This window comes from Crocuta crocuta, unplaced genomic scaffold, assembly GCF_008692635.1.
Source record: "Crocuta crocuta isolate KB4526 unplaced genomic scaffold, BGI_CrCroc_1.0 scaffold163, whole genome shotgun sequence".
NCBI lineage: Eukaryota > Metazoa > Chordata > Mammalia > Carnivora > Hyaenidae > Crocuta > Crocuta crocuta.
Genome location: NW_027529533.1, coordinates 687,729 through 759,817, shown reverse-complemented (window position 1 = coordinate 759,817; position 72,089 = coordinate 687,729). Strand labels below are relative to the sequence as shown.

At 40.8% G+C, this 72,089-nt stretch overlaps 1 protein-coding gene across 2 annotated transcripts; it reads left to right on the top strand.

The window, feature by feature from the left end:
* Positions 1–12,695: 12,695 nt before the first annotated feature.
* Positions 12,696–49,250, top strand: FRMD6 (FERM domain containing 6). 2 transcript variants are annotated; one of them, XM_077761240.1, is made up of 13 exons: positions 12,696–12,926; positions 18,568–18,658; positions 21,536–21,615; positions 22,677–22,753; positions 25,204–25,390; positions 28,433–28,588; positions 31,714–31,779; positions 32,652–32,720; positions 35,783–35,957; positions 40,302–40,637; positions 41,757–41,888; positions 45,283–45,374; positions 47,289–49,250. In XM_077761240.1, exons 1-13 carry the CDS (start codon positions 12,828–12,830, stop codon positions 47,571–47,573), a joined length of 1,845 nt encoding a protein of 614 aa, XP_077617366.1. In that variant the 5' UTR covers positions 12,696–12,827; the 3' UTR covers positions 47,574–49,250. The 2 variants fall into 2 exon arrangements, with proteins under 2 accessions (XP_077617366.1, XP_077617365.1); XM_077761239.1 differs by having other exon boundaries at positions 21,536–21,639.
* The last annotated feature ends 22,839 nt before the right edge of the window (positions 49,251–72,089 follow it).

The window sequence follows — 72,089 nt, the reverse complement described above, 5'->3', positions numbered from 1 at the left end:
GTGAGATGCAAAATTGGATGTGCAGTTTAATGAGGTCACCTTGGCAGCATTGTGGGGGTGGCGGACTTACAGACTGAAACAAGACCAAACGTTTAGACATCCAAGTTAGAATACAGTGAAGATGGATGGAAGAGGAGAAAGGCACGAGAACGACAGACTGGACAGAGGAAGAATTTTTTTTTTTTTTGTAATTAAGATTATTTTTAAGTGTATGTAGCAACTCTATCCCAACCTTTCTGCCACTGGGATCATTTTTGTCATCCCTTCTCTCCCCCACCTTCCTTGGGTGCTATGAAAAGATTGTCTGTCAAAATGAATTGTTTTCATTTTTTAAACCTGGCAGGTAAAACTGAATGTGCTATCAAAATAAGCACTTGAAAAATGGTATGAAAATGACTTAAGTGAATGATCTTAGTTTCCTTTGAAACTTTACCATGGGTAAAAATACCAGTTTTTATCAGGGTTTTTGAAATATTTAAAATAATTATAAAGATCTCATTACTTTTTCTGTTTAATTGAAGGATGGTTGACACATAGTGTTACATTATTTCAGGTGTACAACCTAGTGATTTGGCAAGTTTCTGCGTTATGCTGTGTTCACCACAAGTATAGCAGTCCTCTGCCACCATCCAGTGCTGTTACAGTATGCTGTACCTTTTATACCCATGACTTATTCATTCCACATTCCTTCACCCATTTTGCCCATCCCTCCACCCCCTTTTCCTCTAGCAACCACCAGTTCTTTGTATTTTTTGGAGCTGTTTCTGCTTTTTGTTTGTCTTGTTTTTTACGTTCCACACAGAAGTGAAATCATATGGGATTTGTCTTTTTCTGTCTGACTTATTCCACTTAGTATAATATCATCTAGGTCCATCCATATTTTTGCAAATGGCAAGATCTGATCCCTCTTTGTGGTTGTTATTCCATTGTATGTATAGGCACCATATCGTCTTTATTTATCTATATGGATGAACACTCAGGCTGCTTCTGTATCTTGGTGATTGTAAATCATGCTGCAACAGACAGAAGGGTGCATGTATCCCTTTGAATTAGTGTGTTTGTTTTCTTTGAGTAAATACCCAGTAGTGGAATTACAGGGTCATGGGATAATTCTATTTTTAATTTTTTGAGGAACCTCCGTACTGTTTTCCACAGTGGCTGTACCAGTTTGCATTTCTACCAACAGTGCACGAAGGTTCCTTTTTCTCCATATCCTTGCCAACACTTGTTATTTCTTGTCTTTTTTATTTTAGCCATTTTAACAGGTATAAGGTTATATCTCATGGTCTTGATTGTATTTACCTGATGGTTGGTGATTGTTGAGCATCACTGTATACCTTCTTTTGGAAGATGTCTTTTGAGGTCCTCTGCCTATTTTTTAATTGAATAATTTGGGGGTTCTGATGTTGAGTTGTATAAGTTCTTTATATATGGTATTAACCCCTTACTGGATATATCCTTTGCAAATATCTTTTCCCATTTATTAGGTTGCCTTTTTGTTTTGTTGATGATTTCCTTCACTGTGCATAGCTTTTCATTTTGGTATAGTTCCAATAGTTGGATTTTGTTTTGTTTCCCTTGCTTTAGGAGACATTTAGAAAAATGTTGCTAACTCCAGTGTTGAAGAAATTGCTGCTAAAATTTTAAAGTTAAATTTTAACTCCAGGAGTTTTATGGTTTCAGGGCTTACGTTTAGGTCTTTAATGCATTTTGAGTTTATTTTCCTTTATAGTGTAAAAAGTGGTCCAGTTTCATTCTTTTGCATATAGCCATCCAGTTTTCCCAGCACTGTTTATTGAAGAGACCGTCTTTTCCTCATTCTGAGTCTCCTCAGAAACCTGGTCAGGGTACTGAAGGAGATGCCTTATCATTCAGGGGAACATTTTCCACAGCTTGATTTCTCATCTGTCCCATCTGAATTTGCTTCCTGGGACAGCAACACAGATTCTTTGAGGGACTCAGTCCTCTGTCCTGCCTCCCTACCCGGGGCCCTTGTAATTCTTTTTCTCCTCACTGCATACAAGCCATTTCACCTCCCTCCATGAAATGTTTTCTCAGTGCTGCACTTGCCTCTGTTCGCAGCCTTTCCACAAATCCAGAGACAGCCTTCTGTTTACCACATAGTTTAGCATTTAACTTAAAATATAGTTGTATTATTTCTTTTCGTTCCTACTGTGTTAATTTTAACTCTTCAAAGAGATTATAAGGTCTCTAAGGGCCAGAGTTTAGAAATGATGTGAGAGATGAGAAGGAGCATACTTAAAGTGCTAGAGGACTCAAGTACCAGTTAGTTTATATGCTGGCTAATGGGCTAACAGAATACTCTGGATTTCCCTCCCTGCCTCCCTTCTTGTCTTTCTTACTGTCTTTTTACTGTCTTTCTTACTTTCTTTCTACCTATTTGATTTAGGGGTTTCTATATTCTTGCTACTTCTATTCTAAAAATATAGTGAAAGAGTAATTTTGGGTTACAGTTGGTATTTGTGATTTGGGGAGAATGTATTCAATGAATGGTATTTTTTTTATTGATGTACTATAATTTACTAATCCCTTCTGTTGTTAGACTGTTTAGATTTTTTTTCCAGTTTTTACTCTGATGGTAATAGTTCAGTGAGTACTTTTGATCAAAAGTGTGATGTGTGTTGGTTGTTTCCTTCTTATACATTTTGTCCCCAGAAGTTAGATTATTGGGTCAAAGGTACAAACATTTGTAGGACTAGACACATAATTTTATTCCTTACAGTATGGTAAGCATTAGTTGGCACCAATTCAAGTCCACTTTAATTGGAAGGTGCTTTGCCATTCCCAGCCCCAAGGAGTGTCTAGCAAATGTCATTGTTAAATATAGAAATGAAATAATCTATTAACTGCTCACAAGAGAAAAACATGATTTCTTTTAGAACTCAACACTACGTATTACCAAAAACCCATTCTTCCACTTACTTTCCATAGCATGACATCAGTAATGTTACTTAGTAGTACATGAATGGCCTATTTAATAATCTTCACAACAGTTTGATTTCAGAGGTGAGGAAAATGGACATGAAGTCAAGAGACTTGCCCAAGGGCACCCAGGTTTCAGGTGGTTCAGGCAGTCTGAATCCATACTCTTAAGTAGCACATTGTATTACCTCTCACTATATTCCCACTTTCTAAACTTAACATTTCTATTATTCAATAACTACATTTCAAATTTAGTTATTACTTTTATCTAACTTACTTGTATATTACTCATTACCTCGAGCTCTTACAGGTTAGGTTTCAGACCACTGCAGAAAAGTGAATATTGCAATAAAGTGAGTCACATGAAATTTTTTTGTTTCCCAGGTCATATAAAAGTTATGTTTACACTATACTGTTGTCTATTAGGTACACAATATTGTTATGTCTTAAAAATGTACATACTTTAATTAAAAATACTTTATTGCTAAAAAATGCTAATTAAAATCTCGCCTTTTAACAAGTCATAATTCTTTTGCTAGTGGAGGGTCTTGCCTCTGCGTTGATGGGTGCTGACTGGTGAGCATGGTGATTGCTGAAGGCTGGGGTGACTATGGCAATTTCTTAAAATAAGACAATGAAGTTAGCTGCATCCGTTGACTCCTTTCATGAACAGCTTCTCTGCCTCCTGTGATGCTGTTTGATAGCATTTTACCCACAGCAGAACTTCTTTCAGAATTGGAGCCAGTCGCCTCAAACCCTCCTGCTGCTTTATCAACTAAACTTGTGTCCTGTTCTAAATCCTTTGTTGTCATTTCCACAACTTTCACAGCATCTTCACCAGGCATAGGTTCCATCTTAAGAAACCACATTCTTTTCTTGTGTATCAGAAACAACTCTTCATCCATTCAAGTTTTATCCTGAGATTGCAGTTCAGTCCCATCTTCAGGTTCCACTTCTAATTCTAGTTCTCTCGCTGTTTCTCCTACTTCTGCAGTTACTTCCTACACTGAAGTCTTGAACTCCTCAAAGTCATCCATGACGGTTAAAATCAGCCGCCTTGAAAGTCCTGTCCATGTTGATATTTTGACCTATAACAATGAAGCACGAATGTTCTTAATGGCATCTAGAATGGTGACTCCTTTCTAGGTTTTCAATTTACTTTGTCTGGGTCCATCAGAGGACTCATTATCCATGGCAGCATTAGATTTATGGAAAGTATTTCTTAAATAATAAAACTTGAAAGTCAAAATGACTCCTTGATCCATGGGCTTTAGAAAGGATGTTGTGTTAGAAGGCATGAAAGCAACATTAATCCAGTGTACATCTCCATCAGAACTCTTGAGTGACCAGATGTACTGTCAATGAGCAGTAACATTTTAAAAAGAATCTTTTCCAGAGTGGTAGGGCTCAATAGTGGGCTTAAAATATTCCATAAACCATGTTGTAAACAGATGGGCTGTCATCCAGGCTTTGTTGTTCTGTTTATAGAGTACAGGCAGAGTAGAATTAGCATTATTTTTAAAGGCCCTAGGATTCTCAAATGCTAAATGAGTATTGGCTTCAACTTAAAGTCACCTGGTAGCTGCATTAGTCCCTAGCGAGGAATCAGCCTTGTCCTTTGAAGTTTTGAAGCCACACGTTGACTTCTCTCTAGTTATGAAAGTCCTAAATGGCATCTTATTCCAAAAGAAGGCTGTTTTGTCCACTCCGAAAATCTGTTTATTGTAGCCACTTTTGTTAATTATCTGCACTAGATCTTCTGAATAACTTGATGCAGCTTCTACATCATCACTTGCTACTTCACTTTGTACTTTTGTTATGAAGATAGCTTCTTTCTTTAAACTTCATGAACCAACCTCTGCTAGCTTCATACATTTCTTCTGCAGCTTCCTTAGCTCTTTTAGCCTTCATAGACTTGAAGAGAGTTAAGGCCTTGCTCTGGATTACTCTTTGGCTTAAAAGAATGTTGTGGCTGGTTTGATCTGCTCAGACCCCCAAGTAAAGCTGTTTTGCCTTTGTATCATTAGTGTGCTTGCTAGAATAGCACTTTTCCTTCAATAACCTCTCCTTTGCATTCATAACTTGGCTAACTGGTGTAGGAGGCCTAGCTTTCATCCTATTTTGGCTTTTGACATGCCTTGCTTAACTAAGCTTCATCATTTCTAGCTTTTGATTTAAAGTGAGAGACATGCAACTCTTCCTTTCATATGAATGGTTAGAGACCACTGTAGGATTGTTAATTGTTCTTATTCCAATATTGTTGTTTCAGGGGGGAAATACAGAGGCCAGGGAGATAGGGAATGGCTGGTTGGTGGAGCAATCAGAATACCCACATTTATCGATTAAATTCATTATCTTATCTGGGCACAGTTTGCGGCACCCCAAAATAATTACAATAGTAACATTAAAGATCACTGATCACAGATCACCATTATAAATATAATAAAAATGAAAAAGTTTGAAACATTGTGAGAATTAACCAAAATGTGATACAGAGATACAAAGTTAGCAAATGCTGTTGAAAAAAATGGTGCCAACCAGATTTTCCACAAACCTTAAATTTGTCAACAAGCAAACAAAACCACACGCGCGCGCGCACACACACACGCAATCTGTGAAGTCCAATAAAGCAAAGTGCAATAAAACCAGATGTGCCTATATTTTAAAAACAGCTAGATGGTAAAAAGTAATGACTCTAAGGAAACTTGTTCTTAACAGTTGGTTCTCAACAGTGGAGGATTTTGTCCCAAGGGCATTCGACAGTGTCCTAAGAAATTTTGGGTTGTCACAATTTGAAGGTGGGGGGATTCTCCTGACATCTAGTGAATAGAGGTCAGGGATGCTGCTGAACGCCCTACAATGCGCAGGAGGTCCCACAGTACAAAGGATATTTTACCCCTGGTGTCAATAATGCAAAGGTTAGGAAACCCTGCTATAGAACCTTCCTTGTCCAAGGACATGTATGCAGTAAGTGAAACATCTCTCACTTAATGAGCATATTCTATATGCCTGCCAGTCAGAGATTAGAAGAAATCTGAGTAGGGGAGACAGACAAGAAATGTAAGCTACTGAACTGTTGGTGTAGAGATAGTGCTTTGAAATAACAAAGTATATTTGCACAAATGAGTTATCCATGAAGCAGAATTTCTAACTGAATATGAATTAGTCACAGGGCCAGCCCAAATTCAAGGGAAGGGGAAATAGATCCTATCTCTTAATAATAGGAAGCGTGGAAAAGAGTTTACAGTTTTCTTTAATATGCCATAAGTGCTTAACAGTAGCACCTAACACATAGTAAGTGTGTACTAAATGTTAGCTATAATTAGTGCCTTTTCTGAACAGTAGTTGAACCTTGGCATTTGCTCTTCCCTCTATTTGGAAAACTCTTCCTGAGATGGATGGATGGAGGGATGGATGGATAAATGGAAGGAAGGAAGGAAGGAAAGAAAGGAGGGAGGAAGGAAGGAGAAAGAAAGAAAAAGAAAGAAAGAAAGAAAGAAGAAAATGACACCCCTCTCTTAATTCTGTTATCATTTCAAATATCTACTTATCAGAGATGCTTCTCCAGATTTACCCTGTATGAAATAGCATCTACACTACCACCTTATCTCCATCAACTCTCTCATCTACTCTCAGTTTATTTTTCTTCATAGTGCATATCACCATCTACATTATATATTTATTTTCTCTCTCCATCATAGCAGAATACTTGTTTTGTTCAGTGTTATATACTCAGTGCCTACACACTTAGTACATCGTAGGTGTTTAATGTATATACATGGAATTAGTGAATGAATAAATGAATGAGGAAAAAAGAACAACTCATATTACCAAAGACATTTTGATACCACTTTTAAGATATCATACATTGAGAAACTATATACTATTTATTCCAAAATGATATTAACCACACTGTTCATACACTTAATGCTGTCAGCTATTATGTCTTCCTGTGAGACTTATCCATCAGGATACAGGCAGAGGCAATATCATCATCTCAAGTTTCTTGGCGGTGGTATGTTCCTAACTAGATTTTGAGCTCAAGGATGTAGGGGCACATCTTCTATTGCTGTTGTATTCTGCTTTTAAGCAAATAAATACAGTGCCATGTATGTAACTTGAGCTTCCTAAATGTATAATAATTAAGGTTAGAGCTCTCTGCGCTCCAGCTTTCTAAGATAATTTTTCATCTTGTTTTTGTTAGGTTATAAACGTTACCTTATTGACTATTGAAATATGGCTACTAACCATGCTTGCCTTGTAGTAATCATCTTAGCACATTACCACCTTTCACTTTTTTTAGGGTGACGGTCTCAGAATTGAGAATCCTTTGCTTCCATTCAAAGTGAGACTGTATTATGTGTGTTGGAAATTTCTGATAACCTAGTTCTTTTATTTTTAAATAAACTGTTTTATTTAGAATACTTTCAGATAGATAGGAGTTGCAAAGAATATAGGAGTTCCTGACACCCCACATGTACCCAATTCTTCCTCTTGTTAACATCCTACATGAGTGTGCTATGTTTATCATGACTAATAACCATTTATTCATACATTACAATAAACTAAAGTTCATGCTTTCATTCTGGGGTGTGACCCAGTTTTAAAGATTAATTCTAAGAATTTCTAAAAAGAAAATCTATATTCAATGTACACGCTTACCAGGTGGTCGGTAGTTTCCCGATTCGTAAAAGAAACAAAGTAACTTTTAGCCAGTGCGGTTGATCAGAAAATAAGGCACTTATAATAACGTGGATTTAAAATTCAAGTGAGGGAATCTAATAGCTTAACATATTTTATTTGTGAGTTGGGTATTAATAAAGATGATAGGATGAAGCTTGATGATTATTAAAGGTAATTTTTTGTTGCCTGGAATATCTGATCCTACAACATGGTGTGTTCAATAATCTATCCTAAGATCACTGGACAGAAAAGGGCTGCCCAGAGCAGGAAGTGTACCCTCCTGGGTCCAAGTTGGGACTTAGCTGAGGACACAGCAGAGGTAGCCAATGGCTCAGAGGTAATTTCTACAGCTCAAACTGGTATAAATTTAGTCTAATTCTTTTCCCTAGAGGACTGTCCAATTTAAGATTAAATTTTACACTGGAGCCTTTTAGAGATACAGGCATTTTGCTTTTTCACTGGAATCTTTTAATCAGCTTTAATGCAGTCCTGGGTAAAGTAAAAACTGAATCCTATCTCTCTTTTAGGACTTTTTAGTTTGCCATCCTCAAAGCAGAAAAGGCAGCAATGAGGGAGTGCTGCTTCTTAAATACTCTGCTTTTCATTAACTTTCTTCAATAATCCTCCTCTAATCTTTTTTTAATACATTATTTGAATCATAAAATAAGTAAAAATTGTAGTCAAATGAAATTTGAAAATTATTTTAATGAAGCTCTGGAAACATCTCAAACCTCAGAAGATATTTTTTCCTTAGTTTATTTTTTAAATTCTTGAAAGTAAGTTAGTAGCAATACCCCCCTTTTAATTGGTTTAATTAGGAATGGAAAATTATAGGAATAACTCAATTTGAAATGTAGATTTAAATAAGAAGAATTACATTGGGATTAGTATCACTTAAGGGTTTGAATTTAAATAAGATGCATTTAATCATAGCTTAGAATTTCTTCTTGGAAAGATTTTAATAGCAGAGAGGAGACCTAAGTATTAGAATAGATCAATACATAGGAAAAAAAATTGCCATGAAATTGACAAGGAAATTGCTTTACAACCATATTTCTCAAATAGTATGTTTAAGGATATTATTCTATAGGACCTTAATAGGTAAGTCTTAGAGGAGGGGGAAGTATTCTGTGAAGTTTGAGAAATATTAAGTTAAACAAATTTAAGCAGTTGCCTGCAGTACTCCTCAGAGCCTTTAACACTTTCAGAGAAGGTATATATAGAGCCCCCTGTTTCCCCAACTTGTTTATCCCTAGGTCACCTAGTAAGACTTTTCAGGAAAGTGTTCTGGTACACAAATTTGACCTGTTTTAGGAATTTATTTATACCTTTGAAAAATTTATTTGACTTCTGAAAAGTCCTCATATGTTGCTTATTCCCCATTCTGTACCTCTTGACGTTTTCCCAGTGTACACTGTGAAAGTCTTATATTCAACTGTTTGCTCAGTACCTTCCTTACGTTAACTCAAGTATGGTTTTTATACGTGACTATGTGTCAGAAATACCTGGGAGCTTTTTTAAAAGATTAAGTTTCCTGAGTCCTGACCTGGGAGATTCTGAGTGAGTAGAAATGTAACTGTGCTCAGGATTCCATATTGATTACAGATACTCAGGTGATTCTGATGCAGCCAAAGTGGGTCTTCCAATTGGTGCTTTGGAACTATTGAACTAAAAGTGCGCATTTGTCAGATCAGTGGTTGGATTTGGGGTACACTTAGTTTGTGGTCATATAACACAGGGGCTAACCATCCCATACTGGCAATAAACTTCAGTGTTGACCTCCAGTGATCCTATAGGATGATGTGCTGGCTATAATCTTAATGTGAAACAATTGGTATTATCTTTTAAGAAATGCAGAATACTTGTAAGGGGGCTTTTGGTCCCCTTGGTAATAAGGAAATAATGTATGTAAGATTACCATCTGTTGTTACTTAATTTGAGTAGCTCCCTTATTGGTGACATTTTATTCATACTTTAAAAAGAAATTCTAGTTTATATTTACTCATAGCCATGCAAGATTGTATTCTCTCCCATCTTCCTGCCAATAACAGATGGACATTTAACCTTAAGCAAATAGACCAGATTATATCTCATTTATGCTTTGATTTATGTGAGCACTGACAGTAGCTTTTCTGTTAGAACTGTGTGGTTATGTACTCAGAAAGCTATAGAATACTTAGGCCTAAGGAAATTGAAGAGGACACAAAGAAATGGAAGAGCATTCCATGCTCATGGATTGGAAGAACAAACATTGTTAAAATGTCTATACTACCCAAACCAATCTACACATTTAATTCAGTCCTTTTCAAAACCAACAGCACATTTTGCAGAACTAGAACAAAAAATTCTAAAATCTGTATGGAGCCATGAATAGCAAAGCAATCCTGAAAACGCCAAACAAAACTGGAGGCATCACAGTTCTGGATTTCAAGCTATATTACAAAGCTGTAGTCATCAAGACAGTATGGTACTGGCACAAAATCAGACACATAGATACAGTGGAACAGGATAGAAAACCCAGAAATGGACCCACAGCTATATGATCAACTAATCTTTGACAAAGCAGGAAAGAGTATCCAATGGAAAAAAGACAGCCTCTTCAAATAGTGTTGGGAAAACTAGATGGTGACGTGCAGAAGAATGAAATTGGACCATTTACTTATACCATACACAAAAATAAATTAAAAATGGATGAATGATCTAAATGTGAATCATCAAAATCCCAGAGGAGAACACAGGCAGCAACCTCTTTGACCTTGGCCAGAGCAGCTTCTTAATAGACACATTGCTGGAGGCAAGGGAAAGAAAAATAAACGTGAACTATTGGGACTTCGTCAAGGTAAAAAGCTTCTGCACAGAGAAGGAGACAGTCAACAAAATTAAAAGGCATCCTATGGAGTGGGAGAAGATATTTGCAAATGACATACCTGATAAAGCGCTAGTATCCAAAATCTATAAATAACTTAGCAAACTCAACACCCAAAACACCCCAAATAATCCAGTTAAGAAATGGGCAGAAGACATGAATAGAAACTTCTCCAAAGAAGACATCCAGATGGCCAACCGATACATGAAAAGATGCTCAACATCACTCATCATTAGGGAAATACAAATCAAAACCCCCTCATACCTGTCAGAATGACTAAAATTAACACAAGAAACAGCAGATGTTGGTGAGGATGCAGAGAAAGGGGAACTGTATTGCATTTTTGGTGTGAATGCAAACTGGTGCAGCCACTCTGAAGAACAGTATGGAGCTTCCTCAAAAAACTAAAAATAGTATTGCACTACAATCCAGCAATTGTACTACTTGGTATTTACCCAAAGAATACAAAAAGATTCACAGGGGTACATATACCCCAAGGTTTTCAACAGCATCATCAACAATAGCCAAACTATGGAGAAAGCCCAAATGTCCATCAACTGATGAATGGATAAAGAAGATGTGGGGGGTGTGTGTGTGTGTGTGTGTGTGTGTGTGTGTGTGTGTGTATGTATGTATTACTCAACCATCAAAAAGAATGAACTCTTGCCATTTGCAATGACGTCGATGGAGCTGGAATGTATTATGTTAAGCAAAGTAAGTCAATCAGAGGAAGACAAATACCATATGATTTGACTCATGTGAAATTTAAGAAACAAAACAGATGAACATATGAAAAGGGGGGTGGGGAAAAGGAGAGAGGGAAACAAACCCCAAGAAATTCTTAATAGTAGAGGGTTGATGGAGGGAGGTGGGTGAGAGATGGGCTCGATGGGTGATGGGTATTAAGGAGGGCACTTGTGATGAGCACTGGCTGTTGAAGGTTAAGTGAAGAATCACTGAATTCTACTCCTGAAGCCAATATTGCACTATATGTTAAATAAGTAAAATTTAAATTAAAAATTTAGTTATACTCTCTGGTAAAACAGTTCTGTATTCTGGAAATTCTCTTCTGCATCCTACAAATACAGCTGGAAAGAGACAATAAAAATACTACTGGAGAAAAATAATTACTGTTTGTTTGAGAGGCAACTAGTCTTAACCTATCTTGGTTGAATAGTGTTATATTAGCAATAATATATGAAAAAGTAGACACACCCATTAAAAGTAGAACATATCCCCCACTGTTTTAAAATGATTCTGCAAAATCTTGCCAATGCAATAAGACATGAAACAAAGGGTGTGAGTGTGGAAGACCGGAAATAAAAATTTTCATTACTTGCAAAGAAAGTTGTATATATTGAAAACCTGAGAGAAATTAAAAAATAATGTGTTTAATAAACTGAATAGTTATGAGAGGGTATTTACAAAATTCACTGTTCTTTTGTATACAAACACAGTTTGATATATACAGTTTTGTTATTTCTGTGTATTAATTGGTCGGTTGAAAAAAAAAACAGAAGAATTGTTTGCATTGTCTGGTTAAAGGATAAGGAGAGAGAGCAGCACCATAAAAACTCAGGGAGGAAAAAAAGTTATAAGGAGGGCTTAACCTTGGTAAGTTAAGAGAGATCCGTTGAAGTGAATCCCGCAGATCCTGCCGGTGGTCTGGAGGTCACTGGCTTCCTTCGGCAGAGCCATGTTGGTGAAGTGAAGGAAGTGAAAGACAGGCCACAGTAGTTAAAGGAGGAATGTAATGTAAGAGCCAAGACGTTTATTTGAGTTTGTAATGGAAAAAAAGATTGAGAATGTTGTTGCTGGTTTGTCATTTTGTTTGTTTATGGAAGCCTTGGTGTTGTCTCCCACGCGAGACCGGAAACTTCTCAGAGGCAGGCTCTCTCTCTCTGCTTCTGCGAGCCCTGCAGTGCACGGCACCGCCTCGAATGTAGGACGCTCTCATTGGCTCTATGTTTAGTTCATGACTGTGAATGAAAGTTTTAAAAACAGTTGATAGTGGGCAAAATACAGATTACATTTCAGTGAGTTCTCATTTATTAAACCAGGCAGCCCTCGCATGGAGGCGTGCTGTCCCTGTGCCAACAGAGACAGTTGTGCTGCTGCTCATGTCCCTGTTTGTCTCCTCACCAATCTCTCCGCCTTCATTTATGGCTGGCTTTTGGGCTTTTTTACAGCTATGAAACCTACGTAGTGGGACATCATGCTGCTTCTCCTCTAGGGCGTGTGATGAGGAGCGGAGTTTGGCTTTGGAGTGCTCGGAACCAGAGGAATTGCCGAGGACTCGGAGCCCAGCCCTGACCACTAGAGAGCCCACAACACAATGAACAAATTGAATTTCCATAACAACAGAGTCATGCAAGACCGCCGGAGTGTGTGTATTTTTCTTCCCAATGATGAATCTCTGAACATCATCATAAATGTAAGTAGATCCGACTTTAGAAGTGTTCGAATATCCTGTTCCCAACCGGTGGCCACATCCAAGTTATTACCTGGTGAAGAGTGAGAGCGTTACAGAATGAGGCCATTAATAATGTGGCAGAATTGGGGGGTGAACATTGTCTACACAGGTACAGACTGAATTATGGCTTCAGAGCAGCTGCCTTCAACATTCTTTCACCTGGGATGAAATTACTGAACTGTGGTTACTATATTATAGAAAAGCAAACACCTTGCTATTTTAAAAAACTGTATATTGAGATCTAGATTTTTATTCATATATAATATGATTTGCTTTTTGAGTGTTTTTGAGTTGTGACACACATGATGCAGTAATAATGGCTAGCTTCTTAATATGCATCTTGGTCATTAATCCTAGCCTAAGTCTAGCCAATTTTAAGAATAGGCTGTGCACTTGAGCACTAAGCTGTTGCTTATGGGTCATGAGTCAAGGGTAACTGTCTTAGTTGACCTGGACATTGAGGAATATTGGTACTGTTTTTCTTAACTTCTAAAATTGAGTTATCCACATACAGCAAAGCATAGGCATCATAAGCATGTAGCTCAGAGAATTTTTACAAGTGTATACACCCATGTAACCATCATCCAGCTTGAGATATGGTGTATTTCCAGTACCTGAAAACATCTTTTGTGACTCCTCCTTGTCAGTAATCTCTACCCAAAGGGTAATACATATTCCCTCCTCTAGAGAGTAATTTGCTTATTTCTGAACTTCACACACCTGGAATTACATGGTGTGTTTTCTTTTATATCTAGCTTCTTTCAGTCAACGTTGGCCTATGAAATTCATTTATCCCATTGCATGTAACACTAATTCTTTTTCATTGTTGTATAATATTCCTTTGTGTGAATATGCCCAATTTGTTTATCCATTTATTGTCCATAGATATTAGGCTGTTGTAAGTATTGGGCTATTAGGAGTAAAAGTGTTAAGAGCATTTTATGTGTATACACTTCTGACCCTCACCTAAGAGCAGAGTTGTGAATCATAAAGTATATCTGTGTTTAGCTTTGGTAGCCACTGCCAAACAGTTTTATGGTGATCAGAACCATGCCTAACACTTTTCAGCCCCTCTCCCTGTTATCGACTTTCATATTCTTCCTTTTACTGATTCTGTTAGATGGAATTAGGAAAAAAAAATTGTCTACGTGCAGTGCCTTAAATTAGTTTTCTTTTTCTTTTTTTAATGTTTGTTTATTTTTGAGGGAGAGAGAGAGAGGCAGAGTGTGAGCAGGGGAGAGGCAGAGAGAGAGGGAGACAGAATCTGAAGCAGGCTCCAGGCTCTGAGCTGTCAGCACAGAGCCCGGTGTGGGGCTCAAACTCACGAAGTGCAAGATCATGATCTGAGCCAAAGTCAGATGCTTAACCTACTGAGCCACCCAGGTACCCTTTAGCTTTCTTTGTTATCCCAATTGCTATATAAAAGAATATTTCTAAATGTTATACTGACTATATACGACATTTAAATAGCTTCATTACAAAATTTAGACAGGAAATGACTCTGCTTATTACCATAATTATTTTGGTTTTATTCTGACAACCACCAGTTTCTCAGTGTTACAGTTTCTTGATTTACTAATGTAATCTTATTTTTGCTCATAGTGATTGTCTGAGCATCAAACCTACCTCTTGGATGAATTTTACCATCTGTAGAGCAGAATTTCTGTTGATCAGCAACATTGCTATTCAGGTCAAAATTGTTAAAATGTAATTCTACTTATGTAGGTGAATATGCTCTTTCAGTTTTTATATACAATTATATAAAGAGGTACTAAATTTTTAAAAATTCAAAATCCAGGGCATATAGCCTAAACACTTTAGGAAGCCTCTCTCAGTTCCATTTATATGTTTCCACCCAGAAGATTGTATATCCATGTGTTCATGTGTGCAGCTATGCGCACATACAGGATATGGAACAAAACCTTTACTGACCTCAGGTAAGTGGAAGGAAGACTAATCTGACTTCATGAGAAATACTGAAAGCTGGCTATAATTTTCAAAGAAATTAATTTGTACTGAAATCTCAGCTAAGGAAGATAATTATGAATAACACCTATGGTACAGTCATACTATGTGATTGTGTATATTGTTAGTGTATAGCATCGTTCCCAACACTTCCATATTAGCTGCTATTATTATTTTAATTCCTCATCAGAGATTCAGTTCGCATGTCTTCGGTCTCCTTATTTTGTAACATTAGTGTAATATCCCTACAGGATGGGCCAGGACCATGATCATGAATTGTGCAGCCAAACATCATCATCATTAAGGAGGGTTTTAGAGTCACAGGGACCTAAGTTGAAATCCCTACACCTTGACCTACTCTGCAGCCTTGGGCAAGTTAGGTTTTTGCTTCAGTTTCCTTATCTATAGTAGAGATCATCTTACTGTCCTCATCAGGTTCATTGTGAAGATTCAAAGATAGAACATGAATAAATTGTCAATTGTAGCACATGGCAGCTGGGCATTGCTCAGTAAGTTGGCACTTAATAGAGGAGCACTTGTTTTAATTTCTTTGGGCTATGCTTGTCCATTTCATTTGGAAGCTCTGTTAATGAAACTCAGATAGAGTGTGTAAACCCCCTGTAGTTCTGTGAGATTTTCTTGTTCCAGGGTATGTAGACTCCCCTGCCATGTCCAGACTCTTCTCTAGCCAATTGTTGAACAAAGGAGGGAGGAGGAGAGAGAGGAGGGACTGAGTTACGTAGTATGGAGGCCCCTCGTTGCTGGAAAACCAATGCAGGACGGCCAGAGGTAGCTTTTCCTACAAAGTGTTATCTCTGTATTCATATAATAGCAATTGTGTTGTATGGTTGTAACATAACAAATTAACTATAACCAAATCATCATTTCTTAATATGTAGTTGATAGAATATTGTCTTTCTATGTGTGAGGTATATTTAGTGTCTGATCGCTCTAGTTTCTCCATGAGTTTAAACTAGTAGGGACTCTTTTAAATGATTTTAATCATTAGATAAATACTAAATATGGAAACTTGGAAAATTTTGGAAATAAAATTATGGTAAATGTAAGAGCCACAACATTGTTGAGTGATATAAATAGTGGCCAAGAGCTTATACTTGTTCACTAAAACGAAGGCAAACAATTCTTTTTTCCTGGAATATATTTTAAATGTGCTTGCTCAATAACCATTGAACTTTAGGACCAAATGTTATTTTTTTTTATTAAAAAAGTCCCTAAAGAGTATATTTTTAGATAATATTTTAATTCTTATTCTTAATACTTCATACTCTATAGCACTTTTTAAAGCTCCATTGCTCCTGAAGTTTAAAGAACTTGAGAAATTTCACAATTAGCTAAAATGTAGACTTACAGACTCATAATATGCAAATACAAAAAACTCAAGTTTTTTTTTTCACAGCAGGTAAGACTTCAGAGCCACAGTTTCAAGCAAGAACACTACTCGATAGTTGTTACAGAATTTTAACAGTAGGCCCCAAATACTTGATTTAAACTAGCAGAACAATAATAAGTATATGGGATATATAGAAGAAATGTACAGCATTATTTGAACAAGTTATACATAGTTACAAATTGGTTTGTTTTATGTATAGTTTGTGGTTTGGAATTTTTCTGTTAACTTTTATCACATTTTATCCCAAGTGCTTTGTTTATAACCTTTTAAAATACAGTAAAAACTAAGGATTAAAGGTGATCTAGATAGATGACCTTTTAAGTCTCAAATTTGCAGTATATATTTCGACTTTATACAACATTTGATAGATTTCCCTTTACTTTATCATGGTGCTTAAGCTTATTTGTAAAGTAGAATTATGGTAATACAGAACTCAGAAATTCACAGTCTTTTTAATGAACGAAGAGGATGATGATTTTCTATTGGCAAATGTATTCTCCCAATGGTATTTGTGGGTTTGCAGTGCTTCATTTTCCCTAAATTCTTGAATGGCACATTTATAGAATGATCTACTCAGTGGGCGAGAGACTAGTCCATAGTCATGGAACAGTACAAAGGTGAGGGGCCCAAATGGGTATCAGACACCAGCTTTTATTCTTCAGACATTTACTAAGGGCCATCTGTATATCCTGAATATAAAATAAGACACTATCCCAGCTTCATTGACTTCCTGGTGCTTCTAAGTGCAGAATTGGTGTTATTCTGGTCTTAAAGAAATACCTTTTGCTCTTTCTGTTGGATAAGGTGCTTCAGATTAGTTGCCATTTAATAATATGGAAAGAGCAGTAAACCTATTTTTCTTCCTTCAGTTGGAATTATCACCATTCTGCATTGTTTGGCTTTCAGTTATCAAGGGGTCTTAGCATATTTTTATTTTCTGAATCTGAGTCACATATTAAGGTATGAATTCAGATCTAATTTAGAGTTTATAATTAAAACTGCAAGAGGCATCAGTATCAGTGCAAGTGTAGTACAAGTGAGGGACAAATGCCACACATAATATATATATATATATATAGCTGAAATGATAAACTGTCATGTTGTGTATATTTTAATATACACATTTAAAACTGTTTTAATACTTAAATGAGCAAAGCTGTGAGTCATTGCCTTTGCCATTACTAGCTTATATGATCTTAAGCTTTGTGGGTTGTCTTTCTTTCTTTCTTTCCTTCCTTCCTTCCTTTCTTTTTGATAGAGAGAACATGAGCAGGGTAGGAGCAGAGAAAGAGGGAAGAGAGAAAATATTAAGCAGGTTGTGCACTGTCAGCACAGAGCCTGATATGGGGCTTGAACTCACGAACCATGAGATCATGACCTGAGCTGAAATCAGGAGTTGGACATGTAACCGACTGAGCCACCCTGGTGCCTCTGTGGGTTGTAGTTTCTACTTCTGTAACATGAAGAAACTGACCATGACCGTAGGATCTCTTCAAGTCAGCTCCAAGCTTTAGTGATTCTGAATTCAATGAGGCAGACCCAGCAGAATTACTATCCCCCAAAATACTTCATTAAATATTTGAGAAATTGTTAAAACTGTCTTTTAAAGACCATATTATTATTTCAACATGTGACTTTTCAGAATAGTCTATTCACAGAGTTCCAAATTAATATGATTTTTTTATGTTTGAATTATACTAGGACTCAGAAAGGACCCTTGTTTAGGTACTTAAAAGATATAAGACAATAAAAGTAAGATAAATAAAAGCTAGTTATTCACTCACTCATTGTAATGGTATCTAAGTATTTTGCTTAGACCATCAGGAAGATAACCTTCCCTGTAAAGATACCTACCTAATTCATGCTTCGGATAATCTGAGTAAGCTGTTTCGGTACCTTATGAAAGAAATATTTGTCGTGCACCATGGTTTTAGAATTAAGGCCTTATCAACATGTCATAAGATTTATGAGTCTTGTACAAGATTGCATTGGTACTTTATTACCATGTTGTAAAAATTCGTATTATCAGTGTGATAATCATTATTGAAACAATGCAGACTAAAGCAATTTCCATGAACCAACAGTGGTTTTGCTAGTGTCACCTTTTCCTTTCAAGGTGTATATAATTTGGGTGTATTAAATTGCCTGATTGCAGCTCAGTATTTGGGCTTGGGTGACTTGTCTCAACTTGTGTTTTTTTGTTTGCTTGTTTGTTTTTCTCTACAGGTTAAAATTCTGTGTCACCAGTTGCTGGTCCAGGTGTGTGACCTACTCAGGCTAAAAGACTGTCACCTCTTTGGACTCAGTGTGATACAAAGTAGGTCTTAGTCCCATCTCTGATAGATTTAGCCAACTATCCCTGAGGATGATATTTTATAGCTGGTTGTAACTTAATTTGGGCATATTGTGATAAGATTGTGATTGTCAAAATACCCATAAATTGGTCATTATTTTTAGTCTCCTATTCATTTTTTTGATCTTAACTATTGTGAATTTCTTACAAGATTTAGAATTTTAGGCCATGGATTATAGTTTGAACTTAAAAATCGGTTCCTTTTTAGGAGTCTAGATTTTGTGTTTGTTCTTTTCTGTGTTAATGAACCAAGCTTGATTTTTGCTTCCTTGCACTCAGGGAACAGCTGGAGCTAGTAGTAAATTATTTTGCATATTTTTGTCATTTGTTTTATAATTTTTGACATTAAAAAACTTAGGCATAAGAAAAATGACTTTATTCAGGTTTTCTTGCTGTTGACCATATAGAATAACAAAGTGATCTATTAATTTGCTCTTATTTCCTGTTTTTCCTCTTAACACCTTCTCTTTTTTCCAGTTAGACTATATGACTTGGAGATAGGGGATCAGTTTCTTCCCGTATACTTTATGTGAAGGCTTTCTTCACATAAAGGGCTCTGTATAAGCCTCCTCCACTACCCACTCCTGTAATTCCTTAGAGTTGAGTTCCCAGGATTTACCTGCAGCCATTCCTTACAAACTTTTTCTTTCAAGTCATATTTAAAAATTTTTCTAATTTAGTCTGATGCACAAAACCTTTTCTATCTTTACTCTGTTTTTCAAGAATACTTTTTTTGTGAAATACATTTAATTACATTTTATATTTGTAGATGAATCATATTCTACTACTGGAATCGGTTTAAATTTAAAGCCTCATGACATCTTGAGAATCTGGTTAGTACCAAAAAAGCTTAGATCTGCCAAGTTGGAAAGTGTATCATGATCAGCCCTTCTCCTCCAAAATATGTACCATTTTCAGCTGTCTTTTTAGGAGAAGCCAGAGAGTATGGAGCAGGGAACGCCTCAGGAACCAATGAATCAACCACTTGCTCTTCAGTTTTTCCCTGTAGTAGTTAAAGCAGTAAAAACACAAATGCTTAGCTACATCCTTCTATTAGTTCATCCCTCAGTCATTCTTTCAAGGAAGGATCTGGGAGAAATAAGATGCCCTATAGCTTCTAGAATAGGTTTCCTTTCTTTGAAACCCAAAATTAATTCTTTCTTACTACAATGACTGCCAGACTGTTGATCTGTGTTGCTCAATAAGTCAGTCTCATAAAACCAGTTTACGGCTTCCTTAGATTTCAAAATACGAAGTTTGAAGATCTCTTTTTTAAAAGAGAGACTGTAGTGTGGCAAAAGAACACTGGAAAGGTACACAGATGACCCTGTTCTAATTCTAGTTCTACCACTAGCTAGCTGTTGCAGCTTTAGAAACGTTACTTGTCTTCTCTCGACTTCAGTTTTCTCACGTGTCAGCTGGAGATTACTTTACCCGCTTTGCAGAATTTTGATATATGCTTTAGAATTCTTAAAATGTAAAGCCACGATCAGACTGTCAGATGGTGGTAGTTTAAAAATATGTACCGTTACGGTGAACAGTCTCCATTCTGTTCATTATGTTGCTTCTTCAGATGGAAACTCAAGCCAAACACAAATCATATTCAACAGGAAGGTTGTCTGGTCTTGTTCACTTCATGTTTAATTGGTAGCATATAAGAGATGGGAGATAATTTAGCTGATCTGATAAGTGCATTTAAGTAGCATCCTTTAGGGGTTTTTTTGTTTGTTTTTGTTTTTGTTTTTGGTCTCTGGGACCTCTTATCCCTTTCATTCAAATTGGCTGGCTTAATATGCCATTTATAGAGTAGCTCTACCCTTCCTCCTCTCTTATGGCTCTTTTTCAAGCAAACTTCCCCAGCCTTAAGTCAGGAGTGACAGGGTGGTCAGGCCTGTTATCCTTGGAGAAGTCAAAGAGACACCCTTCCCTTCCAGAATGCAGAGCTTTGCACGAGGACACTGCCTTAGTAATGGCTAGAGACACTGCCTGTTTTAAAAAGATTTACAACTTTGTACAAGGCAGGAATGCTGAAAGCTTCTGTTGTGAAATCTGTCTCTTTTGAAAGATTCTCTTGGGAACATCTGAAAATTTTAATATTTTTTTTACCAGCTTGTCTTCATATATTTAGATCATTTTTACATGGGTTTTTTAGCAATCATGGTTTCTGTTCATCTTAGGAACATCATCTCCTTGAAGAACTACTTCAGCATTTTTTTTTTTGCAGGAGCTTCTTGTCATCTTTCCATGGGATTAGTCCAGAGGCAGTGCAAGTGATGGCTTACCATTTTTATCAGGCCGTGTTTTATGTGGAGAACACAGAGAAGGAATTGTCTTAAAGACTGTTCTTCACAAAGTGTGGGTCAGGCCCATCACTTGGAAATAGGCAGTTATCCTCAATGTTATCTCATTTCTTATATAGCAGTTAGGATGGTGTTTCTGCCCTGTTTCAGTATTCTGTACCTAGGACAGGAGTCCTCTGTGAGCTAAGCAAAAGCATGTTTCTCTCCAAGTAAGGCCAATATTGGAAGTTTGACTATGCATTAGGGTGGACCATAGAAACTTAGTAAAAACAGGATGTGGAAGCTAGTATTCTTCTAAATACTACATATTTTTAATAGGATGTGTTCTGTATTGCAAACACAAAATAGTTTATAAGAATCTCATTAATGTCTAGCCAATTTTTTGTCTTTTAATATCTTGTTGAGTGTTCGCATTTGTATGTGAATTCAGAGCACCTTCACAAATCATGAAGCTTTTTAAAAAGAAACTTGGTTTTGTGTATATTTTCTTTAAAAAAATTATCTTTTCTTTATCATCTTGCCTCCTTCTCTTAATGTGCAGATAATGAACATGTCTATATGGAATTGTCACAAAAGCTGTATAAATATTGTCCAAAAGAATGGAAGAAAGAGGCCAGCAAGGTACGACAATACGAAGTCACTTGGGTGAGATTACATTTATGAGCAAAACTATTTTGATTTTTTTAAAAGGTTTATTTTAGCTATTATACATTAGAAACATTTAATTTTTAAGTTTTAATTCATAAAAACATTATGAAGTAGAGAATGGAAAAGGGAAATGAATGTGTAAGTTCTAAAATGTCCCATTAATAAAGTATTAATAGCTTATAGCATATAATGATAGATTTCAGATATCTGCTTAAATCATGTTGGATAATGACTGTTTAGTAATTTGGGGATAATGCTTTGAAATGAACACCATGGAAAAAGAACTTGCTTCTCTTCTGTGGCTGTGTTAGCCGTCAAACTTAATGTTCTAGAAGTTATTCATAATTTTTAAATCTACTTTTACTGTACTTACCTTTGGTACTTTATTACTTTATTGTACTGGTGCCTTTATTTAGTAAACATCAATTCTATTTACATGGGACATCATTTCACAGGGAATTTACCTAGTATTTCCAGGATCACCGTATTAATCAGGAATAAGTCCCCAGTGGCTAATCCTAGATCCTCCAATTTGTATTTAAGAATTCTTGGAATAAACGGGGAAGGCTATTTGAAAGCCAACTACAAAGTAAGGAACGTTAAAGTCTAAATAAACAAACATCATATTAGAATTTGGTATGTGGAATGTCAGAGGAACAAGAGAACATTTGTAATGAGGAGCAAATGGTCACCACAGGGGATAGTGCTGAGAGAGGAGCTGGATCTCAACTAGAAATTTCCACTGGCATTTATTTTTATCTTCCCTTATGTTGTCATTGGCCTTACAGTGATATCTGAGTATCAGATATATGATGATGCTTTATAACTTCCCAGTTTTGCATGAACTTGATATCCATAATGGACAACTGACTACTTTTCACTAGCCACCACTATATCACCCAACCCCCATTAGAAGTAGATAAAACCTTTCAAGGTTTAAAAAGTACCTTGTAAGTAATGGTATTTTGTTGCTTTTAAACTCCATTTTACAGTTACTAAAAATAACTTTCTTTTTATGTGTGTCTTTGTTTTAGGGTATTGACCAATTTGGACCTCCTATGATCATTCACTTCCGCGTGCAGTACTATGTGGAAAATGGCAGATTGATCAGGTATGAGGACAGGGAGAGACTAAGCCTTCACTTTCCACAAGCACTCACCTTCTGACAGAACCAAATAAAGTTCTTGTGTGTATTTGTTTCCACCTGCTAGAATACAAATTTCAAAAGAGCAAGAATTTTTAAAGAAATCTGGGTGTATCCTCAGTTCCTAGAAAAGAGGCACAGTAGTTACTCTAAATATTGAAAGAATAAATGAACGAATGATAATGTTAGACTATTGATGAAAATGTTAACAATATCACTGCCTCACATTTTCTATACTCCCCATTTTTGATAACAAATCACTCACCAAAAAGCTATTTCATTCAGGAAGGAACTAGCACTTTTGTGAAGAATGGAGAAATTAATTAAAGGACTATATTCTTCTCTGGGGCAGCAGCAAGAACTCTCTCCTGTAGGGGCACCTGGGTGGCTTAGTCGGTTTAGCGTCCGACTTTCGCTTAGGTCATGATCTCGCGGTTCGTGGGTTCGAGCCCCGCGTCGGGCTCTGTGCTGCCTGCCAGCCCAGAGCCTGGAGCCTGTTTCAGAGTCTGTGACTCCCTCTCTCCCTGATCCTCCCCTGCTCACGCTGTCTCTCTCTCTGTCCTAGAAATAAATAAAACATTAAAAAAAAAAAAAAAACTCTCTCCTGTAAAAACGGTGTGGATGTAGCCTGGTTTTCTTTCCATCTTTGGGGTCTTGATCTGTTCTTTGCAGGGGCGTTAAAGCTAAGATTACAGACAGTGGAGCTATCCTGTGAGAATCTTAGAAGCAGTTTGGAGAGGGCAGGTAATGGATTCTTTTTCTGGAGGCACCAGCAAGAACAATTCTATGCTACTGGTACCACTCGGAATTTACCATTTCAAAAGCTTGATTTATCATTTGTATAGGAGGATTCAATGCTGGAAAGCTTTCAGAGGTAGTTTTGTTGGCTGATAGAAAATACTTGAAATGTGAACTCTGTTTTACTTAATGTACTTTTAAACTCTGAGAGACCCCATTAAAAGGTACAAAGATACATTTGGCTACTAAGTTGTATGTGACATCTGCTTTGAGAATTTGTATTATTGCCATATGTAAATAAAAAAAATCAGTCCATAAATAATTTTTTTAAAGGCCGAGAAACTTTTTTAGTTATTCGAAATTTGAGTAAAATTTTTACTCAGTTTACCAACGAACTATGGAATGTGCTGAGAAGAAGGAAAATCTATTATTTAGCCACAAATTAACCCCCTGGGGCTAATGAATGTTTCATTCATCCCTGTGCTTTTGCTCTTTTCCCGAGGGATGTACTAGTCCAAACATTGTGTGGTCAGCATTATAAAAAGAAATGTATAAAAAGAAAAGTACTCTGTCCCAAGGGGAAAAAATTGCATAAATGCTTTATTTTTAAACTCGTCATACTTAAACATGATCTTAGTTAAAATAAACTCATGTTTTTATTGTCATCAGCTAATGCGCTATAAATTTCAGGTAAACATTTGGCTTAAAATAATAGGGGAGGGAAATAAGCTCATTAAATACACACACACACACACACACACACACACACACCCTTTTTTTTTTTTTCTCTTGCATTTTTACTTTGATCACAAAGGCATCCCATTTGCCTGTGACATTTTTTGGATCTTGACCATGTTTTCCCCCAGTCAGCACTTCTTACTCAATGCATTTAATGAGAAATATATTTATTTCTAACCTCAATGGATTATAATGAATGCACTAGTAGTATTTCCATTTGTGAGGAGCATCATGACTGTCATAACATGTTCCTATAAAACCACACCCATAAAGTAATATCCACTTAATTTAAAAAAAAAAGAGGGAGAGAGATTTAAGGCAAGCTTTTTTCAGTTCATTCTGAGAAAGAAAAAAAAAAAACACTGTAGGTTTCTTTTAATGGATACTTAAGCAGAAATATTTTTAGAAGGACCTTAGGGTATTTGTAATGTGCTCAGCTGAAAAACAAAACAAAGCAGAGCAGCAAAACATTAAAGCCAGGATTGTCCCCTCAGATTTATGCTTGTTTATGTCATATGTGCCGCATTATTGCAGCACATATTATTGCATCAAAGTTACTTTGATGGAGACAACAAATGCCTAGGTTCTATAGTAATAGTTGTTTCAATGAAATATTTACCATGTTGGAATGGAATGATTCAGACCTTGCTTCCATTCTCTGAATGAATTAAATGTTATAGGCCTCGGGAAATGTTATTTTCGCCTCTTGGGGTAGTCTGACTTGGAGTCCTCCCTCCCTGCAACCTGGATGAGGCAGCAAGCAGGTATTAGCCTCAACCCCCTACCCCTTTATTTTTTTCAAGAAGTGTGGAAGGAGGGAGGACGGGGGAGCAGAGACAGAAGAGCTCTTGTCACCAGATGGATAGCAGGATTTGGGTTCTGTTTACATGCCATTGGATTGTTCCATCAAATGTGAATTCTGTTTTCTTTTATTTTCCTAGTGACAGAGCAGCAAGATACTATTATTACTGGCACCTGAGAAAACAAGTTCTTCATTCTCAGTGTGTGCTCCGAGAAGAGGCCTATTTCCTGCTGGCAGCCTTTGCCCTGCAGGCTGATCTTGGGAACTTCAAAAGGAATAAGCACTATGGAAAATACTTTGAGCCAGAGGCTTACTTCCCATCTTGGGTAGGCACTGTTTTCAAGCTTTAAAGTGTTTTCTCTAGCACATTTCTACTTCATTATACTGCTACTCATGTTGCTTCAAGAAATGGGAACCCAGATGTTTGTGGCCAGTAAAACCCTTCGTGATGCCCAGATATAACTTTAACACTTAAGAGCATCGTACATGTGATCTCTTGATGTATTTGATCTGCTACTTCTAGTTAAAGGGGAAGAGGATTTTTGTCTGTCCTAAATATGGTGGAACTTGGAACTTACCAGCCCTTCTTTTGGCATTTGCATGGTCTTTACTTCCTTACTTGCTCTTAATTCAAGCATCCTTTTCCTCCCTTTGAAGGGAGAAAAACATAACACTTTAAAAAGTAAGATCATTCTCACCTTTTTCTATGTTGCAAAAACAAATGTAAGTAGTCGCCTTGCGCTGACCACCATCTGACCACCATCTCCTCCACTCGTGAGAGGAGCCATGCCTTTACTTCAGCAGGCAAATTTAGGTTTTTCCAGCATGAACTGTCTCGCTGTGCTTTCTCCACCCAACCCTGCCCATGTCTGTGCCCACCCTTCCTCCAGGTCTCTTCTGTAAATCAGACTTTTTACCTTGTTTCCCAGATGTACTCCTCAACACACGTCCATCTGCCTTCTGTCCCCACCGCTCCCCTCCACTCATCATGCTGTCCCTACGCTCACCGGTGACCTTTAAGTCGCCAAGCCCTGTGGATACTTTACACTTCTCAGCTGCACTTGACACATAACCGCTCTCATCCTGGGAGATCTCCTCCAAATGAGTGCTTTTTCTTTTTTTTAAACAACCACCTATGTGTTGGCAGCTCCCAAATCTGTTTCTCTTCCCTGTGTCCATGAGATAGCTGTTTACCCATCGGCACCCCAAACTCAAAACGTCCCAAGTCAAATTCATCTTTTCCCCACCTCATTTTATATATTCCTACCTCTCTGTTCCTAATGTCAGCTAGTAGCGCTGCCATCCACCCGGTCACCCAGAAACTTGAGGCTCCTGCAAAGCGCTCCCCACCACCCTTCTCTCTCCCTGCCCTGCCCACATCAAGCAGAACAATGTCTGACATCAAACACTTCATTACCTATCACCAGCTTAAGAAATCAGATTCCCTTGAATTTTTGTTGTGGTTGACTTCTTGCATGTTGATGGTGTGCCCTCCCCGTGTCGTCTCCCAGGTTCCAGCTCTTGTCAGCACTCCGCAGCCCTGCTGAGGGAGCTTGTCTTTGCCTCCGTCCTTAGAGCCTGCAGACGAGTGGATTTTGCTTCTGATTTAAATCTTCAGGGGCTTCCCTCTCACCTCCAGAGTGAAAGCCAGGCTCCCACACAGAACCGAGGAACCTTCCAGGTTCTGATCTCTGCCAGCCTCTCCAGCTTCCTTTCTGGTTGTCCCGTGCCTTGACCTCTATGCTCTAACAGCATTCATTAATCCCTGATTCTCCAAACGCCCTGTGGTATTTTGCATTTCTGGCCTTTCTACCTGAAGTTCTCTTAGCCAGTGAAATCCCTCTCCCTGTTTGACCTGGCTAACTCTTCTTCATCCTCCAAGACTCTGCTCAGGTATAGTTCCCTCTGGGCAGACTCTCTATTTACCCAGCGCCCCTCCTCCGGGCTTAGAAAGCAACCCCCTCCCCCCCCCACACACACACACATAGTGTTTGACATCTTATTTTCTGTTTATCTTTTGCCTCCAAGGAACTGTTTATTAGTGTATTCTAAAGGACAGGCTTAAACTTCACCTCTTCTGTTCCTTCAGCACTTCCCATTGAGGTGCTCAATCAATACAAGTTTTTGTGGACTGATTGATAGCGCATCAGTCATTAGAGAGAAACCACAAAAGGTGTCAAGCTTTTACATATTACTGTCTGTGGAATGCAAATTAGCCTGTACGTATTTATGTTCCCTGAGTTGTCATCAGGGACTTGCTGAATCTTGGTCTTTTAAATCAGAGCTTCCCAGTTTGCCTCCACTCAGCCTCCAGAATGTGGAGATTCGAGTTTCTTCAACCTTTAAGATCACCAAAGCCACCTACTTCAGTGCCCTTACAAATATTATTTTCTGTTAGTTCTTTGAGCCAAGCAAGGTTGACAAATACTGATTTAGGTGATCTCCACGTAAAAGGAGTCTAGAAAGAAAAATGTGTAACTTTGAGTTCTCAGCAATATTAAATAGCCAGTAATTTATCATGTTTGCTTCAATAGGAAGAAACAAAATGTCAGTATCTATAAAAACATTTAAAACTAAAAATTCTTCAGTTTTTTTATTTTGATGATTTTAAGCACTACTCTTTTTCCTCTCTTTGCATAATCCTTTCCATATTTTATAATCCTTAATGAAATCAGCTAAGATTTTTAACTAATCAGCACCTTTCTCTTAGCCTGCAGCTGCTGGATACACTATATTTTGGCCTTGAAAAGCTCCGGCTACTGTCTGTTGAAAAACTAAGCCACAGTGAATTGCAATGAATGTTTGAATGAAATTGTTTTCTCACAAATATTCAAATAGAGTGTTCACATCAGCCTTTTATGCAAAAACCAAAAATTTGCAGAGAATTCCTCCCAGTCCCCTGCCTTCTTTGGATTAACATTTAGAACCTCCTACTCTGTGGCTGTAATTTTAGAAGAGTCAAGTAGGATCCAGAACCTGAAGATGTGTTGACAGTAGATGTATTTCATGGTACCAATAATTCTGCAAGTATAAACAGTGATGTGTACAAAATTTTGCAAGTTTGCATGTTTTTTTTTCTTGGTGAGTTTCAAGCCAAGAGAACATATTTTTCTCATTTCTTGTAATTTTTCTTCTCAGATATGCAGCTAAATTGACTTTGTAGCTTCTAGTATAGCTGATTCAGTCTAGTAACATAACAGATGGTGAAAATAGAATAAAAGTGGGAAATTTCCTGATGGAAATTAGCCAGCTTCCATGACCTGTGTTCAGTCCTTGTCCTTTCATCATTTGGGGCGGGGGGTGGGAGACCGGTAGGACTTCCACCCCTCCGACAAACGTGGCAGTGCATACCCACTGTATTCCAACAGGTTGTTTCCAAGAGAGGGAAGGATTACATCCTGAAGCACATTCCAAATATGCACAAAGATCAGTTCGCACTGACAGCTTCCGAGGCTCATCTCAAATACATCAAAGAGGCCGTCCGACTGGATGACGTTGCTGTTCATTACTACAGACTGTATAAGGTGCGAAACTGCAGTAAGTCTGCAGCTCTTGGTTGTTGTTGTTAAATGTTTGTTTACATTTGAGAGAGAATGAGCAGGGAAGGGGGAGAGAGAAAGGGACAGAGGATCCAAAGCAGGCTCTGCGCTGACAGTAGAGAGAGCCTGATGTGGGGCTTGAACTCCCTAAAGAACTGTGAGATCACCACCTAAGCCAGGCTTAACCCACTGAGCCACCCAGGCGCCCATGTCTGCAGCTTCTGAAGACAAAATACCTTCTTGATTAGAAGAAGCTTTTATTAAAGTTGTCATTTCATTTTTTTTAATGGGCTTTAAAAAAAAAAGGATTCATGTGAACTATTTGTCATGGTAGGTCAGTCTTGGAGTTAATGATGCTTTTCCTCGGGCTTGGGAGCACAATAGAGTCTTTTATTAATGGTTCTAATATTGAGATACCAAGTGGCTTCAAATTGGGAATCTGGCTTTTCAGTGACTGTGAAATAGTTATTTTTCTCCTTTCCAAATCTGCATTTCTGCCCTGGGGACTAACATTTGCAACTTGTTTGATCAGTAATTTTTAATATTCCCCCAAGAGAGTTCATACCTGCACTGTATCCATTAATTAGGAGAACTACCACAACAGCTAATGTTTACTGAGTATTGTTTTTAATAGGGTGCACTTTATTTTCTTTTTTAAATCCTCACAGTTCTATAAAATAGGAACTGTAATGTTCATTTTACAGATGAGGAAACAGACCAAACACCACAAAACTAGCAAGTGGCAGAGCCAGGATTCAACCCAGGCCTACTTGACTACAAGAATTTATGGATAAAAACAGTGCCCAGCCCATGTTAAGCAAGATATTAAGCTGTTACCATTATCATTGTTATTATTATGCTGCTTATTACTACTGTACCCTTTGTGGAAAGCTTAGCATAACGAGACCATTGGAGACTAGGCTGTAGTTTGGATATGTTACTGGATAATCTTCCTGGCTGGCTCAGAAAACTTAATAAGATACCAAAGAATGGTATTTTTTCCCCCTCACTTCCATGTCCAAAAGATGCAACTGTTGATATCATGTAATCCTTGAGAGGCATAATCGAGTTCTGTAAGGTCTCTTTGGCCAAATTCATGAAAGAGGGAGTTGTTTGTTTCCTTAAGAGATTTCATTTGTGACACCTCAGTTTATATGAGAAAATGCAAATAAATGACTTTTGACAATCAGTTTATATTTTAAAATGTACAGGAAGTATGAATGGCATATAAGGAGTGAGTGTGACTTTAGAGTCAGGTATCAGAAACCCTACATCACCACTCATGGGATCCTAGGCAAATAAAGCTATAATTTTGGGCCATTATTAAGTGGGAATGGTTCAATATGTTTCACAAGGTTGGGAAAATTCTGTGATGTAATGACTGTGAAATAACCAGGTAGAATGTCTGGTACATTAATCAATGTTCAATAAATATCAACTGCTTCTCATTTGATACGGAACTTAGTATTTTAAAGAATCCTGTTAGGAATCCTTTAGTAAATACCCCCAATTTATCTTTTGCTTAAAAATTAATCTTTTATTTGCTTATGATGTGGTACTTCTACATGGCATAGAAAATGACTCTTTTATCTTCTTAAAACAAGATAATGATAATGACACTAAATGAAATAGGGAAATAGAAATTGTTACCTCATGGGCAGAGTTTTCATTCTTGAGAGAAATCAAGTGGCAGCCATTAAAACTGCTTGTAAAGTGGAAATAAGGTAGACAGAGGACAGGAAACATTCTGGGGGAGAAAACTTCTGTGTCCCTCTCCCAGCAGCACATGCCTGGTGCCTGCACAGCCAGCATTTTTATGAGCACAATCTCATTTCAGGAAGCAATCAGAGTAGCCTTGAAGAAGAAATTGACCTAAACTCAGTGATAGATTGATTTCTCCTGCAAAACCTATACTGTATGGGCCTTTCTTGATGTAAAAACGTATTACTTGGAGAAAACAATCCAAATAGTGAAAATAGGCCATATCTTGTCTTTACTATGCCAGATGAGGATGCATTTTCTAAAAATATTTCTTCCCATATTCTTGGGAAAGCTGGCACTGAACGTACTCTCTTATTTTTATTGAGGAATTTCATAATGAAAATATTTCAGTTACTTTGTAATTTTATTTATCTTCTGTTTTGAACTTCGTACCTTATATCCCATTATTACACATGAGCACTCCAAAGATGTGGCCAGATTTCAGAGTACATTTAAAATTCAGAGAACATTTCAGGAATTTTTTTCCCTTATACTCATCGTAGTTGATTTTTTATAGTTTATAGTTTTGCTGGTAGAATGTATATCGTATTGGCAAGTGATAATTGAACTTCTTAGAAATAAGTATTTTCTTTCCAAACAAACTGAATATAAAGCTTTTAAAGCTTTTTATCCTCATGGGATGAGAGCCTTAAATATTTAGGCTTGCCTCTGATTTTGGCTTCAGAGGCAAGAGAGTTATGTAGTTTGAAACCTATAAAATCTAGTGCAGCTCAGAATATATGACATTAGATGCAAGATTCCAACATCTGGGAAGAGGTAGAAAGCTAAAAAATAAATAAGCAGCAAAAATAGTATTGTTTACTAGAGTTTTCAATGATATAGGTATTTAGAATATTGTCAGATATGAAAGTATATACAATATAGTGAAAACACTAATCCTTTGAAATCTCAGCGGTTTAAAAAGTAGAATATATCCTTGCTCATATATATGTGCACATGATTTTCTTAAAGCTTATAATGAACTAGGGATGCAAAAAGATGAATGAAGTTATTTAAATTTTTTTTAAATGTTTATGTATTTTTGAGAGAGAGAGCGAGCATGAGTGAGGGAGAGGCAGAGTGAGAGAGGAACACAGAATCTGAAGCAGGTTCCAGGCTCTGAGCTGTCAGCACAGAGCCCGACGTGGGACTCGAACTCAGGAGCTGCGAGATCATGACCTGAGCCAAAGTTGGATGCTTAGCCGACTGAGCCACCCAAAAGCCCCTGAATGAAGTTGTTTTACATCAGAAATTTTCTAATCAGATTTCTCCTTCTGTTTTTCTCCTTTGATGTTTAATTGTCCGTTGTATTAAAAAAAAGTCTTTTTCATATGATTTTCTTTCTGTAGGATAAAAGGGAAATTGAAGCTTCTCTGATGCTTGGACTGACCATGCGGGGAATACAGATTTTTCAGGTCAGTAAATGAGAAATAAGTGTCGAGTGGTATCTGTCATGTGTCACATTGACTGTGTGGTCCTTGAATAGGTTCACTGATACATTTCTGGCCATTACTTCCTATTTGTCTAGTACAAATGGGGATGATGTGGGATAGATGAAGTATTACAGTCCAAACCATGACCGTAATAAGTCTTCTAGAATAGAAAGTAAGAAGCCAAAGATTGGCTCAGGTTCATCACTAACAGATCATTAATATCCACATGTTTTTCTTTGTGTGTTATTGATTTTAAATATCCTGATTGTGACGCTCCTCTGGAGTGTTATAACTGTGCAAAGAAAACAAATGACATCTTAATACAGTGCCAGACCAGGCATTTTAATTTCCATTACACTTTTTTTTTTTTTTTTTTTCATTACACTTTTCCAATAAAGCCCATCCCGTGTCCCTGTCACACTCTTGCAAGTGGGATGGTATTATATCGCAGCCATCAACAGGGAAGAGAGAATGCCTCTTTCTGTGAGACCAAGCAGAATATAAGAATCTCTTATCTTGATGTAGGCATAATATCCAATTATGAAAGTCTGAGTGCCTTATCTCATCTCTTGAATGCCTGAGTCTTTCTGGATTTTTTATTTAAATTTATGGATAGGCTCAAAGGGAAAAGGTTGCCTTGAAAGGCCAGTTAATGCAGTCACTCAGGAACCCAAAGCTACAGAATTGTATCACTAATCTTTTAATTACTGTCTGAACATCTCCAAAGAGAGTTGAGGACCTCTTTTAGATTTTAATTACTGTATTTTATTTTTCTGAGAGAGTAGTTAGAGCCATTTTAAAGTCTCTGGAAGTTTCCTCAGTAACTCTGTATGCATTATAATTTTTTTCCACAGAATTTAGATGAAGAGAAACAATTACTTTATGATTTCCCCTGGACAAATGTTGGAAAGTTGGTGTTTGTGGTAAGTTCAAAATTACTGACTAAAAAAAAATTGCTCAGTTGCTTGTTTTTGTGGACTTTTGTTGTTCCCTGTTTTGTTTTTAAAAATAATGCTGTGCCAGGCACAAAAGTTGGTATTTTGGGGGGGGGGGAAGTTGACAATGAAGACAACTCACTTTTTTATATTCTTATGTACATGCTTTCTTCATTGCCACTCATCATTGGTCATGAATCTAAAAGAATCTTACAGCAAAAGAAATTAATTTGTGAGTCTGATTCCCACTGCACTATCCTAAGTTACTGTAGTTGCAGAAGAAATGTAGTGGAGATCATACAAGATGACTTCAGCAAAGAGAATGATTTTTAAAAGCCTACATCAGAGGGATCAGAAAACAGAAAGCCATAATCTCAGGATAAATTACTCTTCGTGAGGGTCTGCCAGTTCTTTGAGAAGTTACTTCTTTTGAGCAAAGAATAAAGAGTGATATAAAAAGATGTTTCTATTAATATCTAACTCTTTGAAAACATATTATAATGAAAGGTCTACAATTCTTAACAGGAAAAAATGCTGTTATTTTTAGAATGTTGAGAATCGTATCCTCTTTTTGTTATCAGAGCAAATTCATGATTTTTCCCAGCTGTTTCTCTACTTTGCCGGCTCTATCCAATTTTGGGTAGGGCTCAAAGGATTATAGTTAATAATATGTATATCTAGTGGTCATTAAAATACTCATTTTTTTTCTTTATTCAGAAATTGTTGGGGAAAAATACACAAAGGAGGAAGATAAGGACTTGTCCACATGTACAAATAAAGAAGATGGCCTATATAAATAAAGGGCTGTATTGCCAAATAGCATTTGGGCACTGACTCCGTATTGCCCTGTGAAGTCAAAAGACCTGTTCCTGACTTTACATTATTTTAATTACTTGGGCCCAGTTCAATCTGATTTCACTTTACTCATACATCAAATGGGGCCTGACCCACCTCCTCCTCACATGCTCTCTCTCATTCAGGCCCTTTGTGCAAGGATCTGAGCTGTATGAAAATGAGCAAATTATTGCCCCAGTTACCCCTTTCATGTTCCAAATTGAGTAGACATAAAATGCATTTATGAAATTGAGTCTCTTAAGGGTCCTGGGTGCAGTGGTTCCTGAATCTAAGTTGTGCATCAGCCTCATCTGAGGAGCTGGTTTCAGATAAAGATTTCTGGGCCTCGTCCTCCTCCCCTAAGAGAGTTTTGATTCAGTGGGTGTGGGTTAGGGACCAGGCATCTATTTTAATGAACTTCCCAGGTGATTCTTCTCACAGCCAACCCAGTCCTGCCCAGTTGTATGACCTTGAGCAAGTTACTTAACCTCTGTGCCTTGGTTTCTTTGTTCCCAAATGGGGATAATTGGTCCTCCCCCATAGACTGATTGTGAGAATTAAATGAGTTAATACCTGCCTAGTGCTCATTCAGTGTCAGTTATTGCCTTTCTAGCATTGGGAAATCCATTCCCAACTGAGATACACAAAGCCGTATTGTTTTTTTTTATTGACTGTAAGTGTGTAGTTAGAAGATGCCTCCCTCTTTGCTTTACTTCTGCCCCCGGGCTGAGAATCATCATGTCCGCAGTATTCCTTATGCAGTCCTGCTGCCCAGCTCATTCATAGGAAAGGCGAAGGAATTGATCATTCCATGACTGGGGTGTCTGGTTGGCTCAGTTGGTTAAGCTCTTGATTTCAGCTCAGGTCACATGATCTCACAGTTTGTGAGATGGAGCCCCTCTCAGGCTCTGCACTCCTGCTTGGGATTCTTTCTGTCTCTGCCCCTCCCTCGCTTGCATGCATACTTTCTCTCAAAATAAGTAAACCTACAGCATTCCATAACTATAAAAAGCAGAGCCAAACTCTCACCCTCAGCTTATGGTAATGAACTTCATGTTAATGATTCCAAACTTAAACAGTGAGATTCCTTATATCTCTGTTGCTAGAACTATTAACACTACTTATATCCCTTCCTTTCTCTTTCCTATCTCATCCCTTGAGCTCTCCCTCTTTTTTTTTTTTTTTTTTTTAAGTAAGCTGTACACCCAGTGTGGGGCTTGAATTCATAATCCTGAGATCAAAAATTGCATGCTCAGGGCAGCTGGGTGGCTCAGTAGGTTAAGCATCTGACTTCAGCCCAGGTCACAGTCTCACAGTTTATGAGTTTGAGCCCCACATCAGGCTCTGTGCTGACAGCTCAGAGCCTGGAGCCTGCTTTGGATTCTCTGTCTCTGTCTGTCTCCCTCTGCTCGTCCCTGACGTGTGTGTGCGCGCTCGCTCGCTCTCTCTCTCACCCCCCCCAAAAAAATTAAATAAATAAAGGTTTTTTTCTAAAAATAAATAAAGGGTTTTTTCTAAAAAGTTGCATGCTCTACCAACTGAGCAGCCAGGCAGGTGCCCTACCCCCCAGCCTCCCCCTTTTACCCAGCTGAAGACATTTTCCATTTTGTCTTAACCCTAAAAAAGTATTCATAGTGTTTGCTATCATAACTCCTCATTTATTTTCTCCTCATAGTTTGTCACAAGCTATAGTTATTTTATGTGTTTATTTGCCATCTCTCCCACCAGAATGTATTTCTTTGAAGGTAGGGACCTCATCTGTCCTATTCACTGTTATTTTCTCAAATGACTAGCACAAGTGTTTGGTACCTAGTGTTTAACAAATATTTGAATGCGTTATGCTTTTAGAATTTGTCATCTTGTTTGCTGAATTGGGGGTTGGAATTGCATTGAAGATGCTTTCATGATGGGCCCTTCTCTTCTCCATTGTATAAACGGCCTGACTAGCCAGAGAAACCAAAGAGATTCTTCAACTGTCATACCCAGTTGGTGTCGACTAGAAGACCCTGGCTAGACACTTTCCTGAGTTTTTGGTAATCCCCGTCCTGTGACATTTTTGAAAAGGAAAACAGTAATTTATGTCTCGCTGAAATTTGAGTGCAGCTTTATACATCTGTTTTTGAATCTGCACTTTTCTCACTAAAAAGAAAACAAAGGGGACCTTGGTAAATTAGAGGCTTACTTTCCAAAATCTGATTCATGCTTTCGTTCCACAGGGTAAGAAATTTGAGATTTTGCCAGATGGCTTGCCCTCAGCCAGGAAGCTCATCTACTACACAGGGTGTCCCATGCGCTCCCGACACCTCCTGCAGCTTCTGAGTAATAGCCACCGCCTTTACATGAATCTGCAGCCTGTCTTGCGCCACATCCGGAAGCTGGAGGAGAACGAAGGTATGTTGGGGGGAGGAGCACACGGTGGTTTGGCCGCCTGCGGACCCTTACTCTATAGTTGCCATCATTTGGGGCTTTAGACTCCTGCAGAATGGGATTCGAGGGCTGGGCCTCTCCGGATCCAGAGCCATGTTCTCCTCACATCTCATCACTGTCCCAGAAGACAAGGGATAGCCTTGAGGCCCACTGACCACACCACCTGTCCCAAATACCTGAGGTCACCCCTGTCATTTAGCTACCCCTGAGTACAGTCTCTTTAACATTTCCCTACATTTGAGAATCCTTGCAAAAAACCACCACATGAAGATGCAGGGCAAGATTTATCTGTAACTCAGAGCACCTTGGAATTTGGAATTTTTTCCAATGCAGTTACTCCTTAGATTAAAGTAACAGTAAAGGTGGGTGACGGAAATGTCTCCAGTCTCTCTTATAGACTGCTGAGAGGACTCCAGGTCTGGGTCAGCAGGAATGACAAAGGAGAAAGAAGTTTTCTTCATGTTTTTTAATGTTTATTTATTTATTTTGAGAGAGATGGGAAGAGAACAGGGGAGAGGCAGAAAGTGAGGGAGAGAGAGAGAACCCCAAGCAGTTTCCACACTGACAGTGCAGAGCCCAGCGCTGTTCTTGACCTCACAGACTATGAGGTCATGACCTGATCTGAAACCAACAGTCTGACATGACATTTAACTGACTGAGCCACCCAGGTGCACCAAAAGAAGTTTTCATTTGAGGATTTTATCAGCCAGTCCTCTATGGGCTTTGCTGAGGTACATTTGGGGCCCCTGAAAAGGGGAATGAGTCATGGTAAGGAAGAGGAAGGCAGGGATTGGGGCCTCTAAGAGCAGACTTCCACTCTACAATGTTAAGCTAATGGTTAGCCCTTCATCTTAAGTCATGGTACCCAGGGTTACTCCATTTAACACACACGAACTTCTGGTCCCCCAAAATGCTACTGTGCGTATTTGCCTATTTTAATGTCTTCAGTTTGTTTTGCAGATCCACACTGTAGTATGATTCAATTAGAATTAGATTTAGGATATCTGCATGAACTTTTGGGTACAGGTTCATGTCTCAGGTCCAAGTCTGAGACAGATTTTGACCTCTCAGACCACACCTTTCTCACAGAAACACCAATACTTGTCCTCTTAACAAAAAACTTTATAGAGATTTGCACAGCTGATCAATTTCTTCCAAAAGCTCTCTCTCTAACTGAATGAGACCCAGTTTGGGGATGCCATTGCATTTTAAGTAGCCATTAGAACATGAATCATTTCGCACTGTCTGCCACCAAACTGCTTCTTGTCTGGAGGGAACTGATGTGTTGGCTTCCTCTGCAGCCAGGCTGTGAGTTCTTCCCCCACAATTCATTGGTATAACAGACACATCTCCGCAATGGTGACATAAATATTAGGAGGAATCAGGATGGGACAGAAGCACCAAGGGAAATTGTAAGAATAGACGACTTACGTGCAGAGCCTGTCGTGTGTGTGCCATATTGGTCACATTCCTAAATGGCCAGCTTAGCACGCCTTGAGAAGTTTATTTATTTTACAGCTTTGCCAACATTTTAGTAAATTCTTGTTTAGATGACCATAAGAGGAGCCCTTTAGAGTCTGACAATTCCAGAACCTTTATAGGTTCTAAGGTGAAATTACAAAGAATTTTCAGTTCTTCGAAAGCAGGGGTTTGTTTGTTACCATGTGTAGTATCGAGTGCATTTGGGGGCTTATGCAAGTGGGGCAATGAAGGTGTGAATTGTATTTGTTATTTGGATAAATGTAGATAGATTTGAGCGCATATCTCTTTTTTTCTTCTAAAGAAAACATACTTCTTTTCTTCTACTTAGAGACCCCTCACAGTCTAAAGAATGCCCAAAACTAAGTTTCTCTGGGCCAGCTTCGGCCTGATGACACTTATTTTACCCATCATCGTTTTTACAATAAAGCCCTTTTCTTAGTGAAAAAAAACCGCACAGAAAGAGAGCGTATTTTTCTTAAATTTAATTTAGAGCCACCTTGTCTGAGATACTCTTTTAGTATTTTATAGGAGAAAATGATCACAAGAATTCTTCCGTAGCATTTAGAAGGGGGGAAATGCCTTTGTCATTAGAAAAGTTTAAAAAAAAAAATTTTTTTAACCAGACTTTATTCAACAGTTGGAGCTTATTCTTAGGTCATATGCCAAGAGGTCACACTGCATTCTCTTCCTAAATAATATGTGAAGAGCTCTGTGGTCTCTGGGCTTCTACAACAGAGGGAATCCAAAGAACACCAACACATCGGTAATCTGTGCCGTTGACGCTGGTGATTACTAGGGAGGTAGGAGGTTACATTTCCCAGGTGTCAGAATAAATTTCATAATTACATCATTTCCTTCATGATACTTCTTACTTGTATGAGGTCTAAGTGATAACAGCCCTAGGAAGGGAACACTAGCCAGCCACATAGAACAGGAAGGCCATGCTACACTGACAGGAAGTAGATTTGCACTAGGCTCCTGTAAGGTAGACAGCAGGTTGGCAAGTGCTTGTCTTGCCTTCTCCTAATGAGTATAGAGTAACTATAATTGACTCCGAACCTGCTGGGAAGGGTTGGGAGTAAAAGGGCTATTTCTAAAGAGGTAGAAAGCTTTTTAAGTTACTAGATCCATAATTCCCAATTGTCTTAGAACTCTGGCACCCTAAAGAACTTTTTAGAAAACTGTTTTCATGTTCCACCTTTCCAAATATCACATGGCTACTATTTTGAAACTACAGTGAATAGAAATTGTATGAGAATTTCCCAAACCCGTCTACGGCCATACCACCCTGAACGCGCCCGATCTCGTCTGATCTCGGAAGCTAAGCACGGTCGGGCCTGGTTAGTACTTGGAAGGCAGAGTTTCCCAAACCCTTTTAGCACTCTCCATCTTCATCTCAACCCCTGTTGCGTTCAGAAAACCGGAATCTTTAGAACCCAGTCTAGCCCTAAAAAATGGGTTTTAGATGATGCACATTTGTCTCCGATGTGTGTTTTGGGCTCTGGTGTCCAGCCCCAGTCTGCTTTCTGTGGCTGCACGATCTAGTTGTTGTGTCACAGCCTGATTCCCTAGAACTGACACGGATGGCCGGAGCCCAAAAATGTACACATAGCCTTCTGCAAGCATTTTTGCATTTTGCATCCTGGAAAGTGCATCTTCTTTTCTACTGATGCTTCTTCCCTCTATAGGGAGCCTGTTTTGATTATACTTCAGACGTCAGGAGTGCAAGTATTTTCATTTAATTAGGAAACAAGACAATTAAATCCATCAGTAGGCCCCTGAGAAACCAATTGGTCTACAAGTTAGCAATTTCTGAAATATCAATTTAACATTCACCTAATGCATTCTCCACTGTTCTAATGCGTTATTTCTCATCAGTATTAAAAATACAAAGAATCTAAACTGTTTCTCTGGTTTACAGTTCTGACTTGAAACACAGAAGTATTGTATACCTGCAACTCACTTATAATGTTGTGCCTCCTTAATGTAATTGTTACTTCAGCATTTGATGAAAGGGACTTTCTAATATTATGTCTTGCTGTTAAAGAAGGAGCACTGACATGTTAAATCAAAGAACAGTTGTCAGTCAGAGGCCCCATAGGTTTAAAGCATCAAACCAGCAGTGATTACTGTGTTTTCTAAATAGATCATAAAACCTCACTAGTTCACCCCAAATGGAGTAAAGCAGTTTTCCCTAATGAAAAACTAAATTTTATAACTCTCTGAAAGAAATTTGCCAAAGAATAGTTTTATTTTAAATTATATTCAACAGTCAGAACTGAGCTAATAATGGGCCAAATTGAATAAATGAAATCACTGGCAATTAGTATAATTATATTTATTAAACAGTCTTCCATAGCGGTGCTTCTGAAATTATTTGTGGGGAAGGGCCAGATTTTTAACATTTCTCATGGACTGATACTTTTACAAAATACAAAATCACCTTAGTGGCTGTCACGGTGCTGTCAGATTTCTCTGAAAATCTGTAAGTATTTATACTCACTTACTGAACTTCTATTGCTGTGGACCAATGACAGTTTGCAGACAAGAGGTGGTCTGGTGACTCTACTTAGAGCAACACCGTTCTGTAGTTTTGAAGCTTCACTACCCTTTGAGTCATTTCAGCACTCCCTCAGATGTGTTGTACAGGTTTTTGCTCATCTTCCTAAGCTGAGCCCCCATCAGAACCCTCACCGCGCCCCAGGCACTAGATCCCGAGTGTGAAGCTGCACTCAATCTTAGCCTGATGTGTCACGTAAGCTAACCAGGCGTGTGTCCCCCTTCCCCCCCCCCCTTCCCTGCTTGAATGTGCTTCTCACCGTGCAGAGAAGAAGCAGTACCGGGAGTCCTACATCAGCGACAGCCTGGACCTGGACGTGGACCAGCTGGAGAAGCGGTCCCGGGCCAGCGGCAGCAGCGCGGGCAGCGCGAAGCACAAGCGCCTGTCCCGCCACTCCACCGCCAGCCACGGCAGCTCGCACACGTCGGGCATCGAGGCAGACACCAAGGCGCGGGACGCGGGGCCGGAGGACAGCTACTCCGGCAGCGCCATCCACCGCAAGCTGAAGACCTGCAGCTCCATGACCAGCCACGGCAGCTCCCACACCTCCGGCGTGGAGAGCAGCGGCAAGGACCGTCTGGAAGAGGACTCGCAGGACGACGGTAAGCCGCTCTCCGTGCCTTCCACGCTCGCTCCGTCTTCCTCATACCTCGTTTCTTTTTCCCCCACACACCCGTTCTGGAGAACTGCTGTGTGGAGCACAGCTCAGAAGTAGTAACGGACAAGAAGGGGTGTCTTTCACCTTCCCCCGTGATTTGGTGGAGTTGCTCGAGTCGGTGAACAAAGCATTCCTCTGGTCACAATCTTTTGCCGCCACAGGGTGGGAGACTGGTGGAGTCTGACTCCTAGTGGCTTATCCGAAGTAGAGGAGAGGTCGGTGCTGCTGCGCTCCTGTCTGCATTTCTGGTTAATGCAGATTAAATAGGCACCGGTGAGGACAACAGCAGAGATGCAGTGATAGTGACAGAAATGTCTTAAACTTTGTAGGAAAAAAAAAAAAAGACAAGACTTGAGCCTAGGCCATCAGTTATTTAGTACGTTTTTCTTGAATTCCTCCTATGCAGCCGGGACTCCAATGTAAAAGAAAGCACCTGGCTGCTTAGCTCTGCTTAGCTTTATGGAGATAAAACCAGACCTCCGGCCTGTCTCAGCCAAACCTAACATATGTGTGCATCTTTTTTACTATTTTTCTGCTCAAGTGCTATAGCGTTCAGGTTTGGGGAAAGGATACTGACTTCAGTAAGGAGAATGGCGGCACATTTGCTTGCTTACTATAGAATTCATGTGGCTCTTCAGTGAAGCCACTGGGTGCCCTGGGAGCAGGCAGCTCTAGGAAATGGGGGGCTTTAGGAGCTACTCCTTGTGCAGATGTCAGCAGTCTGCTCTGGCCTTGGGCATGCAGCCCATCAGTCTCAGTCGCCCTTTGTCATCTCAGTAAGGTGGTATAGCTTTTTTCTTCTTTCTCAAAGAGTAAAGAATAACTGACTGTTAAATCGTGGCATCAGAAGACCTATAGATAACACAGCAATCCTGTGAAAAAGAGAGCAAGTACATCTAGTTGAGAATTATCTCTAGAGTTTCCTATTGTAGATTCTCATTAGCACTGAATAATCTGAATTTTAAAATCTGAATAATCACTTAGCCTCCCTCACAGTGTGGCTATGAATGCTGCGGTCCATTTCCCTTCCTATCACTACTGTCTTTTCCTTCTTCTGCGTCAGAAATAGAAATGTTGGTTGATGACCCCAGGGACCTGGAACAGATGAATGAAGAGTCTCTGGAAGTCAGCCCAGACATGTGCATCTATATCACCGAGGATATGCTCATGTCACGGAAGCTGAACGGACACTCTGGTGAGCTCCTTAGGGAGGTTCTTCTCCTAAGGCTGTGGATTGTCTTGGACTAGGAAGCAGGTGCCTCAGAAAATAGAAGGGTCTGGGTGGGGCTCTTGACCAGAGACAGGACTGGAGTCAGAACCTTTCCAAGTCAGCGCCATAGACTGCAAGGTTGAGCACCTTGTGAGGAAGAAAGGCAAAAGAAGGGGAGAAGCATCTAGGATTGGGAATTAGCGTCATCTACCCTGGGCTCAGGACAAAGTGGTAAGACACAGTTTTCTCTTTGTTGTGGTTGTTTTGTCTTGCTGTTATAGATGGTAGTCAGAGAATCCTAGAACACACCTAGAGGAGACCTCGGGGACCTCCATTTTACAGATGAGAAAGCCTGTGGGTGCGGGGGACAGATGCTTATGTGGCTAGAAACAAAAGTCAGGTCTCCAGTTTCACTTGTATTGCTTCCCCCCAACTAGATCAGAGTGGATATGGGAGTGTGGAGGAGAAAGTGTCAGAAAAGGTTGGCAGAAAAAGATACTCCTATTAAATTCTATATTTGATTAACTCGACTAGAAAACTTGCATTCACTGTAAACCTATTATGGGATTATATAATGTGATATATAATATCTATTTCTATAAAATAGAAGATATAACCCTTCAATATTACTGCAGAAAACAAGAGTATGGGTTTTGTTTTTAAACCTCAGTCGCTCCTGACTGTTCTCATCGCATTTCATGAATTGGTGTCCGTTCTGCTTAAACACATGCCTCAGAAATGAAGTCAAATGGCCCAGGTACTTACTGTTCAGCCACTTCGAGCTTTGAGTGAAAGACCCTGTTTACAACCAGGGGGACCTGTCATTGCTGTGTCAAGCCCCACAGTCCCTGATAAGCGAGCCTCACCCATGCAACAGGTGCGGGGAATGAGAGATAAACAAGGCCATAGTACACAGGGTACCCCATCCTGGCATTGAATTTGTAAGAGCACGGGGCTCCTTGTATTGCAGAGTTTCATCTGCTAACCTGGCAGAAGCATGGCCTCCAGATGCTCTGCCGGGAAGAGACCTGCCAGTAGCTACAGAGAATTGTGCTGCCTGACCAAACACACATTCATCAGGCGGCTTGTTCGGGGCATTCTTCAAGCCTTAGGGTTTCCAAACCAAACTTTACCCTCTCTTCTTTGCCCAGTCACTTTTTTATATAGTATCTTCCCTCACAAATACATTCTAACATAAATTAAATGTAAGTTTACAGTTCTGTGCACATTATATGTGCAAGGACTGTCATGCTCTCACTCCTCTGCGTGTGTATTTTTGTGGAAAGAAAACTGTCTGAACCGTCCCCACCAAAGGGTCTGTGGGAGGAGGGGAAATGAGGGAAGCAGACTTTGGCTTTTTATTTGTATATTTCTCTGTTTAATTTTTATGATTGGATTTTGCGATTTTAAATAAAAATAAAATTTAAATAAATAAGGTGGCTGTTTAAAAAGGTTTTTATACCAAAAAATGCTTTTTGAAATGTTACTTATTGAAAAAGAACCTAAATGGTTAACAACGAGAAGTTCTGTGCTGTCTGTACAGTGGAATATTGTACAGCCATTAACTAATCTGATTTTTTCAGAATATTTAATAATCTAAGAAAGATAGGTAAGAAAAACATCACAAATTGTATAAATAGGATGATCTCAAGTTATAAAAATGTATATATGTATGTGAAAAAATACATAAAAATATAAATAGCCTTTTCTCTGGATGATGGGGTTGTAGATGATCTTATTTTCTTCCTCACATCACCCTCCTTTTCCAAATTCTCTACAGTTTGAAAATTTAAACATTGTTTCTCAAGCACAGAGCTGGGATTGAGTACTGATGGAAGTTTGGTAGGAGTCAGGTTAGCGTTCTCAGCACCAGATTTGCTGCTGGTTTGTCTGATGCAGAGTCCGAGTTTGGGAGCACATTGTTCACAGGCATGGTGGCCAAGGGCACATTGACCAGGAAATCCAGAAGGACCCATCATCCCAAGTGCCAACCAAGCGCACCAGTCCACGTTGTCCTGTGAGGATCTGTTAAAAGTGTAAAGCTTTTTAAAAGATAAGGATATTCTCAAGAAGGAGCCCCTACTAAAGCAGTCTGTACTAACCCCCAAAACATAAGTACCCACCTGAGACTTTTTTAAACTGTCTCCATGTAAACCAAGAACATCTTCCTTCCATGTCTCAGTTGAACTCATAATCCAACACTTAATATATGCAAAGCATATACGAGTCACTGAATCATTAGGCATCATTTCTAAAGAGTGAAGGGATAAAACACTAAAGGCCATTTCTGAAGTTATCAGCGGTAGCTAAATAAAAATTACATTATCCTCAAGGCTCCTTTCTTATAAGGTGAGAATGTGCTTTATCTGAGAAGCCATTTGGCCTTAAGAATCTGGGGTTTAACTGACTTGCTTCATCTGTTTGCCAGAAAAACATCAGTGATCTTCACTTCCCTCTCCGGCTCTTGTCAGTAGTTTTATCTTACGAAACATTTTTTTCTGGTGCTTCACTCACATGCTATAGACACAGAGGGAAGCTTCAGCCCCGGATTTCTGTTTCCAAAGTATTAGCAGAAAGCCCCTGAGCCCTGAGGCGATTAAGGGCCCTGTCACGATTAGAGATCCAGAACTGAGTGTTCAGGGCGGTCCCCCAGTCAGGGCCTCTCCCCACTAGGATCTGCGACAGGAGACTAAGTGCCACAGGGTCCCTGTTAGCCCGAGGAGCTCTGAGCTGTGCACCCCATATGCAGGCCCTATACCTCACCCTCTCTGTGCATTTACTCTTCAGTCATCATTAAGCTGTTGGATGGACGCTGCTGTCAGCCCCACTGTATAAGAGGAGACCGAGGCATAGGGAGCCTAAGTCAGTGGCCGCCATACACTTAATGCACAATTAATTACTTGTCTGGGCCTGGCTCCAGCCCAGATCCGTGTGACTCTGGAGGTCAAGCCCCACACTGCACTTTAACGGCACATCTAAGGGGACCCAAACCTAGAAGGCCAGGGGAGGGAAAAGGCCAGCTTTAGGGAAAAACTACTTTCATCTACAGTCTTTGTTTTTGTTACTAATTTCATCATAAATAGCTTCATTAGAAATTGTGGTTCACCTTAGAAAATTCAGACTCTCAACTCCTTCTTGTACTCTCATCACATTTATCCCTCGCCCCCCTATTTACTCTAAGACAAGAGAGGGAATGTGTTCCAATCTGGTTGTCTACTGCGGGTGAGTCACAGTGAGGGTTTTCAGGAACGGTTAATACTTGACCTTTCAGTCTTGGTTGATAGCATATGTCAGATATGAGGCAAAAAGTATGAATAAGAGGAGGTCTTCATTGTTTTGTGTGCTTTTTTTGTTTTTGTTTTTCTGTGTTTCACTCTAGGGTTGATTGTGAAAGAAATTGGTTCCTCCACCTCAAGCTCCTCAGAAACAGTTGTCAAGCTTCGTGGCCAGAGCACGGATTCGCTTCCACAGGTACAGAAGGGATCGAAATGTTTAAATTGGGCACTGAAGTTCCAGAAAACGTTAAATAGGATCTTATGTTTATATAAATGAGCAGCGATTCTTCTTAGGTACCTTCCAGCTTTATCCTCAACTTATAGTCATTGTATTTGCGAGTTCCATTCATTGAGCTGATTTTTATTTGGAGAAATTATGTACTGTGTTTCACACTTTATAGAGGTGGGAAGTGTGTAGACTTAAGACTTCAGGTTGTGTGTGGACTTCAACAATCGGAGGAATAATCTTCCTGTCAGGCGTGTTGTGACAGCAGTACTTCCACACTGATTGTTCCGTTCAGATTGCATTGTCAAAGTATGCTAAGTGAGACTGTTTGATAACCTGTGATCACTTGCTAGGCTGTTAAAATATCAAAAGATAAAATACTCTGAAACTCAGGGTTGTAGCATCTAGGTATATTCTGCAGCTGATAATGCTCACCTCTGTCTCCTGTGCATTCTCTTTCTCTCCTTGAGGACTCTCTTTCTTGGTCCATCTCTGTCTTTTTTGGTTTTTGTGTCTTTGCTTTCTGTGTGTGCTTCTCTCTTACCTTTTTTTCTTTCTCAATCCTCTTTCTGTCTCTCTCTCTCTCTCTCTCTCAATGTGCACGTGATGTTTTATTACATATGTTTTGAATACCCCAATGAGTAATGTCTAAAGCAGTATGTGTAGCATGATAATCATAAACTCCAGGCCCAGGTTTGCACCCAGTTCTGTCACAAGGTGTTAGATCTTCCTGTACATAAATGCTTGTGGTGCAGAGCTAAGGACCAGATTCCACGCCTGCAGAGTAGGAAGCGCATTTGCACGCCTGCCATGTGGATTTGTGAGGATGACCTAATGCATTCTATGTGGGAGATGCCGTTGGCACTTGGGCCGCCTGCATGGGTCCAGCAGTCCGCATCTTGAGGGAGTTCTCGGATGGGATACTTCCCAATAAAATGGTTTTGGGCTCAGACCCCATTGTTTTCCCCTCCTGGTACTTTTGCTTTTAGCAAAAAGTGATCTCTCTTTCTGACAAAGGTCAGCTTTTGTGGTGTTCAGCAGCAAAAGCTGAGAGGTCCAGTGCCCTGTTTCCTTAAATAACCCATTAAGTATCTTTCATTCATGTAATTATCTGAACCATTTTTTAACCTGCTTATGTTTTCAGCCAGTACCACTTCTTGGGATAATGAGTTCTGGAAGTCTGTCGCCCGCTGTGTGGAGTATTTGGCACAACACCTCCCACAGTGTTTGGGAGTTGCCTCTTGCCTCCCAATCTTTCCTGAACTTTGTATTATTTTTCTATCCAAGAACTCTAGCTTTCTTAATAAAAACAGAAAACAAAAAAACAGTTCTTCAAATTGCATTCCTTGAGTAACTGATTCATTTCCCCATTTCTTATGAAAATAATGACAGACCTCAGCATGAGAGTGTTACCATGCTGAATTGTCATATTCTAGTAGGAAAAAAAGAAAAAGAAACCATATCTTTACCTATCTAGCCTTATCTAGCCTTATTTTAAGACAATTTCTTGACTTCTGAGATGCTAGAGACAATTGGGCTCCTGTTGAGTTTACTTCCTTTGCCTTGGATTATTCATCTGTAAAATGGGTTAGAATAATGGGGCTGGGCCCATAGGGCAGATGGGAAGATTAAATGAGTAAATGCACGTATCATGTTTAGATGAGGGCCTCGCACATAATCAGGGCTCAGTAAATGTTAGCCACTCTGACTGTGGGTGGTACTGCCGTTTTCCTCACAGGACCTCAGACCAGAAATCACTTTCTAATATCGGAGGATTCCATAACCGTTGATGATGTTGCAGCGTCTCTCTTTATAAGGGCAGAATATCGCTGCCCTTTCCCTTTAGTCATCCTCTTAAAGTTGTAACCTTACCTTCTTTTGCAGACCATATGTCGAAAACCAAAGACCTCCACTGACCGACACAGCTTGAGCCTTGATGACATCAGACTTTACCAGAAAGACTTCCTGCGCATTGCAGGTCTCTGTCAAGACACTGCTCAGAGCTACACTTTCGGGTGTGGCCACGAACTGGATGAGGAAGGCCTCTACTGCAACAGCTGCTTGGCGCAGCAGTGTGTCAACATCCAAGACGCTTTTCCAGTCAAGAGAACCAGCAAGTACTTTTCTCTGGATCTCACTCATGACGAAGTGCCAGAGTTTGTTGTATAAAGTACGTCTGCGCTTAGCTAGCCACACGGGCAGCCTGCTGGAGACTGGCGGCTGGAGAAGCCACAGGTTCTCGTTCATTACCGTGCCATATTTTCTTCACCCCACAAGCTCTTTCTTTATGATATTTGCAATGGAAACAAAAGCCTTGGGACAGTTGCACTTTAAGTATCCCGCAGAGAGAAAAGAACTACAGAGAACGGACAGCAAGACAAGCGCCCAGACGTGCGTGATCCCTTGGAAGGAAATGTGCTTTACTGGTTACCAGGCCTTCAGCATATTGAACTGTGGTGTGTTTGTCCCTCGTTTTGTTTTTCAGTTTGATTATACGACATCACATTTTTTTTTTATCATGTGAAAGATGTTGTTAGGTTGATTTGTCTACTTGTAAATTTTTTTTTTTTTTTTGGTCACTCCCTCATGCACATGGTTTGAGGGAGGAGAGAAAGAAGAGTCCCTCCTTTTAACGGAGAGACCGTTGCCTAGTATATAGCCACGGCCGCCTCGCTGGGGCTGTCCCAAAGTGAACACCGAGGAAGCGGTCAAAACCTTGCAGTTCTAGCAAGCCAAAGATTTAGCAGAAACGCAGCCCAGGGCCAAGAAGACACGAACGAAGCAATAACGAGAAGGCTGTGTGTGCTGTGATGCCTTGTGACTCCTTCACGCCTGGTCGGGGCCCTCTCCTCCTCCTGTTCCTCCCGAAAGTTCTAGGACCCCGCTCACTTTCTCATCCAGGTATCCCATCGGTGTGTTCATTGTGTCATCATGCATTTTGTAGGGTTTACAACACCAGTTTTGTTAAAACTATGGAAATGTCTTAGAAAATCTTTGCGCGTGGTGGTGGTGTTTTTTTTCTTAAATCAAGAACAAATTATGGTAATGCTTGTTTCTGCTTAACCAAAATACCTTCACTATACATATATGTTATACATATGTAAATACCTGAGACTGTGTGTGTTTATATGTGTTTACAGCTTACTGACTCTTCGTTTTGGCTTCCATGATTGTTGTGCGTATCGTCTTTCTTGTTTAATATGGAGGACGTGTCACTGAACGAATGATACCTACAGACAATCAGTTAATATATGCAGAGTGAAGAACGACTGTCTTCTCATGTGTCTTTTGCCGTGTTTCTCAGCCCTGCACAATCGAATTATTTGGGGAGTTTTAAAAGCAATAACAGCGTCTGGATCCTACTTCAGACCAGTAAAATCAGTCTGCCGCAGTGCGGTCCAGGTGGAATTGCCTTTTCCTTTAAAGCTCTCCAGATGGAGCTAATATGCTCCAGGGTTGAAAACCACTTCTCCAGAGGGTGTCTTTTTGTTAATTTTGAAGTTAAGGTATACGGAATATGTCAGCATTTGAGAAAGGACCATTTTTAAGACAGTTAACTGCCACCGCTGTTAGGATGTATAATGAAACCAAGTCAGGAGAGTGAACTTATTAACCTTTAGATGGACAGTAACAATGTTGTCCGCACTTCAGCGAGAACTTTAGCACAATGTCTTTCTACGAGATGTTTGTAATGATTTCATATTTTACAACATTTGTTTACCATATTTTGATATACCATTTTTTCTATCTGCCAGGTTTTCTTAAAAAAAAAAGCTATATATTATTTTCTAAAGAAACAGTCATATTTTTATACAAAATTAAGTTTTCAGGTAACAAAGAAATAGATTTAGGGTACAGCAGAACATGCAGTGTGCCCTGGGGGTGGGGGTGGGGTCAGTATTCTGAGCACAGGGGGAGGGCGGACAAGCCCCACCTGTGCTGCCCTGGGCCGCCCGCGTGGGCACTGCGAGCCCGGTCAAATCAGTTCCACCCGACACTTGGAAAAAGGAACGGAAGTTGTCTNAATGATTTCATATTTTACAACATTTGTTTACCATATTTTGATATACCATTTTTTCTATCTGCCAGGTTTTCTTAAAAAAAAAAGCTATATATTATTTTCTAAAGAAACAGTCATATTTTTATACAAAATTAAGTTTTCAGGTAACAAAGAAATAGATTTAGGGTACAGCAGAACATGCAGTGTGCCCTGGGGGTGGGGGTGGGGGTCAGTATTCTGAGCACAGGGGGAGGGCGGACAAGCCCCACCTGTGCTGCCCTGGGCCGCCCGCGTGGGCACTGCGAGCCCGGTCAAATCAGTTCCACCCGACACTTGGAAAAAGGAACGGAAGTTGTCTAGAGTTTTGTAGTCATGCAATTATTTCGCTTTTATCAAAAGTTTTAAAAGAACCAAAGTTTTCAGATATCAGAATGTACGAGTGTCTCTGTCTTCTATGTGAAAGGGTAGAAGGATCATCTGAAGACGGCTGCCCTTAAAAGTAAGTCGTTAAATAGGCCGCCATTTCTTACAGATGCTTCAGAGACACATCCTAGGAAGTTTAACTCTCAAGAGCCCAGATCATAATGCGGTGCATTTCCTCGGCTCTTAGTGTTTCTTGGAAACACCGAGGCAAAAGCGTATTTAATTAAGTTTGGAGCGCTTTATTTTCTCTGTCCTTCAACCAGAATCAGGTCTTCAGGGTTTCGCCAGCATTGTTGGTGGGTTTGCACACTCTTTCTAATTGGGTTTATGAATAGTCTTGGGGGTTTTCAAAAATGAAACATGCTAGGGAACATTTTTGCTTCTTGATCCTCTCTTTGCAGCANTTGGAAAAAGGAACGGAAGTTGTCTAGAGTTTTGTAGTCATGCAATTATTTCGCTTTTATCAAAAGTTTTAAAAGAACCAAAGTTTTCAGATATCAGAATGTACGAGTGTCTCTGTCTTCTATGTGAAAGGGTAGAAGGATCATCTGAAGACGGCTGCCCTTAAAAGTAAGTCGTTAAATAGGCCGCCATTTCTTACAGATGCTTCAGAGACACATCCTAGGAAGTTTAACTCTCAAGAGCCCAGATCATAATGCGGTGCATTTCCTCGGCTCTTAGTGTTTCTTGGAAACACCGAGGCAAAAGCGTATTTAATTAAGTTTGGAGCGCTTTATTTTCTCTGTCCTTCAACCAGAATCAGGTCTTCAGGGTTTCGCCAGCATTGTTGGTGGGTTTGCACACTCTTTCTAATTGGGTTTATGAATAGTCTTGGGGGTTTTCAAAAATGAAACATGCTAGGGAACATTTTTGCTTCTTGATCCTCTCTTTGCAGCAGAATTATATATATGTATATGAAAATCCATTTTGGTTATCTACATTTTGTATTTGGAAATTGTTTTAAAAAATAAAAAAGGAAAAGAAACATATGAAGCTGTTATTTATTCTGCATTTGTTAATATCATCGCTAGTCAGTATACCAGTTTGGTATATATTGCCTCTATACAGCGACATTTGTATTTGCAACAATGAGCTTTATATCTACATAAACTGTAAATAATCCTTTCTGTGAAAGGATCATCATATCAGGAAAATACCAAAAGTATGTAAAAGAAAACTGCATTATTTTGTAATGATTTCTTATAGGCATTTCATGGTAAGATTAGCAGTCAATAAAGTTACTTTTTATTTGTCTTTACAGTGCCTTTTTTTCTTTTAGAGTTCTCAGTTAAGCAAGAACATTAAAGAGTGACTGTTTTCTTTATGTTCTTCTTTCCTATAATCGACCATGTTGAGGGACAACGTAAGGGTCCAGGTGGTAGTGTTCTGAGCCCAGACCGCCGTGGCAGCCGTGGTGGGGATGAAAGCCAAGCATCTCCACGTGCTGCCCCTCCTCCGCGTGCATGAGGAGTTCGTGTATTAACTCCTTCAGCCTCATGTTCCCATCGGGCATGGTCACTTCTCCTTCTCAAGTTAGAGACGTAGGAACCAAAGCTCGGAGAGGCTGTGGCGGACCAAGCTGTGGGCTAAAAGCAGTCGGCAAGATACAATATTTTGTTTTTTTAAATTAAAATTACTACTTTAACTTTGCTCTCAAAACAATCATCATTGATGTGTTCTAAGGTTTAAAATTAAGTGGTTGCATTTAAAAGCATGCAATCATAAGGCTGAGCATGAGGGCAAAGTGGCATCTAGGAGAGGGGCCAGAGCTGAGGGTCAGCAGACAGGCATCGAAAAGCCTGGCCATCCTTGGGAAAGCACATCCCTTATCTTCTCATTACCCCAGTTTTCTTGGCTATCGTAGGATTCATAATTCAAAGGACTAGTTGGGGGATTAACAAGGTAATAGTTATAATATGCCCCTGATCGCTAAGGTGGGAGAAGGGAGGGTGTTTTCCAATCTTCTAACAAGCATTTCACTTGTATAGAATTGAGCCATGTGGCCATTCAGAAGCCTGCAATCCAAAACAAAAGCTTCCTGCTGAGGTTAACTCCTGAATTTTGCAGTGTATCCGGTAAACTGGGAGTAATTTGGAGTCAAGGAGAAAAAAATTTTTTTCTGTTCATTTGCTATGTATCTGCCATCACACACGTCATGTCTTGTCTTCACAGCCCTTCAAGTAGTCGACTCATGTTATAGCTGAGGAAACCATTGAACTTCCCCAAGATCCTACAGCTAGTAAGTAGAGAGCAGCATTTTAAACCCAAATCCACCTCCAAAAGCTTTGCTTTTTCTACTACATATACCATGTTACCCATTACACTTAGAGAAAGTTCAGAACCTAATAGGGAAGACAGACTTAATGATTTTGATAATGTCATAAATGACATTTGCACACTTTTTTCTTAGTTTTTTAAATGTTTTATTTTTGAGAGAGAGACAGAATAAAAGCAAAGGAGGGGCAGAGAGAGAGGGAGACACAGAACCCAAAGCAGGCTCCAGGCTCTGAGCTGTCAGCACAGAGCTTGATTTGGGGCTTGAACTCGTGAACCACAAGATCATGACCTGAGCTGAAGTCATGACGCTTAACCAAATGAGCCATCCAGGCATCCCTGCACACTTAAAAAAAAAAAATTTTTTTTTTTTTAAATTTTGCATGCGCAGGGGAGGGGCAGAGGGAGAGAGAATCCCAAGCACTCCCCACGCAGTCAGCACAGAGCTCTGATGTGGGGCTTGAACTCAACAATCTACAAGATCATGACCTAAGCTGAAGTTGGATGCTTAACCGACTGAGCCACCCAGGCACCCCTGCCCACCTTTTTTGAGCACCCCTATGCCAGACCTATAGACGGATTATTTGGGTAGTGCCCTGGCACAGAAGCAGTGGAGACCTGGGGGGGCGGGGGGAGTGGGAGATGGGAAGAATGTGGAGAGAAGAGCCGTGAAGGGGGCCTTCTGGCAGATGGGGGTGAAGTACAAACTGTCCATGCAAAGATTGGAAGCTACAGACAACAGTGTTCATTCAGGGGTCTTTAGGCTTGAGTAACAACTCTCCCCAGACTAGTCGTGAAAAGCTCTGGGCACCCAGAGGAGGACACTGAGCTTTGTTCTGGACAGGGAGCTATTGAGGGGGATTATAAAGGGAAAGAGACATGTTTGAGAGACATTATTTGGGAGAAATAATGAGATCAGTGCCAGTAGGAGATAGGGAGAGGGGAGCAGGACTGGAGAGATGATAACCTGAACAAGGATGTGGCCACAGGGAGAAGAAAGATTCAAAAATTATGTAGCTATGACTCCCTCACCTCTCTCTCATTTTCTCTCTCCCCGTTCTCCTCTCTTGTGTCTCCTCTCACTCCCCTCGACCCCCTACTGGAGAAACAGGCAAGTTTTCCATACTTGGCAACGTCCTTGGGAAGACCAGAAAGCTTACTACTGCTTTATAAAATGAATTACAACCTACTCTGCACGGATGCTTCTGGTGTTAAAAATTGGCACAGTGGCCACAACCACTCTTAGTCTATAGGCCGTGGTTCTCAAGCTGGGTTGCACCAAGGACTGACCTGGAGAATTCAAAACAGCGATGCCTGAGGCCCAGACCAGAGCCTCTGATTTGTTTGGTCTGGGTGGGCATGGTACTATGAAAAGTTTGGCAAGTGAGCCTAATGTGCACCCACTGGTCTACAGGGAGCCCAGACAATGTAGACCCAGCAGGCGACCGGCTCTGAACTAGCGTGATCCACACTTGGAATGAGTTGGGTCTCCAGAGTGTCCCGGTATATTGCACTTTTTGTGAGAATGATACTGTTTGTACCGATAAAGAGGTCAGGGAGTGGACTGACGTTCAGGTGAGGCACAGGTGAACTCACCATCTCGGGAAGTCTGAATACACCCACATTCTAGAGAGCTGGGCGTTACAGACATATCACTATTTTGCTAAGTATGAGGGTGGAGGTTCTGTGAATATAGTAAGTACTTCAAAAACTCCTCCCTGCCATTTCCATTTGCCTTGTCATGTCTCTGATGCTTTGTATGAGCTGATCCCTACAGAGAATAATGAAAAGAAGTAAGCTAAATTCCACCTAGCCCTTCGATTCTTAAGACATTCATTCTGAGTTAATGGAGAGGCCTGACCTCTGGAAAGTCCTGCTCAGATGCTCTGAGACATTGTGGGTGATGGAGTTACATACACTCAAGAGATTAATCGAAGGTCTATAAACAGGGCACAGCTATAATTAACCAACTCATCACTTATGATGGGTGTTTACCCATCTGGTGTCAACCCCAGTCTGTTAAGGTCTCCTCATTTTGTTACTGTTATTATGGCGAGAGATAGATTTTATAAAAACAGATAGTTCCCAACTTAGAAAGGAATCATGTTTCAAATTTGCTTCTAAATTGGTTGTTTGATATTTAGAACACAACATCCCCAACTTCCCCAACTAGCCTACAAAGGCTTGTTTATCCCAGAGATATTATTAGAGATGATTTGTTCCTGTGCATTCGTAACCACCAACAAAGAGGCCCAGAGTATAAACAAGATAGATGGACAACCAGACACAGAAGGTAGCACCCCCGAGAGACCATCAATTCGATCTTAAGGTTTTTACTTCTCGGAGTACATCCACGCTCAACTGTAGATAAAAGCAGAAAAAGGCTTCAGGTAAGCCATGCCAAAACAAAGCAGCTCTAATAAGCCAGTTTCTACCTGGCAGTTCCAGGAGGGATGCTTCTAGGGTTTGCCCATCCACACCCCAGGCCCCAGTCCAGAGCTGCTCAGTACTGCTCCGCCATCTTGAAAGAGGCAGCTGGGATGAAGCCAACCCCTAAGATCAAGTCACAGAGCCTCTTCGATCTACAGGTGGGAAGAAGCAGAGGCCCCAGGGTCTTGCTGAAACTCTGTCCCTGCGTTGCTACAGGGTATAAACAAGATGCTAAGAGAGAAGTGAAGGAAGACTCTATAGGGGCCTTTTTAAAGGCAACAGCAAAGTGAATGTGGAAGACCGCAGAAGCCACTGGAGAAATTAAAAGAAGGTCTAAATCAATACCCCATGTTCCTAAAAGGAAAGACTCAATAATATAAGATCATTTTTTTCCCATCAGTTTCAATCAAAATCCCAACAATGAAACATTTCAACCATGATGGAATCATAGGACCGGTGTTATCCTCTCACCTTAAACAACTTTTTTTTTTTTAATTTTTAATGTTTATTTATTTCAGAGAGAGAGAGAGGCAGAGAGAGAAGGAGACAGAATCTGAAACAGGCTTCAGGCTCTGAGCTGTCAGCACAGAGCCCGACATGGGGCTCAAACCCATGAACCATGAGATCGTGACCTGAGCCGAAGTCAGACGCTCAACTGACTGAGCCACCCAGGCGCCCCTAAACAACTTTAAAAAGAGGGGGAAAATGCATGAAATGCTGTGCTTAAACCTTCAAAACTGTAGCACAGTTGGGGCGCCTGGGTGGCTTAGTCGGTTAAGCGTCCGACTTTCGCTTAGGTCACGATCTCGCGGTCCGTGGGTTCGAGCCCTGCGTCGGGCTCTGTGCTGACTGCCGGCTCAGAGCCTGGAGCCTGTTTCAATCTGTGACTCCCTCTCTCTCTGACCCTCCCCTGCTCATGCTGTCTCTCTCTCTCTCTCCTAGAAATAAATAAAACATTAAAAAAAAAATTTTTTTTTTAAAACAAAAAAACTGTAGCACAGTAGAGGAAGCCCAAGGAGGACAAACCTCAAGTTGTCACTGCCCCAGCTCACTGCCTGGAGAGAGTTTCCAGGCCACACTGGAACCAAGCAGACCCCAGGGGTCTCCCAGAATGGAGGAAGCAGGGCGGGAATTTGAGGAGGCCAAGGTAGCTAACTCTAACAGGGCTAAGTCCCAGAAAAGAGAGAGCTGCACAGAGCGTGAGAAGGAGGAGAGGAGCACGATGGAGAGAGCGAGCACCGGTTTCTCTCCCTCCTCGTGTGCACTCGGCACTCACACATGCTCCTTTGTGGACCTGTCATCTAGGCTGGCTTTCACGCCACAAGGGCAGAGAGAAGTGGCTGTCAACAGAGCCACAGGGCCTACAAAGCCTCAATATTTACTATTTGGCCCTTTGTAGAAAACATTTGCCAATTCCTCATCACTGTCATTAATTACAGGAATTCTGTGATGTTTTTTGCACCTGGAAAAGTGAACGAACATGTTCTCATTGGGCCTGTATTAAAAAAAAAATTAACAAGACTATTCCTTGTTAATGTCTCCGGTGAATGTTGCATTTGATTGATTACTGATATGATTGGGTTTAAATGTTCCAATGTTCTCTCTGCTTTCACTTGTCCTATTCTTTGTTCCTTTTTTTTTTTTTCCCCTTTTTGCCTCCTTTGGGCTCAGTGATTTTTATTTCATGTTCTCTCTTATGCCTCTTTGCTTTGTTTATTTTTAGTAGTTGCTTTAAAGTTTATGGTATACACATTTAAGCTACCATAATCCGCCTTCAAATAATATTCCACCACTTCAAATATAAGTGTAAGAAATTTATACTGGCCTTTTTGTTGTTACAGTACATTCGGCTTTTTATATATCTTATAAACTTCACAATACGTTGTTCTTACTTTTGCTTTAAATGATCATTTTTTTAAGGAGACTTAAAATATGAAAAGAATTGTGTTTTCTCTGTACCCACTTATACACCATTTCTAGGACTCTTCATTCTTTGTGCAGATAAAGTGCTTCATCTGGTATTTTCTTTTGGCCGGAAAGATTTCCATTAACTTTTCTCATACAGATCTACTGATGTTGACTTCTTTCAATGTTTGTAGGCCTACAAAAGTTTTTATTTCATTTTGGTTTTTGAAAGAGATGTTTTCTGGGCATAGTACTGAACAGCACTTTTCTTTCAATATTTAAAGGCTTGCTTTTCAAGCTCTGTTGGATAGGACCAGAGAATCTTCAGTCTTAGAACAGAGAGTGAATGTGAATACAAGTGGTATCTTCTCATCTTCCATAACAAGAAGCTGACAGAGAACATTCCAAATTGAAAAAGCAGTATACAAATATTGTGAGAATGTTACTTTAAAATATGGAGGTAAATACTTTTCCTCTAGAACCACCTCAGGAATTGAAAGTGTTAGTATCTGAGGAGGGAAGAGGAAACTGCTGTTTTTTGTTAGAGGCTTTATAGCACTTTCAGATTATGGAGGCTAATAATTTTAAAATTTTTATAATTCTTTTAGAGAAAACAAAACTGATTCCAGTCACTAACACAGAACTCTGGGTTCCCTGAGACCATAAAGAGAAAAGGATCAGCAAATAGAAGCAAGCGTGGTGGGCATCGGTCTTCGTTTTGAGGAATGGGCTGTTAAGTTTATCTCCAATGAGCACAATATGGACGCGAGCCCAAGCCCGGGAGGTAGAATGGAAGAGGGAGGCTGTTCCTCTGGGCATGGACTCTTCCTGACAACGCCTGGCAGGCTATTCTCGGAGGTGTTGGGCTATTAATGAAAAAGGCTTTGGGCAGCCACACGGGAGTTGTTTGCAGTGAAAGCGCCAGAAGGCGCTTTCCTCCTTGCACACTGGGACATGTGGGGTTGATGCCCAGTGAAAGTGATCTGGCTCCCGTTTCCTTGGTGAGAACAGCCAGCAGATGGGTGTCTGGTAACTCAAAGCCTTTACTGAAACGGACCAAGTCAATTCCTCCACCTGGCATGGGGTTGGGGCTGACTCAGGTTTCAGCCTCCGGCCTCAGGGGGCTACGGTAAAAAGTGGGGCAGAAGAGACACGGAGCACGTCAGGATGGAGATGATAATAAGTAGGAGATTGTTGATCAGTCTATCTCCTCGTCCAAGTGTTCACAAACCTGAATGATTCTCAGAAGTTCCAAAGATGTTTTTTAAAAAAAAGACAGATTTATTTCCAGGCCTCGCAGCACACCAGCCGATCAGAACCTATAGGCATTATAAGGCCCAGGATTCTGTGTCTCCCACTCATTCCTCCACCGCTTCCCCTGCCCCCACCTCCACAAGCCCTGCTGTGCCACTTTCAGACCATGTCTGGCCTGTTCGTGGCCCCTTATCAGCAATTCAGAAGCAGTAGGCACTTTCTGAAACCCAGAGGTAAAAATCTGCTTTTTGGGAGGGGCTTGACAGCACCTGTCAGTTACAAAGTCATGCTGTAGGGGAAGCAGGGGCTTCCTGGGAAGGGTGGGAACAAAGCTCTCCTACACTTCGTTGCTACTTTCATGCCATCACTTTTCTTCAGTCAGAAACTCAGAAAGACAACTGAGGGATTCAAACGCAAAGAGTTCTTTTCCCCTCCAAGGTCTGAGAAGTCTGGGCAGGTGTAGCCACTGTACTTTTGTTCAGCTCCAATAGAGGGCTCCCCAGATGACAATGCCTGAATGGGCTGAATTCAGTTATGGAAGATACAAGCTCTACTTTGGGAACCCATTTTTCTTCTCACCCAGGACTCGTGAGATGGGATGGTATGAAGGGAATGCTAGAGAGCCAAGCAAAGCTTTCTACCCCTGAAAATGGGCAGGTTGTGATCTCTGGATTTTCTTTTTTTTTTTTTTTAATGTGAGCCACCAGACATTGTATTCAGGTTCTTGGGGACCTCCACAGATGATTTTCCCATTGGGTTTTGGTATTTGTAGTCACAAAGGCCTCCCCAAAAGGGCCACGCTATCCAAACCTAAAATAGATTTTCTATGATGAGGAAGGTAAGTAATAAATGTAAAAACTGAACATCAGCAGAACCTTATCTTTAAAAATTACACCAGGTGGGGCACCTGTGGTGGCTCAGTGAGTTGAGTGTCTGACTTCAGCTCAGATGATGATCTTGCAGTTTATGAATTCGAGCCATACACTGGGCTGTCTGCTGTCAACACAAAGCCTGCTTCAGATCCACTGTCCCTCTCTCTCTTTCTGCCCCTCCCCCTCTCACACTCTGTCTCTCAAAAATAAACATTAAAAAATTATACCAGGTTGGGGGGCACCTGGGTGGCTCAGTTGGTTAAGTGTCCGACTTCAGCTCAGGTCATGATCTCACAGTTTGTGGGTTCGAGCCCCGCATCTGATTCTCTGCAGGAAGCTCAGAGCCTGGATCCCGTTTCAGATTCTGTGTTTCCCTCTCTCTCTGCCCTTCCCCTGCTCAACCTGTCTCTGTTTCAAAAATAAATTTAAAAACTATAAAAAAATTTTTCAAAATTATACTAGGTTAGGGGCACCTGGGAAGCTCAGTCAATGAGGCGTTCAACTCTTGATTTCGGCTCAGGTCATGATCTCACAGTTTGTGAGATCAAGCCCATACCCTGTGCTGAGCATGGAGCCTGTTTGGGATTCTCTCTCTCCCTCTTTCTCTGCCTCTCCCCTGGTCTTTCAAGCTCTTTCTCAAAATAAATAAATAAACATTAAAAATAAATAATTAAAAATTGCACCAGGTTATCAATGTTAGGAGAACAGAAACCATGGCATTCTTGCTCACATCTGCATCCTGATGAACTAGCATCATGTGACTCAAAAAATGTGTTCAAAAAATGTTAAGTTAGGTAACGAGGTGAAATTCTGCCCCCATAGGCCAAGCCACCAGGTGGGCTTAGGCGGAACCACGAGAAAGTACTCTCTACGTAGAATATTCTACCTCAGGTCCTTCTCCTCATTCCAGCCTCAACTCCATGACCCCTCCTCAGAAAGTTTTTCCCTGAATACCCCACTGAAATGGATCCCTCCATGGTATGTCTGCCCTGTACCACTATTTCTTTAATAGCACCAGTCACAACCTCCAACTCTGGTTCACGAATTCATTTATTATTCTTTCATTTTTCTGCCTCCTACACCATAATATCAGCCCCATGAGGGCAACCACATTATGAATCTTGCTTAACCCTCCCACAGCGCTTCCAGCAGTTTCTTGGCACAGAAGGCACTCTGAATTTGAGTTGAATGAATACAGTAACATCACATTATGAGAAGAAGAGAGAAACTTCTCTCAATTCTAAAACTTTCTTTTTAGTTGATTCTGAAACTGGGCTGCATCTTACAATGGATGAGCATATCTGATGCTGTATTTCACTCCCCCTTCTCCCTGCAAAGCTGTTGGGACACCAGGGTGCTCACCTTAGCACCAATGGAGGACAACACACATTCTCCTGAGGGGAGAGCTTTGCTGCCTCCAACCCAGGATGCTTTTCCTGAGCAATGAGGAGGAGGGAGGCACATCAAAAGGGGTGGAACCAGGAAACCAGTGCCCGGAAATTGGAAGGAACACAGAGCTTGAAGGACATCAGGACGGGGCAGAGCCAGTGGGCAGTAGCGGTCTTCATCTGGCACCAGGGAGTGAGCATTTTCCTTCATCCTCACCCTCCTTCATCCCACCGTGGATGTTTCTTCAAGTCGCCGGAGACCATACCTCTGATGCCTCATCCCACCTGCCTACTTAAGTCCTGGGCAAAGCACAGAGCCGGATCCCTCCACTCAGGGATTGCCCTGGGCTGGACAACCGCTTAGAGCGGCGTCTTGTCCAAGTGCGGTCCGGCGCTCCCCGCCTCAGAACTACTCTAAGAGTTTGCGTAAAATGCAGATTCTTGGGCCCAAACTCTCCACCGAGTTGGCCTCCATAAACAGGACCCAGAATGAGCGCCGCCCCCGCCGCATGTGATTCGTAGGCGCCTGGTTCTCAAACTTAAATGGAAAGGAGGGCACGATTCCCTTGCGGACCTAACTGCCCCCCGGGCAGCCTCTGTGACGCACGGGAAAGGAATCCCACAGGCCAGGGCTGGGCGCGCCGTGCGCAGACTGGGTGAGATCCCGGGCACGCGGGCGGGGCCGGGGAGAGCGGGGGCGGGGCCGGGGAGAGCGGGGGCGGGGCGAAGCCCGGGGCCACCCGGCGCGTTCCTGGCCGCCGCCTGACCCCTGGCGGCCGGAGCGAGTGGTTTGGCAGGAAGGACCCAGGGCTTCTGTGCTGTAGAGATTCCGCTTGGGCGGGGGGAGTTACATTCCACCTCCGCGTGCAGCGGCCCTCTGGCCAAGACTGGAATGATTTGAGGAAGGGGTGATATGCAATTTGTGGATTTTCCAAAATCCTTGGTTTGCCTCCATTGCTTACGCGTCTTCTCGGAGCTCCTCTCCCCTGAAGGTCTGCAGGCGGCATTTTAGCCGCATTTCTACATAGCTCATGGGGGGGGCGGGGTGCAGATGGACAGGAAGTTGGGTGTTTTTACAAGACATTAATTTTTTTTAAGGTTGCGGTGGGGACGAAGGCGTTAAAATCGCATCCTGACACAGGTGTGCTCTGGCTGCCCTCTGGCCTAGACCGCACTCGCCGTCACCTGTCTGTGCACCTGAACCCACTGAGGATGTGACCCAGCTGCAGCCCTTTGTCTGCTCTCTGGGTCTCCGGTGGCCTACTCAACACTCGGACGCTGAACGGGTTGAACTTGCTGAAGTTCAGTCCCTCCCAGGATTCAAGTGCTCCTAAGAACAGGTAACTCAGGGGGCGTCTGGGTGGCTCAGTGAAACCTGGGACTCTTGATTTCGGCTCAGATGGCCTGAGTTGGCGCCCCGGGGCTCCGCACAGTGGGGCCTGTTTGGGATTCTCTCTCCCTCTCTCTTTGCTCCTCCCCTGCTCATGCTCTTTCTCTCCAAATAAATAAATAAACAAACAGACTTTTCAAAGAAGTCTCTGCCACAATCTGTCTTTCCCTCCTTTTTTGTTTTTAATTCTCACTAATTTGTAACCAACAGAAATAGATCCCTTGACTTTATGAATAAGAATACACTTCGGCATTTTCAGAACTGACATAGAGCCCAGGTGAAGGACTCAGTATTCCTCTGTCTGGTGATCACAGAGAAAGATTAGCAGCCACAGAAGGGAGAGCCCCGCCAGGGGGCGGGGTGTGGCGGAAGTGGAACGCAGCCTGGGAGTCAGGAGTCTGAGCTGTTGCGGGGTTGACCGCCACTCATTGCTTGGGTCACTTAACGCGTTTTACTGAGAGCCCTCCAGGAGGAAAGCACTGAACTGGATGCTAGGAAGACAAAGAAAAGGAAGACATATGGTTCTGACCCTCAAGTGATTTTCAGTCTTGTGGGAGGCAGTAGAAAAACATATAAACCCCAAATTATCAGATTATCATGGATTTCTCTGGCATAGTTAGTTGATTTGCTGTGTGACCACCATCATTGCCACTCTCTATTTGTAGGGTGCCTAGAACCTTACTCCATTCTCACAGTAATCCTGTAAGGGAGGGCCTGTTACTATCCCCACTTTATTGATGAGGACACTGAGTACTTGGGGAGATCGGGTAGTGCACCCAAGGTCCCATAGCAGGTGCATAGTGGTAGAACTGGTACGGAAATTCAGATCAGCATGACTCCAGACCCTCGCTGCTACCCACCGGGTGATGATGTTCTCCAGGGCCTTTCACCTCTAATCTGGTCTCTGCTGCTGTGCTGCTTAGAGTCCACTTCTTACCCTCTCACTTAGAGCTTATCTCTACCCGCTTAGCCATCCTGACATTCTTTCCTCTGATGTCAGAGAATAAGGCTCACATCCTGCTGCCAAAGCTCACCCCAGCCCCTCTCTCCCTTCTTCTCCAGACCACGTCCACTCATCTCCTTTCTCCTGGACCTCAGATTCATTATTGCCTCTCAGTGCTTCCCCTCTGTCTGCAAATGTGCCAAAGGCTCACTTTTGCTAACAAACCTGCAAACCAACAAAACACAATGCAAACAAAAGCTTTCTATGTCATATACCTATTACAAATGCTAACATGAAAAATACTGACAATACCAAATGCTGGTGAGAATATGGAAAAATGGGATCACTCATAAATTGCTGTTGGGAGTGCAAAATGGTATATAGTTTTTTTGGACAATAGTTTGGTAGTTTCTTATAAAAGTACACATACACTCACCATACGATACAAATATAGCAAATATTTCAGAGAAATGTAAACCAGCGTCACAAAAACTACCATACAGTGTTCGTAGCAACCCCAAACTGAAAACACCCCAAATGCCTTTCAAAGAAGGGAATGGCTGAACTAAGTGTGATATTTCTATATAATGGAATGCTACCCAGTAATAAAAAGAAACAAACTCTTGATACTTAGAACAACATTGTTGGTCTCAAGGACATTAGGCTGAGTGAACAAACGCCAGTCTCTAAATGTTATATACTATATGGTGGCATGACTATAGTATTTTTAAAACGACAGTTACAGTGATTCATGGTCACCAGGCGTGAAGCAATTTGAGGGAGTCCTTTGTGGTGCTGGAACAGTTCTGTATTTGCTTGCGGTGGTGGTGGCACAAATCTATACTGATGATAAAGTTGCATGGAACTGTTCATGCGCACATAAGTGCACGTAAAAACTGTTGAAATTTGAATAAGGTCTATAGGTTGTAGCAATGTCGATTTCCTGGTTTTGATAATATATACGACAGCAGTGTAAGCTGTTACTATTGGGAGAAGTGATGGACACGTAGAACTCCTCTGTACTGTTTTTGCAACTTCCTGTGAATCTATAATGATTTCCAAAGAAAAGGTTAAAAAAATGCATGTACTTTTTTTTTTAATGTTTTTATTTATTTCTAGGAGAGAGAGACAGTGTGAGCAGGGGAGGGTCAGAGAGAGAGGGAGTCACAGACTGATACAGGCTCCAGGCTCTGAGCTGGCAGTCAGCACAGAGCCCGACGCGGGGCTCGAACCCACGAACCGCGAGATCATGACCTAAGCGAAAGTCAGACGCTTAACCGACTAAGCCACCCAGGCGCCCCGAAAATGCATGTACTTTAAAGTCAAGCAAGTAACAGAAGCTTCATTGGCCTATATTCAGTTCAGCCCTGCTGGGTCCCCATCGCCCACCTCTCTCCTCCCCTTCTCAGCCAGTGCCACCCAGAAGGTAATCTGCTCTCGCTGTCTCCACTTCCTCAACCCCCCTTGGCTCACTACTCCACTGCCATCAGCCTTCTGCAGCCTCCCCGTCACCAGGTAGTGTGAAGCATCCACACTCTTCCCCTTGCTGGGCCTGTTGGTGGCACTGAAACCATTGACTCCTTCCTTCTAATCATTTGGATTCTATGGCAAAGCACTTTCCTGCTTCTGCTTACACCTCTCTGGCCATCCCTTCTCTGTCTCCTTTGTGGATTTCCCTTTCCAATAGCTTCTCTTCTGCTACTTATCCCCTCAGTGTCAATGGTAAAGGAACCAACACTGACCCATTCCTTGACCCACTGCTTTTCTTCCTCTTCACTCTGTGCCAGCACAATGTCATCCACTGTCCTGGTTTTGACCACACTTATCTGTTGCTGTCTCCCAAACAAACACTGCTGGCCCAGGCCCCTGATCAGGTGCCATCTACATCCGGATGCCCTCTGAGCACTTGAGATTCAACATGCACACATCCTATTATATCACCTTCCTTCCAAACCAGCTCTTCCTCTTGATCCCACATCTAACTTCCTCTTTTAGCTGGACACTCAGAGGTCTGCCCTTGTCTCTCACATTCAGTTGGTTGATGGGTCCTCTTGTGTGGGCCTTAGCGCTCCTCTTTGTGTTTTCACCACTGTCCTGGCTCAGGCCACGCCATCTCCTGCCTGAATAACTGCAATAGCATCCCAGCTAGTTTCCCAGGATACAGGAATATCTTTCCTAAATCCGTCCTTCATCTTAGGGATAGAGCGACTTATTTAAAATATAAACTGCTGTGGGGCACCTGGGTCGCTCAGTCGCTTAAGATTCAACTCTTGATTTTGGCTCAGGTCATGATCTCATGCTTCATAAGATCAAGCCTCACATCAGGCTTTGTGCTGACAGCGCAGGGCCTTCTTGGGATTCTCTCTCTCCCTCTCTCTCTGCCTCTTCCCTGCTCTCTTTCTCTCTCTCTCTGTCTCTCAAAATAAATAAACATGAAAAAATTTTTAAAAAATAAAATGTAAACTGTCTTTATCAAACTCTTTAGTGGTTCAATGCACCACTTAGAGCCAGAAGCCCAGCTTTTTCCTCTGGCATATGAGGCCCCAGTATCTGGAAACTGCCTATCACGGGGTCTGCGTTCTCAGTACAGTCTGCATCTCACTCTCTAGCACAATAGCTCTGCCTGTGCACGGTGCTTGCATTTTCCATGCCTTACCTCCAGCGTGCATGCTGCTGTGTCCGAGAAGGAGTGTTTCCTCATCCCAGCCCCTCTCCTTGGCCCATCTAGGATTAGCTAACTCCCACTCCGCCTTGGCAACCATCTCTAACCTGCCCTCCTCACCCCCTCGGGTTTATGTTGCAACTGTTTGTCAGTGTGTCTGTACCACGCTTTCTCAAGATTTGATAGGAAGGATGAGGACACCAGATTTAAGTGCAGCGCTTCGGATTACTTCAGGCAATGGGAATATTCTCTTCTCTGCAAGTGAGACTTTTGAGCTCAGGGGGAGGTATTACAAATGCTGTAGGTTCCATAATATGCCTTTCGCCAGCTGATGGTGTCTGAGGGAGGAGGAAGGACAAGGAAGGAAGGTGGTGAGCCTCTCAGCAGGGGCCTGCAGGGAGCTGGGGCTGGTCGGAGGGGCAGGACCCCTGCAGCCCAGGCCTGGTTTATTCAGGTGAATTACAGACTAAAATTGACCCCTGTATCCCTGTACTGGCATAACAACAACAGTAAGTTATATCTGGAGTGGACACTCCGCAGCAGAGAGCATGGGAGAAAATGTAGAAACCACGTCCTTGCCAGTATGGGGAAAGAGGTAAGGAACACATATTGTTATGGGAGTAGGAGAGGAATTCAGGAGCTTTAAAGTCTAGTCAAGGCTCAAGGAGACCCTCAGTCAGGGACAGAGAACCCGATAGCCCTTTTGGAGTTAGGAGCTCTGATAAGAATATGAGCAGGGGGGAGGGCTGCAAGACCAGGTGGAAACACCAGTAAGGCACGCCCTGCCTCTTCCGCCAACCCTCCTGGGTCTCCCCAGGAGACCCGGGCCTCTCAGGCCTTAGCATACTCTCCTTCTATGCTTTTTGGTTTGTCCTGGCCATTTTTGAGAGTGAAGGGGGCAACTCTTTAAAAGAAATGCATTGTCACCTGATTTGAAATATGGCTGCTTTCAGACTTCTGCTGCTTTGCTGAGCTCTTCTCACCTGAAAGAAGACAGTCGTGTGCCATCTAGTGGTTGAGGGCTGCCACAACAGCAATTATGCACCTGAAAAACATCCTTTGCAGTCCAGCCCCAGGGCTACCTGGTGTAAAGCTCTTAAAGGGTTCTGGCTCAGGGGCAGTAGCAATCAGGGAATGCTCCAGTAGAGAGACACCGGAAACTGAGCTGGTAATTAATGGCACTGGATGAGAGTCCAAAGGGATTTTTCCTGCAACGAATATGATTTTATCTCTAGGTGCCCTTTTCCCTAATTACTAAATGAATTCCGATTCATGGTGGTTTAAAAAAATGATCTTGCACAGTGGCAAGAACACCAGACTGTCCCTCTGTCACAGAGCAGCGAAGGGAACCATCAGGAGAAGAGAGTGGAAAGAGTATTGAACTGGGGCCATGCGCTTGCTACTCAAGGTCTCCCACTGTCTAGAATTTTAACCTTTCACTGAGCACCTTCCCTGTGCCAGGTGCTGTCCAAGGTATTTTTCATGTTTCTTCCTCATAGCCAGCCATAATGGGTCTAGAAGTGGGGAAACTGAGGCTCACCAAGAGTGAGTGAGCTGTCCAGATCACAGACTCAGTCAGTGACAAGTCAGGATCTGATCTGAAGTAGGACTCCAGGCATATGATCTTTGCTATTTATTTATTTATGTAATTTATTGTTATACTTTTTTGTCATGTGAATGTGGGAGAGTGGGGGTAGGGGGGTCACACATAGGCCATTTTAAAAATTAAGTTGTTTGCTTATTATTGAGGTTTGTGAGTTCTTTATATATTTTGGGTATGAATAATTATCAGACGTATGATTTTTCAAACACTTTTTGAATTTATTGTGTGCATCGATGATCTGGCAAGTGTGATTTCCACCGGAGTGCTACCCTTGCTCTGTTGTTGCTTTTTAGTCTCCTGTGTGTTCTCACTTCTCACCATCTGACTTTGTTTATAACGGCATTTTAAGAGATTGAACTACCTCTGCTTCAAAAATCATGTCCTTTGATTTCTGAAGATAAAAGATACAACCTAGAGAGGGAACACTGTGTGAGGGATTAATCGTAAAATCAAGTTCCTTACAGGGAGGACAAGATGCTGTACTGCCATTGATATAGTACTTTTCCAAGTGACGGCTGTCATTACAGGCTCTCACCTGTGAGATGCTTGTTATTACTGCCCTCCTTTGACCCCTGAGGGAACTCAAGCACTCTTGTTCTAGAAACTTGTTCGAGATCACATAACTATGACTCAAACACAGGCCTTTTTATTTTTTACTTCTATTTTATTTATTTATTAACACATTTTTTAATGTTTATTCATTTTTAAGAGAGAATGAGAGAGCGAGGGAGTGAGGGAGGGGCAGAGAGAGAGAGAGGGAGACACAGGTCTGCAGCAGGCTCCAGGCTCCAGGCTGTCAGCTCAGAGCCTGATGCGGGGCTCAAACTCACAAACTGAGACGATGACCTGAGCCAGAGTCGGACACTTAACTGACTGAGCCACCCAGGTGCCCCAACACAGGCCTTTTTAAACACAACTTTATTGAAGTGTAACTGAACTACAACAGACTGCACCTATTTAAAGTAATATGTGGTAAGTTTGTGAAATCATCACCATGATCAGGGTAATAAACATATCTGTTGGTCCCATAAATTCCCTCAGCCCCTTTAGACTCCCTTCCCTGCTCCATCCCACCTTCCTGCCCGCCCCTCTGCTACCATCTCCAGGCAAACTTTGATCTGCCTTCTGTTACTATGGTTTTCATTTTATACAATTTCATATAAAAAGAAACATACAGTTTGCACCTTTTTTGGGTCTCGCTTTATTCATTCATCTTACTTATCATGGGATTCGTTCATGTTGTGTGCATGAGTAGTTCATTTTTTATAGTTGACAAATATTTCTTTGGATACACCACAATTTATGATGATGGAAATTAAATTATTTCAGTTTTGGGGTTATGATGAATAAAGCTGTTATAAACATGATTGTAGAAGTCCTTGCCATGGATGTAGGCTTTCATTCCTTTTAGGTTAATAGCTACAAATGGAATATCTGGATTATAGAATAGGTACATGTTTAACTTTTAAGAAATAGCTAAACTGTTTTCCAAAGTGGTTATACGTTTTACATACCAGTAGTGTACGACAGTTCATTTATCCACATCTTTGCCAACACTTGGTGTGGTCTGTCTTTCCCATTTTTAAATATTCTCAGAAGTATGTAGTAGGGTCTTGTTGTGGTTTTAATTTGCATTTCCTCAGTGACTAATGATTTTAAGTATCTTTCCATGTGCTTATTAGCCATTCATACATCTTCTTTAGTGAAGTATCTATTTGAATCTTCTGCCCATTTTAAAAATTAAGTTGTTTGCTTATTATTGAGGTTTGTGAGTTCTTTATATATTTTGGGTATGAATAATTATCAGACGTATGATTTTTCAAACACTTTTCTCAGTCCGTAGATTGTCTTTTCATTCTCTTCTTCATGTCTTTTGAAAAGTGGACCCTTTAAATTTTGATGAGGTCAAATTTATAAAATTTGTCTTTATGGATCATATTTTGGGTGCCATATTTAAGAAGTCTGACTAACACCAAGTCACAAAGATTTTTTTTCTCTGTGTTCCAAAAGTCCTGTGATTTGAGTTTCTGATCCATTTCGGTTAAATTTTACATGATGTGAAAGTGTACTGAATTTCTTGTTTGTTTGTTTGTTTGTTTGCAAATGGATAGCCAATTCCAGCATCATTTATAGAAAAGACTGTCCTTTCTCCATTGAGTTTTCTTTGCACTTTTTTTGACTATCAGTTGCATAGTAGATATATGTAATCCTGTTTCTAGAATTTCTGTTCCATTCCGCTGATCTATTTGTTTATATTTAGGTCAACACCATACCATCTGATTACTGCAGCTTTATGATAAGTCTTGAAATAGTATAAGCGCTCCAAATTTGCTCTTCTTTTTCAAAGTTGTTTTGACTATTCTTGTTGTTTTGCATTTCCATACATATTTTAGAATCAGCTTTTCAATGTCAATGAAAAAGACTTCTGAGATCTTGTGTAGTATAGCACTGACTTTCCATAGATTGTAAGACTCACTCATTTTTTTTTTATCATGTCTCAAGAGTCATAGTTCTTTGTTCCCCAGTGTTCAAATTTTTGAAGACCACTATTTCCTTTTTTTTGTAGTTTTTTAAAATTTTGTTTTATTTTTTGGTAGTTTCAGGTAGGAATTGTAAATCTAGTCCCTGTTATTGCATCTTGACTAGGAAACTGAGGCCTTTGAACCCAAATCCTGTGCTCTTTCTTTCCTGATGGAAGAGAAGGTGGCATAGTCTTACCTTAAAATGAACAAATAAAATGATTTTATAAAAAGTTGAATTTTACTCCTGTTACTACCCTTCAGTAAATGCTTAAAACCCTGTCACTGCACCCTGGTAAGACTGGGTTACTACACATCAATTTTTACATTCCCAAATTTTGATTCTCATAATTAAATCTATTATTTTTACTCAATTATTTTTGTGGAAAGTCACAAAAAAACATTATTTGGAGGAGATGCTGTTTCCTCTTTAATTCCGATAATTAAAATGATTTCCTGGTGTAGAGAATTTAGTATAAAAAGAGGGACTAGATTTTCTGATAAATCTCATCTTGTTCCAAAACAGCAGAATCAAAGACTATGGAATATTGATGGCTCTTCTTTTTTTTTTTTTAATTTGTTTATTGTTGAGAGGCAGAGAGAGACAGCATGAGCAGGGGTGGGGCAGAGGATGGGAGACACAGAATCTGAAACAGGCTCCAGGCTCTGACCTGTCAGCACAGAACCTGACATGGGGCTTGAACTCACAAACCGCAAGATCATGACCTCAGCTGAAGTCAGATGCTTAACTGACTGAGCCACCCAGGTGCCCTGACTATTGGTGGTTCTAAGCAGAAACCCAAATGATCTACTATATATACTTAGCTTTTGACTTCATTAACTTTTTCGAAATGAAACTGTTAGGAAAGCTGATCTAATGTCATCCATTAAATAAGAAAAATAGAAATTAGATCATTAAAGTGAATGTGGCTGGTGCCAAAGTGAACATAACAAAAAATACTATATTACTCTCCATTATTTTTTTTAATGTTTTTATTTATTTCTAGGAGAGAGAGAGAGAGAGACAGTGTGAGCAGGGGAGGGTCAGAGAGAGGGAGTCACAGACTGAAACAAGCTCCAGGCTCTGAGCTGGCAGTCAGCACAGAGCCCGATGCGGGGCTGGAACCCATGAACCGCGAGATCATGACCTAAGCGAAAGTCAGACGCTCAACCGACTAAGCCACCCAGGCGCCCCTTACTCTCCATTATTTTAAAGTAGCCCTTTAATTAAGATTTCTTCCACCAGCAAAACTAATTTCATAAGTTTATACAGTCAGCAAATTTCAATTTGCACCTCTAGAAAGTAATCCTTTGGCATTATAAGGAATGTATGTTTATTATCCAGGAAGGAAATGAGGCTGAAAGGCAAAGAGAGAGACAGCTCTGTGGCACGGTGATGATTGTTCTGTCCAGCCTGGGCACTCACAGTGACCAGTAACATTCCCAATTCTTCAGGCTAAGTTTCATCTTAACTACTTTTCACATCAACAGCTAGTCGAAGAAATATTGTTGGAGATAGGAAGCCGGCTCTGGATTTTATCCCTCCTTGAATTTGTTGATGGAAGTAGAAGCCTAAATAGCAGGGTCATCCCAGTTGCTGGTTTCCATGAAGATGGGGTGGCAGAAATTCAATAACTGTTCAGAATATTAATTTAAGCTCCTGACAGCCAATGATCACTGGAACATACAGTACTGACCCAGCTGCTCAGCTCTTTTAGAAATGACTTAATTACACAGTTGGAACAGCTGTTAGAGCCAGCCAAAGACACACAAGGAATAAAAACAGTTAAAAGAAGAAACAAGACAGGATTAATTTGTGGTCTAACTCATTAGGACCTCCTGCTGTCATCCTTTGCCAAGTCACTGGGCCTTCACATTTTAGCCAATGATCGCATACCTCCAGCTACCCTTATTAGTTCCCTTGATTTTGCAGAAATCATAACAACACCCAGGAGTCATTAAAAGCACCTGGAGCATGTAATTTGTTCCAAATGGGAAAAGCCTGCTCAAGGAGACCAGGGATATGGCCCCCCGAGCCTTGGCTCTTCCCTCCGGTGATGTAAACTCTACCCCTAGACTTGGCTACACAGTCCGGGGTGGTGATGTAAACTCTCCCCCTAGACTTGGCTACACAGTCCGGGGTGGTGATGTAAACTCTCCCCCTAGACTTGGCTACACAGTCCGGGGTGGTGATGTAAACTCTCCCCCTAGACTTGGCTACACAGCCCGGGGTGCGGGTGTGGGGTGTGTCTCACTTTCCTTCCGTTCTCCCCCTCCCCCTTCTTTCTCTCATCTCCTTTCTTCTTCCATCTTTCTCTCTCCCTTTCCGGGTCACCCTCCGACTGCTGGATTGAGACTGAAGATGGGGTGAAGGGAACATAGATGTAGAGCCGCTGTCAATCCACTTGCTGGGCAATCTATATTCACCACTCCTTTATCCTTACCCAAACCTGGAAGGGAGGCACTTCCTCGCATTACACAGGTAGAGGAATGGAGGCTAAGAGAGCTTCTGTAAGTCCTGAAGGCCATTGTCCTGGTTATTAAGTGATCTCCTTCTGTTTTGAAACCAATCTTCCCCGAGGTGCTGAGGCTGGGACTCTGCAAACCACATTTCTGCTTCGTCATAGGCACTTTGCTGGCATTGCTTGCAGGAGGCTGTAAGGCCAGGCAAGGGAGAAGGGACCATTTCTTCTGTTTGCTTCCTGGTATGGTCAGCCTCACCCCAGCTGTGGTTTTGACCTCAGCAGCAGTAACTTTCCACATTCCCAGCCCAGGACCTCACAAATACCAGCAGTCGTCAGTGGGCGCCCCTTTTCCAGAGGTCTGAGTCCCCATTAGAAAGGGCCCTGCTCCAAACTTCGAGGTTATGATACCCTCATCTTCTCTTTGTCTCGCTAGCCGTGGGGGAGAAGCTGCGTCCCAAAGTCATCATCCCTCTGGTGCCTCAGTGTCTTCTTTTGTTTCCTTTACCTTTTTGCATCTCCAGTACCCATCTAACCAATTCTCTCTGTTAAAGTTACTC

Bases quoted from the DNA above. Each gene is read 5' to 3' on its own strand.
- FRMD6 (XM_077761239.1), top strand. From the start codon at position 12,828: ATGAACAAATTGAATTTCCATAACAACAGAGTCATGCAAGACCGCCGG. The intron at 35,958-40,301 runs GTATGTTGGGGG...CTCACCGTGCAG, and splicing joins GAAGCTGGAGGAGAACGAAG to AGAAGAAGCAGTACCGGGAG. The intron at 40,638-41,756 runs GTAAGCCGCTCT...CTTCTGCGTCAG, and splicing joins AGAGGACTCGCAGGACGACG to AAATAGAAATGTTGGTTGAT.